The sequence below is a fragment of the Salvelinus namaycush genome, chromosome 17 (assembly GCF_016432855.1).
Source record: "Salvelinus namaycush isolate Seneca chromosome 17, SaNama_1.0, whole genome shotgun sequence".
NCBI lineage: Eukaryota > Metazoa > Chordata > Actinopteri > Salmoniformes > Salmonidae > Salvelinus > Salvelinus namaycush.
Window position 1 is genome coordinate 37,711,806 of NC_052323.1, and position 71,226 is coordinate 37,783,031.

The window sequence follows — 71,226 nt, forward strand, 5'->3', positions numbered from 1 at the left end:
AAATTGGGATATGCTTAACACCCCGGCCGTCCTACAATCTAAGCTAGATGCCCTCAATCTCACACAAATTATCATAGAACCTACCAGGTACAACCCTAAATCCGTAAACACGGGCACCCTCATAAATATCATCCTGACCAACCTGCCCTCTAAATACACCTCTGCTGTCTTCAACCAGGATCTCAGCGATCACTGCCTCATTGCCTACGTCCGAAATGGGTCTGCGGTCAAACAACCACCCCTCATCACTGTCAAACGCTCCCTAAAACACTTCAGCGAGCAGGCCTTTCTAATCGACCTGGCCCGGGTATCCTGGAAGGATATTGACCTCATTCCGTCAGTAGAGGATGCCTGGTTATTCTTAAAAGTGCTTTCCGCTCCATCTTAAATAAGCATGCACCATTCAAAAAATGTAGAACCAGGAACAGATATAGCCCGTGGTTCATTCCAGACCTGACTGCCCTTGACCAGCACAAAAACATCTTGTGGCTTATTGCATTAGCATCGAATAGCCCACACGATATGCAACTTTTCAGGGAAGTTAGGAACCAAGATCACAGGCAGTTAGGAAAGCAAAGGCTAGCTTTTTCAAACAGAAATTTGCATCCTGTAGCACAAACTCCAAAAAGTTCTGGGACACTGTAAAGTCCATGGAGAATAAGAGCACCTCCTCCCAGCTGCCCACTGTACTGAGGATAGGAAACACTGTTACCACTGATAAATGGAATTTAATAAGCATTTTCCTATGGCTGGCCATGCTTTCCACCTGGCTATCCCTACCCAGGTCAACAACTCTGCACCCCCCACAGCAACTTGCCCAAGACTCCCCCATTTCTCCTTCACCCAAATCCAGATAGCTGATGTTCTGAAAGAGCTGTGAAATCAGGACCCTTACAAATCAGCTGGGCTAGACAATCTGGATCCTCTCTTTCTAAAATTATCCGCCGCAATTGTTACAACCTCTATACTAGCCTTTTCAACCTCTCTTTCGTATCGTCTGAGATCCCTAAAGATTGGAAAGCTGCCGCGGTCATCCCCATCTTCAAAGGGGGAGACACTCTAGACCCAAACTGTTACAGACCTATATCTATCCTACCATGCCTTTCTAAAGTCTTCGAAAGCCAAGTTAACAAACAGATCAGCGACCATTTCAAATCCCACCGTACCTTCTCCGCTATGCAATCTGGTTTCCGAGCTGGTCATGGGTGCACCTCAGCCCCGCTCAAGGTCCTAAATGACATCATAACTGCCATCGATAAAAGACAATACTGTCCAGCCGTATTCATCGACCTGTTCAAGGCTTCCAACTCTGTCAATCACCGCATTCTTATCGCCACACTCAACAGCCTTGGTTTCTCAAATGACTGCCTTGCCTGGTTCACTAACTACTTCTCAGACAGAGTTCAATGTGTCAAATCGGAGGGCCTGTTGTCCGGACCTCTGGCAGTCTCTATGGGGGTGCCACAGGGTTCAATTCTCGGGCTTACTCTTTTCTCTGTATACATCAATGATGTCGCTCTTGCTGCTGGTGATTCTCTGATCCACCTCTATGCAGACGACACCATTCTGTATACTTCTGGCCCTTCTTTGGATACTGTGTTAACAAACCTTCAGATGAGCTTCAATGCCATACAACACTCCTTCTGTGGCCTCAAACTGCTCTTAAACACTAGTAAAACTAAATGCATGCTCTTCAACCGATCACTGCCCGCACCTGCACGCCCGTCCAGCATCACTACTCTGGACGGTTCTGACTTAGAATATGTGGACATCTACAAATACCTAGGTGTCTGGTTAGACGTAAACTCTCCTTCCAGACTCACATTAAGCATCTCTAATCCAAAATTAAATCTATAATCAGCTTCCTATTTTGCAACAAAGCATCCTTCACTCATGCTGCCAAACATACCCTCGTAAAACTGACTGTCCTACCGATCCTTGACTTCAGCGATGTCATCTACAAAATAGCCTCCAACACTCTACTCAGCAAATTGGATGTAGTCTATCACAGTGCCTTCCGTTTTGTAACCAAAGCCCATATACTACCCACCACTGCGACCTGTATGCTCTCGTTGGCTGGCACTCGCTTCATATTCGTCGCCACACCCACTGGCTCCAGGTCATCTATAAGTCTATGCTAGGTAAAGCCCCACCTTATCTCAGCTCACTGATCACCATAGCAGTACCCACCCGTAGCATGCGCTCCAGCAGGAATATTTCACTGGTCACCCCCAAAGCCAACTCTTCCTTTGGCCGCCTTTCCTTCCAGTTCTCTGCTGTACATAGCCTATCTGTAAATAGGCCACCCAACTACCTCATCCCCATATTATTTTTTCTTTTTTTGCTCCTTTGCACCCCAGTATCTCTACTTGCACATTCATCTTCTGCACATCTATCACTCCAGTGTTTAATTGCTAAATTGTAATTATTTCGCCACTATGGCCTATTTATTGCCTTACCTCCCTAATCGTACTACATTTGCACACACTGTATATAGACTTTTCTATTGTGTTATTGACTGTACGTTTGTTTATCCCATGTGTAACTCTGTTGTTTGTGTCACACTGCTTTGCTTTATCTTGGCCAGGCCGCAGTTGTAAATGAGAACTTGTTCTCAACTGGCCTACCTGGTTAAATAAAGATAAAATAAAAAATTAAATAAATAAAAATGTCGATGTTGAAACAAACACTGCTCGAATGGACCCTCCTTTTAAACTAGCCACAGCAGAGGTCCAAATGTATAACAAAATCCAGCCATGAGTAGTGAAATGACACAACTGGATAATTTGCTTCCCACTGTTTACTGACTGAGCCAGATGGACCTGGGCTCCCGAGTGGCACAGCGGTCTAAGAGGTGTGACCACAGACACCCTGGTTTGAATCCAGGCTGTATCACAACCGGCTGTGATTGGGAGTCCCATAGGGCGGTGCACAGTTGCCTGGTGTAGGCCGTCATTGTAAATAAGATTTGATCTTAACTGACTTGCCAAGTCAAGTTTAATAAAAACCAATCACTGAAGCCTTTGTACTTTTGGGGCGTGCACAGTACATCATGTCCTCTGTTCAGGGTTCCCATCTTTGCGGTTTACCGTTACATTGAGCTACTTAGAAAACGATGTCGCGGGTGAAGATATATTTCGGGTTTTTGGCCTACTTCTAAATTACACCGCCGCCGCCACGCTATTTTTCTTTAAAAAAAAATATTTCACTGTTGCCTGCTGCTGCTGCTTATCAGGCAGTTTGTTAGTGAGTGAATAAGTAATGGCAGGAGGAGTGTGTGTTGAGACTGAGCACTGCTGCAGGCAGCTGTCACCTGACTCAGAGCCGTATGCGCGCACATCGAGACAACTTTTTACCAGTTGAAGGTAGGCTGTGTAAATTGTCATAATAGAGATACATATTTACAACCTTTTTTTCCCATAAAACATTAACTCGCATCAAATAAAAAACGGCGACCAAGCACAGAAACGACTTTAGGCGCTCTAGAGCGCATTAAATCCTTTCACTTTGCAGTAGTTTTCAGGCCTTGTGGGCGGGTTTTCAGTAGTCATTGGCTAGAAATTGAAGGTAGACCTGGCAACCCGGACTCTGTGTCTGGACTTCACAGGCGAGGCTGGTGTGTGTGGCAGCTAACATCTGGCGAAAAGCTCTCCAACTCGGGTTGCAGAGACAGTAGGTCACATTCCTTCGACTCTTCATACACAAGTTGTAGCTTGCATACAATATAATCAAATAGTAGCTTGCTAGTGTGTGTGTTGTTTTTAACATGTAGTGTGCAGTAGCTAACTAGAGTGTGCTAGCTAGCTTGCCAGCTAACAATAACCACAAGGTTTCTAAACCAGAGGCGCAAGATAGGAACACTTCAGGTGAAACTTACGAAAGAGACCAAAACCGGGGTTTGAGAATTCAATGAGAGAAGTACAAAATGATTCCTTAGTTGTTAATTCTCTCAATCTAAAGCCATCACAAAGTAGTTGAACATGTTATTCCTCCAACCGCGTAAAATTGACAAACTGACAAGTTTTAGTTGTCGTAAAAAAAGCTGACTTTCATATCAAAGGATACATTACTGTCTTTGCTATTACCCCCAACTACCTAACGTTAGCTAGCTGAACTGTTCACGTTATTGTCAGCTGACTATGTCAATATCCAGCTTACTTTCGAGTGCAGAGAACTGTGACCAGCTAACGTGTTATTACGAAAGCTAAAATGACTTGTGATTAGAAGCTACTCACGCTAGTTAGCAAGTGATAGGCTGGGCACATGAACATTTTAACGTTTACTCTTCATAATATTACCATATGTCCCAGCTGCTTGCCGTAGTTTTGAAGTAAACACGGGGAAAAACCAGGCCTTTTATTTGTTAGGCCATTTTTCACCCTGCCAACTCCTATTAGTTGTATTGCGCACCGTGGCACCAACTCGCCTTCAGAACCGTCTATTCCCGGTGTATAGTTCTACGGCACAGTACCTGCTACTGTGGGCAATGAGACCTTCCACGTTACTTGTCGTTAAGATGTGAACAACATGACTCATGTTACTCTGAACTCGTCCCATTGTTTTACTATAGGGGAAATATAGTTCTCTGTCTATTTCGACAAATATCTTCCAATGTGTATATTTAGATGTTTTAATTGGACACAATTTTGAACATGATAATCTTATTTTTCTAATTATGTTAGGCAGGGCAGCGTACTCCATCGTCACCAAAGGCTAGCCCCGAAATCCCTTTTGCCCTTTGAACGTTGAGCCACCCCCGTTGTTTTCCTATGGAGAGGCATGCTTGTGTATTTCACCAAATATCTCGCAATGTGTTGATTTTTTTAAGTCGTACAGCATTTTAGTCAGGATACACTCCTCTTTCTAATTACATAAGGTTGGGCAGCGTACTCTGCTGTCATCGATCGCTAGACCAGAAATAGTCAAAAGTTGCAATCTCCCCCCCTCTTCCTCGTTATGCAGACATAAGCACACTTGGCACCATCGAGGTGTTTACTTTCTACACGAGTTATTTTTCCAGTTTCGTCTTAAGAACAGATTGTAGTGGTAAAATAAAAAGGGATACATTTTGTTTTGGTGCCATTTAGGGGAAATTGAACTCTAAGCGTCTGTCCAAAGTCTAAACAGGCGAACGGTCCATTCCGTTCATTTGCTATGGGCTCGGCTTAGACAACGTTATTTTGCCAATTTTTCAGCCATGGGTGAATTTAGATTCGTTCTTATTATCCAGCCTACTAATGAGCTGTAAATGCGTCTTTTCTTTAGTGAACACCCCCACCCTAATGGTGGTCTGTGTAATAGACCTAATGTGTTATTTGCTTGCTGGGTGCGCTCTCTCTGAAGGCCGATGTTACTTTAGCCTGGCAGAAAACAACAACATTTGTGTTTTTAATAAATTCAACTATAGATGGTGATGCGTTTAGAAAGCTAGAAGGCTCAACTATTAGCCTACTGAGAATCAGTGTAGCTAGGTGTACAGCTACTGTACGGATATGAATTCTCCTAGCCTGAAAGTGTGTGTGTGTTAGAAACACAAAAAAAGCATTATCTGACACAGACTCTCTCTCTCTCTCACCCTCCAGTCTCTTAGCTACCAGCCCTGTGGTCTGCCTCTAGCCCATCTATGAACTGAAGTTCCTCATTTCTAAAAGAACAGACAGTCCCCATCATGTCTGCGGCGGCTCCCAACAGTAAGACCCAGTCCAGTCTCAGAGAAGACTTGACCTGTGCCATCTGCTGTGACCTCTTTACTGAGCCGGTGATGCTGGCGTGTATGCACCACTTCTGTAAGCGCTGTATCAGTACCTACTGGAGGGGTACCCAGACACCGGTGTCCTGTCCCCAGTGTAGGAAGGAATTCACCACCAAACACTTCCAGACCAACTATCTGGTGACGGCCATGGTGGAGAAGGTTAGGGCCTCCACCTCGGACTGTTATGTCAAGAATATACAGGTGAGTTGAGAATATACAGGTGAGTTGAGAATATACAGGCGAGTTGAGAATATACAGGCGAGTTGAGAATATACAGGCGAGTTGAGAATATACAGGCGAGTTGAGAATATACAGGCGAGTTGAGAATATACAGGCGAGTTGAGAATATACAGGTGAGTTGAGAATATACAGGCGAGTTGAGAATATACAGGTGAACAGGAGTTGAGAATATACAGGTGAGTTGAGAATATACAGGTGAGTTGAGAATATACAGGTGAGTTGAGAATATACAGGTGAGTTGAGAATATACAGGTGAGTTGAGAATATACAGGTGAGTTGAGAATATACAGGTGAGTTGAGAATATACAGGTGAGTTGAGAATATACAGGTGAGTTGAGAATATACAGGTGAGTTGAGAATATACAGGTGAGTTATGTCCAGAATATACAGGTGAGGTGAGTTATGTCCAGAATATACAGGTGAGGTTAGTTATGTCCAGAATATACAGGTGAGGTTAGTTATGTCCAGAATATACAGGTGAGGTTAGTTATGTCCAGAATATACAGGTGAGGTTAGTTATGTCCAGAATATACAGGTGAGGTTAGTTATGTCCAGAATATACAGGTGAGTTAGTTATGTCCAGAATATACAGGTGAGTTAGTTATGTCCAGAATATACAGGTGAGTTAGTTATGTCCAGAATATACAGGTGAGTTAGTTATGTCCAGAATATACAGGTGAGTTAGTTATGTCCAGAATATACAGGTGAGTTAGTTATGTCCAGAATATACAGGTGAGTTTAGTTATGTCCAGAATATACAGGTGAGTTTAGTTATGTCCAGAATATACAGGTGAGTTAGTTATGTCCAGAATATACAGGTGAGTTAGTTATGTCCAGAATATACAGGTGAGTTAGTTATGTCCAGAATATACAGGTGAGTTAGTTATGTCCAGAATATACAGGTGAGTTAGTTATGTCCAGAATATACAGGTGAGTTGTTTTGGAGTATGATGTGTTATTATATTACCGAATTAATAAAAAGCAACGGCTGGCGGGCGTACCTAAAAAAAAGTTTTTAAAAAAGTAGTTAGAGGTGCAGATTAATGGCTAGTAAACTGTAGCCTATAAAACTAAATAGTCGGACAGTCATATAATATATAAGCTCCCAGTAATTTATTGGGTAAACGGACAACATTTCGGCATCACTGTGCCTTCTTCAGACCCCTGAAGTCAGTGATGCTGAAACATTGTTGGTTTATCCAATAAATAACTGAGTTTGTATTATATTAGTGATTCACTTCTAACCTTCCTTGACTTTCACTAAAGATTTGGTTCATCCTTGTGCAGTAGCGGCCTTGTGCCGTATGCAGTAGCGGCCTTGTGCCGTATGCAGTAGCGGCCTTGTGCCGTGTGCAGTAGCGGCCTTGTGCCGTGTGCAGTAACGGCCCTGTGCCGTGTGCAGTAGCGGCCCTGTGCCGTGTGCAGTAGCGGCCCTGTGCCGTGTGCAGTAACGGCCCTGTGCCGTGTGCAGTAGCGGCCCTGTGCCGTGTGCAGTAACGGCCCTGTGCCGTGTGCAGTAACGGCCCTGTGCCGTGTGCAGTAACGGCCCTGTGCCGTGTGCAGTAGCGGCCCTGTGCAGTAGCGGCCCTGTGCCGTGTGCAGTAACGGCCGTGTGCAGTAACGGCCCTGTGCCGTGTGCAGTAGCGGCCGTGTGCAGTAACGGCCCTGTGCCGTGTGCAGTAACGGCCCTGTGCCGTGTGCAGTAGCGGCCGTGTGCAGTAACGGCCCTGTGCCGTGTGCAGTAGCGGCCCTGTGCCGTGTGCAGTAGCGGCCGTGTGCAGTAACGGCCCTGTGCCGTGTGCAGTAGCGGCCCTGTGCCGTGTGCAGTAGCGGCCGTGTGCAGTAGCGGCCCTGTGCCGTGTGCAGTAGCGGCCCTGTGCCGTGTGCAGTAGCGGCCCTGTGCCGTGTGCAGTAGCGGCCCTGTGCCGTGTGCAGTAGCGGCCCTGTGCCGTGTGCAGTAACGGCCGTGTGCAGTAACGGCCCTGTGCCGTGTGCAGTAGCGGCCCTGTGCCGTGTGCAGTAGCGGCCCTGTGCCGTGTGCAGTAACGGCCTTGTGCCGTGTGCAGTAACGGCCTTGTGCCGTGTGCAGTAACGGCCTTGTGCCGTGTGCAGTAACGGCCTTGTGCCGTGTGCAGTAACGGCCCTGTGCCGTGTGCAGTAACGGCCCTGTGCCGTGTGCAGTAACGGCCCTGTGCAGTAACGGCCCTGTGCCGTGTGCAGTAACGGCCCTGTGCCGTGTGCAGTAACGGCCCTGTGCCGTGTGCAGTAACGGCCCTGTGCCGTGTGCAGTAGCGGCCCTGTGCCGTGTGCAGTAGCGGCCCTGTGCCGTGTGCAGTAACGGCCCTGTGCCGTGTGCAGTAACGGCCCTGTGCCCTGTGCCGTGTGCAGTAGCGGCCCTGTGCCGTGTGCAGTAACGGCCCTGTGCCGTGTGCAGTAACGGCCCTGTGCCGTGTGCAGTAACGGCCCTGTGCCGTGTGCAGTAGCGGCCCTGTGCCGTGTGCAGTAGCGGCCTTGTGCCGTGTGCAGTAACGGCCCTGTGCCGTGTGCAGTAACGGCCCTGTGCCCTGTGCCGTGTGCAGTAGCGGCCCTGTGCCGTGTGCAGTAGCGGCCCTGTGCCGTGTGCAGTAGCGGCCCTGTGCCGTGTGCCGTGTGCAGTAACGGCCTTGTGCCGTGTGCAGTAACGGCCTTGTGCCGTGTGCAGTAACGGCCTTGTGCCGTGTGCAGTAACGGCCTTGTGCAGTAACGGCCCTGTGCCGTGTGCAGTAACGGCCGTGTGCAGTAACGGCCCTGTGCCGTGTGCAGTAACGGCCGTGTGCAGTAACGGCCCTGTGCAGTAACGGCCCTGTGCCGTGTGCAGTAACGGCCCTGTGCCGTGTGCAGTAACGGCCCTGTGCCGTGTGCAGTAACGGCCCTGTGCCGTGTGCAGTAACGGCCCTGTGCCGTGTGCAGTAACGGCCCTGTGCCGTGTGCAGTAACGGCCTTGTGCCGTATGCAGTAGCGGCCCTGTGCCGTATGCAGCCTTGTGCCGTGTGCAGTAACGGCCCTGTGCCGTGTGCAGTAGCGGCCCTGTGCCGTATGCAGCCTTGTGCCGTGTGCAGTAACGGCCCTGTGCCGTGTGCAGTAACGGCCCTGTGCCGTGTGCAGTAACGGCCCTGTGCCGTGTGCAGTAACGGCCCTGTGCCGTGTGCAGTAACGGCCCTGTGCCGTGTGCAGTAACGGCCCTGTGCCGTGTGCAGTAACGGCCCTGTGCCGTGTGCAGTAACGGCCCTGTGCCGTGTGCAGTAACGGCCCTGTGCCGTGTGCAGCCCTGTGCCGTATGCAGTAACAGCCCTGTGCCGTATGCAGTAACAGCCCTGTGCCGTATGCAGTAACAGCCCTGTGCCGTATGCAGCCCTGTGCCGTATGCAGCCCTGTGCCGTATGCAGTAACAGCCTTGTGCCGTATGCAGTAACAGCCTTGTGCCGTATGCAGCCTTGTGCCGCATGCAGCCTTGTGCCGCATGCAGCCCTGTGCCGCATGCAGCCCTGTGCCGCATGCAGCCCTGTGCCGTATGCAGTCCTGTGCCGTATGCAGTCCTGTGCCGTATGCAGCCCTGTGCCGCATGCAGTAACAGTCCTGTGCCGTATGCAGCCCTGTGCCGTATGCAGCCCTGTGCCGCATGCAGTAACAGCCTTGTGCCGTATGCAGTAACAGCCCTGTGCCGTATGCAGCCCTGTGCCGTATGCAGCCCTGTGCCGTATGCAGTCCTGTGCCGTATGCAGCCCTGTGCCGTATGCAGTAACAGCCTTGTGCCGTATGCAGCCCTGTGCCGTATGCAGCCCTGTGCCGTATGCAGTAACAGCCTTGTGCCGTATGCAGCCCTGTGCCGTATGCAGTAACAGCCCTGTGCCGTATGCAGCCCTGTGCCGTATGCAGTAACAGCCTTGTGCCGTATGCAGCCCTGTGCCGTATGCAGTAACAGCCTTGTGCCGTATGCAGCCTTGTGCCGTATGCAGCCCTGTGCCGTATGCAGCCCTGTGCCGTATGCAGCCCTGTGCCGTATGCAGTAACAGCCTTGTGCCGTATGCAGCCCTGTGCCGTATGCAGTAACAGCCTTGTGCCGTATGCAGTAACAGCCTTGTGCCGTATGCAGCCTTGTGCCGTATGCAGCCCTGTGCCGTATGCAGCCCTGTGCCATATGCAGCCCTGTGCCGTATGCAGTAACAGCCTTGTGCCGTATGCAGCCCTGTGCCGTATGCAGCCCTGTGCCGTATGCAGCCCTGTGCCGTATGCAGCCCTGTGCCGTATGCAGTAACAGCCTTGTGCCGTATGCAGCCCTGTGCCGTATGCAGCCCTGTGCCGTATGCAGTAACGGCCCTGTGCCGTGTGCAGCCCTGTGCCGTATGCAGCCCTGTGCCGTATGCAGTAACAGCCCTGTGCCGTATGCAGTAACAGCCCTGTGCCGTATGCAGTAACAGCCTTGTGCCGTATGCAGCCCTGTGCCGTATGCAGCCCTGTGCCGTATGCAGTAACGGCCCTGTGCCGTATGCAGCCCTGTGCCGTATGCAGCCCTGTGCCGTATGCAGTAACGGCCCTGTGCCGTATGCAGTAACGGCCCTGTGCCGTATGCAGTAACGGCCCTGTGCCGTATGCAGCCTTGTGCCGTATGCAGCCCTGTGCCGTATGCAGCCCTGTGCCGTATGCAGTAACGGCCCTGTGCCGTGTGCAGTAACAGCCTTGTACAGTCTTGCGGATGTTTCAGGGATTCTGTTTGAACCCTTTAATGAATAGCAACTTCAAGTCACCATTTGGTCATCATATGTAAACATGAACGGAAAGTGACCTTTGAGTTAAAGAAGTGGGGGAAAATGGCTTCTCGTGTGTCTCTCTCTCTTACTCTTTCCTCATCTCGCTCTCTTTCCCCCCCTCCTCCCTGTCTCTCAATTCAATTAAGAGGGCGTTATTGGTATGGGAAATGTATGTGAACATTGCCAAAGCAATTGAAGTAGATGATAAACTAAAGTCATGAACATTTAACAGTAAACATTACACTCACAGAAGTTACAAAATAATAAAGACATTTCATATGTGTGTGTATATACAGTGGAACTGTAACCACCCCCGTTCCTCCCTGTCTCTCTCTCGCTCTGTTTCTCCCTGTCTCTCTCTCTCGCTCTGTTTCTCCCTGTCTCTCTCTCGCTCTGTTTCTCCCTGTCTCTCTCTCTCGCTCTGTTTCTCCCTGTCTCTCTCTCTCGCTCTGTTTCTCCCTGTCTCTCTCTCTCGCTCTGTTTCTCCCTGTCTCTCTCTCTCGCTCTGTTTCTCCCTGTCTCTCTCTCTCGCTCTGTTTCTCCCTGTCTCTCTCTCTCGCTCTGTTTCTCCCTGTCTCTCTCTCTCGCTCTGTTTCTCCCTGTCTCTCTCTCTCGCTCTGTTTCTCCCTGTCTCTCTCTCTCGCTCTGTTTCTCCCTGTCTCTCTCTCTCGCTCTGTTTCTCCCTGTCTCTCTCTCTCGCTCTGTTTCTCCCTGTCTCTCTCTCTCGCTCTGTTTCTCCCTGTCTCTCTCTCTCGCTCTGTTTCTCCCTGTCTCTCTCTCTCGCTCTGTTTCTCCCTGTCTCTCTCTCTCGCTCTGTTTCTCCCTGTCTCTCGCTCTGTTTCTCCCTGTCTCTCGCTCTGTTTCTCCCTGTCTCTCGCTCTGTTTCTCCCTGTCTCTCGCTCTGTTTCTCCCTGTCTCTCGCTCTGTTTCTCCCTCTCTCTCTCGCTCTGTTTCTCCCTGTCTCTCTCTCTCGCTCTGTTTCTCTCTCTCTCGCTCTGTTTCTCCCTCTCTCTCTCGCTCTGTTTCTCCCTCTCTCTCTCGCTCTGTTTCTCTCTCTCGCTCTGTTTCTCCCTCTCTCTCTCGCTCTGTTCTCGCTCTCTCTCTCGCTCTGTTTCTCCCTGTCTCTCGCTCTGTTTCTCCCTCTCTCTCTCGCTCTGTTTCTCCCTGTCTCTCTCTCTCGCTCTGTTTCTCCCTGTCTCTCTCTCTCGCTCTGTTTCTCCCTGTCTGGCTGCTGTTGAGGTAGTGAAGGCACGTTGTTCCACCAAGCAGCATAGTTGTAATCTAACTGACAATAATTCACTCTAGGGCTCATCCCAAATGACCCTATACCCTTTATAGTGCACTTCTTTTGACCTGTGCCGTAGAGACTAATATAGGGAATAGGGTGCCATTTGGAACACATGGTCTCAAACCCAAAGGTCAGTTTTCTTTATGTTCCCTGATATCAGGGATGGGCAACTGGCAGCCCTGTAGGTCTGTGGTTTTCTCTTATGTCAGTCACAGTAACTCAATTAACCCATGTTATTTTCCAATAGTTGCGTCCGGAACAGAACCATCATTATTTTTGAACTGATTTGCCCCCCCCCCCCCCCCCCCCTCTCCCCACCACCACCACCAAAGTAACTGTTTATATATTTATTTTTACCTTTTGAAATAGATTTTATTTTTATATTATTTATTTTACTTTTTAGCTCGACATTAAATGACTTCACCAAACAATGTGGATGCAGCAGCTATAGATTAGTTGTTCCGGGAGAGGAATGAGACGGACATTTTGCTAAAATGTTTTCCTCGCAAGGAGAGGGGCCCCAAAAGGCTAGGGTTGGCTGTGACTGCATGTGTGGGTACGTGGAGCCACTGCGGCCTCTCGTGATAAGTTCTGAGTTTGTGGTCCCTGTCCCCCCCCCCCATCAGTCGCCCATCCCTGCTATCAATTGTTCTATATTCTTCCAATTAAGACACAGGAACCACTTTCCTCATTAACGTGTTTCTTTTGAAGTAGCCTAACGTTTTGACCACATGCTTTTGTTGTTGTCAGAAACAACAGAAGGATTCGTTGGAGGCCCACAGACAGAGACGAGAGGATTTCATCACTGTTCTAAACAGAGACGAGGACAAGATGGAGAGCATCAAGGTAAAGACTGGGTTATATGCAGAGACGAGGACAAGATGGAGAGCATCAAGGTAAAGACTGGGTTATATGCAGAGACGAGGACAAGATGGAGAGCATCAAGGTAAAGACTGGGTTATATGCAGAGACGAGGACAAGATGGAGAGCATCAAGGTAAAGACTGGGTTATATGCAGAGACGAGGACAAGATGGAGAGCATCAAGGTAAAGACTGGGTTATATGCAGAGACGAGGACAAGATGGAGAGCATCAAGGTAAAGACTGGGTTATATGCAGAGACGAGGACAAGATGGAGAGCATCAAGGTAAAGACTGGGTTATATGCAGAGACGAGGACAAGATGGAGAGCATCAAGGTAAAGACTGGGTTATATGCAGAGACGAGGACAAGATGGAGAGCATCAAGGTAAAGACTGGGTTATATGCAGAGACGAGGACAAGATGGAGAGCATCAAGGTAAAGACTGGGTTATATGCAGAGACGAGGACAAGATGGAGAGCATCAAGGTAAAGACTGGGTTATATGCAGAGACGAGGACAAGATGGAGAGCATCAAGGTAAAGACTGTGTGTGTGTGTTATATGCAGAGACGAGGAACACATGGAGTCTATAAAGGTATAGTAGGACATCCATCAACATTAAGCCTGTCCTCTTGTCCAGCACAAGTTAAAACAAATAGTTGGACAAGAAGATTATAGATTTAAGTTGTTTAAAAAAAAAAAAAAAATCATTGGTGTTTAGTTTGAGAAACAGACTCCTCACAAGTCCTCAACTGGCAGCTTCATTAAATAGTACCCACAAAACACCAGTCTCAACATCAACAGTGAAGAGGCGACTCCGGGATGCTGGCCTTCTAGGCAGAGTTCCTCTGTCCAGTGTCTGTGTTCTTTTGTCCATCTTAATCTTTTCTTTCAAATTGGCCAGTCTGAGATATGGCTTTTTCTTTACAGCATCCCAGAGTCGCCTCTTCACTGTTGACTTTGAGACTGGTGTTTTACAGGTACTATTTAATGAAGCTGCCAGTTGAGGACTTGTGAGGCGTCTGTTTCTCAAACTAGACACGCTAATGTACTTGTCCTCTTGCTCAGTTGTGCACCGGGGCCTCCCACTCCTCTTTCTATTCTGGTTAGAGCCAGTTTGCGCTGTTCTGTGAAGGGAGTAGTACACAGCGCTGTACGAGATCTTCAGTTTATTGGCAATTTCTCGCATGGAATAGCCTTCATTTCTCAGAACAAGAATAGACTGACAAGTTTCAGAAGAAAGGTCTTTGTTTCTGGCCATTTTGAGCCTGTAATCGAACCCACAAATGCTGATGCTCCAGATACTCAACTAGTCTAAAGAAGGCCAGTTTAATTGCTTCTTTAAATCAGAACAACATTTTTGCAAAAGGGTTTCCTAATGATCAATTAGCTTTTTAAAATGATCAACTTGGATTAGCTAACACAACGTGCCATTGGAACACAGGAGTGATGGTTGCTGATAATGTGCCTCTGTACGCCTATGTAGATATTCCATTAAAAATCTGCCGTTTCCAGCTACAATAGTCATTTACAACATTAACTATGTCTACAATGTATTTCTGATCAATTTGATGGTATTTTAATGGACAAAAAAAATTGCTTCTCTTTTAAAAACAAGGACATTTCTAAGTGACTCCAAACTATTGAGCGGTAGTGTATATTTTTTCATTTTTTCAGCCAAGGGACGACAGGTGGCTAAAGTTTCTGTCAAACCTGTAGTGTGTTGAAGGAGTTATTTATGTTCCTTTGTTATGGTGTAAGTTCAAATCCCCGAGCTGACAAGGTACAAATCTGTCATTCTGCCCCTGAACAAGGCAGTTAATCCACTGTTTCCTAGGCCGTCATTGAAAATAAGAGTTTGTTCTTAACTGACTTGCCTCGTTAAATAAAGATCCCCCATCTTACACACCATTTATTTAACCTTTATTTAACTAGCCACATTAGAAATGTCCTTATTTTTAAAAGAGAAGCAAATTTTTTGTCCATTAAAATACCATCGTTTGGTTGTTCGTGTCACACTCCAGTCAGTTCATCTCACACGACCTATGGATTCATCTTCATTCAGTCAACTTTATTTTCCCCAGAAGGACGTTTTTTTTTTTTTTAAATTTAGCGGTTGATTTATGCTGTCAACATATCCAGGTTGACGTCCCCCCCCCCCCCCCCCCCCCACCCACCCATCTCTCCCCTCTGTCTGTAGAGAATTGGCTATGAGCTGCAGCTGCGTATCCAGGGGGAGTTCCAGGCGATGCAGGCCTTCCTTGCGGAGGAGGAGGCGTGTGTGTTGGAACGGCTGCGGAGGGAACAGGAGGGGGCTCTGGAACAGCTGCAGCGCCACATGGCGGTCGTCAGAGAGGCTGTCAGTCAGCTGGATCACAGTATGAGACTCCTGCATGAGGCTGCTACCACCACCTACCAGACTGGACTAGTAGAGGTATTGAAGAGTTCTTCAGGGTTTATAGAAATACCAAGTAGGCTTGTATGTGACTAATAGAAAAGGAATGTTGATACCGGAGAATAGTGTTTCCTAGAACTCTCTTTGACTTGAGCCGTAACGACCACGTTCCAGTCTGCTAATAGAGGGGACTCCTGGTTTGACTCTTCAGGGTTTATAGAGGACTCCTGGTTTGACTCTTCGGGGTTTATAGAGGGGACTGTTGACTCTTCAGGGTTTATAGAGGGGACTACTGTTGGACTGGTTTGACTCTTCAGGGTTTATAGAGGGGACTCCTGGTTGGACTCTTCGGGGTTTATAGAGGGGACTCCTGGTTGGACTCTTCGGGGTTTATAGAGGGGACTCCTGGGTGGACTCTTCGGGGTTTATAGAGGGGACTCCTGGGTGGACTCTTCGGGGTTTATAGAGGGGACTCCTGGGTGGACTCTTCGGGGTTTATAGAGGGGACTCCTGGGTGGACTCTTCGGGGTTTATAGAGGGGACTCCTGGGTGGACTCTTCGGGGTTTATAGAGGGGACTCCTGGGTGGACTCTTCGGGGTTTATAGAGGGGACTCCTGGGTGGACTCTTCGGGGTTTATAGAGGGGACTCCTGGGTGGACTCTTCGGGGTTTATAGAGGGGACTCCTGGGTGGACTCTTCGGGGTTTATAGAGGGGACTCCTGGGTGGACTCTTCGGGGTTTATAGAGGGGACTCCTGGTTGGACTCTTCGGGGTTTATAGAGGGGACTCCTGGTTGGACTCTTCAGGGTTTCTTAACTCGGGTGTATCTGACACCATAGAGCTCTCCAACCCTGTTCCCACAGGGCTACCCAACTGTAGGTTTTCCCTCCAGGAACAGGGTTGGAGAGCACGGGGGGGAACATTGTTCTACTACAACCAACTGCTCGTTAAGATCTAGTTCCACGTATTTTATCTACTGTATTCCAGGGTTTTTCTGGATCAAACCGGTTGCTTAAATGGTAAGCGTGGCAGGGGGCGCAGCCAGGTTTTAGGGAACATTTTAGAGGCCCCTTGGTGGTGTAGAGAGATGTTGTCGCTTTTTAAAGCCGTTTTCTGCAATTCTACACATTTTTCCGTGCGGCTGAGACAACATCTTACAGTTTTAAAGCTAATGTCCTGATATGCTACATATTCTAACATAGATTTTAAGGAAATGTTTGCAGATTTTAAAATTTATTTACAGAATTTGGGGGGGGGGGGGGGGGGGGGGTTTGCCACAGCTAATGCTGTGTTCCTTTGCTCAAACATAATACAATCTATATTGCTAAATTCATTGTTTTTGGAATACATTTTTCCTGTCTAACTTTGTTTTAGGTGATTGTTAGTTACTAAACATTAAAATAGATATTTTCTACTTTTATCTATCTACTAGATACACTACCATTCAATAGTTTGGGGGCAATTAGAAATTTCCTTGTTTTTGAAAGAGAAGCACCTTTTTTGGTACATTTTAAAATAACCTCATTGATCAGAAATGCAGTGTAGACATTGTTAATGTTGTAAATGACTATTGTAGCTGGAAACGGCTGATTTTTAATGGAATATCTACATAGGCGTACAGAGGCACATTATCAGCAACCATCACTCCTGTGTTCCAATGGCACGTTGTGTTAGCTAATCCAAGTTGATCATTTTAAAAAGCTAATTGATCATTAGGAAACCCTTTTGCAAAAATGTTGTTCTGATTTAAAGAAGCAATTAAACTGGCCTTCTTTAGACTAGTTGAGTATCTGGAGCATCCGCATTTGTGGATTTGATTACAGGCTCAAAATGACCAGAAACAAAGAACTTTCTCCTGAAACTCGTCAGTCTATTCTTGTTCTGAGAAATTAAAGCTATTCCATGCGAGAAATTGACAAGAAACTGAAGATTTCGTACAACGCTGTGTACTACTCCCTTCACAGAACAGCGCAAACTGGCTCTAACCAGAATAGAAAGAGGAGTGGGAGGCCCCGGTGCACAACTGAGCAAGAGGACAAATGCATTTGGGTGTCTAGTTTGAGAAACAGACGCCTCACAAGTCCTCAACTGGCAGCTTCATTAAATAGTACCCGCAAAACACCAGTCTCAACATCAACAGTGAAGATGCGACTCCGTGATACTGGCCTTCTAGGCAGAGTTGCAAAGAAAAAGCCATATCTCAGGCTGGTCAATTTTAAAGAAAATATTAAGATGGCAAAAGAACAGACACCGGACAGAGGAAGATTGGAAAAATTGGAGAATTGAACCGTGTAAAAGGGATCTTGAAGAAGGAAGGCTATCACTCCATTTTGCAACGCCATACCCTGTGGACGGCGCTTAATTGGAGCCAATTTCTTCCTACAACAGGAAAATGACCCAAATCACAGCTCCAAACTACGCATTAACTAATTTAGGGAAGAAGCAGTCAGCTGGTATTCTGTCTATAATGGAGTGGCCAGCACAGTCACCGGATCTCAACCCTATTGAGCTGTTGTGGGAGCAGCTTGACCGTACGGTACGTAAGAAGTGCCCATCAAGCCAATCCAATTTGTGGGAGGTGCTTCAGGAAGCATGGGGTGAAATCTCTTCAAGATTACTTCAACAAATTGACATCTAGAATGTCAAAGGTCTGCAAGGATGTAATTGCTGCAAATAGAGAATTATTTGACAAAGTTTGAAGGACACTATTTCAACTAAAAATCATTATTTATCAAATCTAAAACGTCTTGACTATTTCCTATACTTTTTGCAACTCCTTTCATGTATGTTTTCATGGAAAATAAGGACATTTCTAAGTGACCCCAAACTTTTTATATATCCACTACCGGTCAAAAGGTTTAGGATACGTACTCGTTCAAGGGTTTTTCTTTATTTTTACTATTTTCTACATTGTAGAATAATAGTGAAGACGAAACTATGAAATAACACATATGGAATCATGTAGTAACCAAAAAAGTATTAAACAAATCAAATTTATACTTGAGATTCTTCAAATAGCCACCCTTTGCCTTCATGACAGCTTTGCACATTCTTGGTATTCTCTCAACCAGCTTCACCTGGAATGCTTTTCCAACAGTTTTGAAAGAGTTCCCACATATGCCGAGTACTTTTGGGCTGCTTTTCCTTCACTCTGCGGTCCGACTAATCCCAAGCCATCTCAATTGGGTGTAAGTTTGGTGATTTGTGGATGCCAGGTCATCTGATGCAGCACTCATCACTCTCCTTCTTGGTAAAATAGCCCTTACACAGCCTGGAGGTGTTGGGTCATTGTCCTGTTGAAAAAAATGAATGATAGTCCCACTAAGCCCAAACCAGGTGGTATGGCATATCACTGCAGAATGCTGTGGTAGCAATGCTGGTTAAGTGTGACTTGAATGTCTGGATTTATTTAGAAGTCACCAGCAAAGCACCACCACTCCATCACACCACCACCTCCATGCTTCACGGTGGGAAATACACATGCATAGATCATCCGTTCACCTACTCTGCGTCTCACAAAGACACAGTGGTTGGAACCAAAAATATCAAATTTAGACACATCAGACCACAGTACAGATTTCCACTAGTCTAAGGGCAGCGGTCCCTGCAGTAGGGTTTTGGGATCTGAATTTATCCTTTTTTTTTTTTTTTAACACCTTGAATTAGTAGCTAATATCTCACCCTGATTTCTTCTTCTCTCTCTCTCTCTGCAGTTTCCACAGCTATGGTGAGTGATTCTCGGACTCCTCCCCCTCTGATGTCATGGCCAACAGTGTTGAACCTCTTCACTAACTAACATGTTTGTTTTCAAACAATGTAATAAAGATTAAGATTTGTGACTAAAAGAGCACAAATGCTTTATAGTGCCCTCCGTTTGACCGTTGCTCATACAAAACTAGTGCACAAATTAAGAGAATAGGCTCTGGTCAAAAGTAGTGCACTACGTAGGAAATAGGGTGCAATTTGTGAGGCATTTAATAGAAATGTCCATCAATCACATGTATTTTATGTTGCCTTTTTTTAAATCAGCAGTTTTCACAAAGCAATTTAACAGAATGTAAAGACGGCATGTTTTCTTTCTTCACCAGGCCTCCAATAGACGTGGAACCAGGACCAGAGCTAGACTTGAATGGCTTCAGCAGTAGATACATGGCACCGCTACAGTACATTACGTGGAGGAAGATGTTCAAGTCTCTCAAACCTGGTAAGACCCCTCCACGGCTGGCCTAGTTACAGGATGCGTGCCAAATGGCCTCCACGGCTGGCCTAGTTACAGGATGCATGCCAAATGGCCTCCACGGCTGGCCTAGTTACAGGATGCATGCCAAATGGCCTCCACGGCTGGCCTAGTTACAGGATGCTTGCCAAATGGCCTCCACGGCTGGCCTAGTTACAGGATGCGTGCCAAATGGCCTCCACGGCTGGCCTAGTTACAGGATGCTTGCCAAATGGCCTCCACGGCTGGCCTAGTTACAGGATGCTTGCCAAATGGCCTCCACGGCTGGCCTAGTTACAGGATGCGTGCCAAATGGCCTCCACGGCTGGCCTAGTTACAGGATGCGTGCCAAATGGGCTCCACGGCTGGCCTAGTTACAGGATGCGTGCCAAATGGCTCCACGGCTGGCCTAGTTACAGGATGCGTGCCAAATGGCCTCCACGGCTGGCCTAGTTACAGGATGCATGCCAAATGGGCTCCACGGCTGGCCTAGTTACAGGATGCATGCCAAATGGGCTCCACGGCTGGCCTAGTTACAGGATGCTTGCCAAATGGCCTCCACGGCTGGCCTAGTTACAGGATGCGTGCCAAATGGCCTCCACGGCTGGCCTAGTTACAGGATGCTTGCCAAATGGCCTCCACGGCTGGCCTAGTTACAGGATGCTTGCCAAATGGCCTCCACGGCTGGCCTAGTTACAGGATGCGTGCCAAATGGCCTCCACGGCTGGCCTAGTTACAGGATGCGTGCCAAATGGGCTCCACGGCTGGCCTAGTTACAGGATGCTTGCCAAATGGCCTCCACGGCTGGCCTAGTTACAGGATGCTTGCCAAATGGCCTCCACGGCTGGCCTAGTTACAGGATGCTTGCCAAATGGCCTCCACGGCTGGCCTAGTTACAGGATGCGTGCCAAATGGGCTCCACGGCTGGCCTAGTTACAGGATGCGTGCCAAATGGGCTCCACGGCTGGCCTAGTTACAGGATGCGTGCCAAATGGCCTCCACGGCTGGCCTAGTTACAGGATGCGTGACAAATGGGCTCCACGGCTGGCCTAGTTACAGGATGCGTGACAAATGGCCTCCACGGCTGGCCTAGTTACAGGATGCGTGACAAATGGCCTCCACGGCTGGCCTAGTTACAGGATGCGTGCCAAATGGCCTCCACGGCTGGCCTAGTTACAGGATGCGTGCCAAATGGGCTCCACGGCTGGCCTAGTTACAGGATGCGTGCCAAATGGGCTCCACGGCTGGCCTAGTTACAGGATGCGTGCCAAATGGCCTCCACGGCTGGCCTAGTTACAGGATGCTTGCCAAATGGCCTCCACGGCTGGCCTAGTTACAGGATGCTTGCCAAATGGCCTCCACGGCTGGCCTAGTTACAGGATGCTTGCCAAATGGCCTCCACGGCTGGCCTAGTTACAGGATGCGTGCCAAATGGCCTCCACGGCTGGCCTAGTTACAGGATGCGTGCCAAATGGCGTCCACGGCTGGCCTAGTTACAGGATGCGTGCCAAATGGCCTCCACGGCTGGACTAGTTACAGGATGCGTGCCAAATGGCCTCCACGGCTGGCCTAGTTACAGGATGCGTGCCAAATGGCCTCCACGGCTGGCCTAGTTACAGGATGCGTGCCAAATGGGCTCCACGGCTGGCCTAGTTACAGGATGCGTGCCAAATGGGCTCCACGGCTGGCCTAGTTACAGGATGCGTGCCAAATGGGCTCCACGGCTGGCCTAGTTACAGGATGCGTGCCAAATGGCCTCCACGGCTGGCCTAGTTACAGGATGGGTGCCAAATGGCTCCACGGCTGGCCTAGTTACAGGATGGGTGCCAAATGGCTCCACGGCTGGCCTAGTTACAGGATGGGTGCCAAATGGCTCCACGGCTGGCCTAGTTACAGGATGCGTGCCAAATGGCCTCCACGGCTGGCCTAGTTACAGGATGTGTGACAAATGGGCTCCACGGCTGGCCTAGTTACAGGATGCATGACAAATGGCTCCACGGCTGGCCTAGTTACAGGATGCTTGCCAAATGGCCTCCACGGCTGGCCTAGTTACAGGATTCATGCCAAAAGGCACCCTGTTCCCGGTATGGTGCACTACTTACCTCCACAAAACAAAATGTCTGCTTGTCTTTATTGCACTCACCCGCATTAGATGTTTCCCCTTCCTGGCACTGATTCGGCTGATAGCCGTAGAGTTAGACAACACGCAAAAATATCCGGACGTGTTATTAAAGTACATCATAGAAAGTAGTAACTGGGGCGTAGCTCATCTACCTCAACCTCAACCTAAGAAAACATTTACCTCTTCCCCCAGGCCTACTAGACGTATAGGAAACATTTAACCTCTTCCCCCAGGCCCACTAGACGTAGAGGAAACATTTAACCTCTTCCCCCAGGCCCACTAGACGTAGAGGAAACATTTAACCTCTTCCCCCAGGCCCACTAGACGTAGAGGAAACATTTAACCTCTTCCCCCAGGCCCACTAGACGTAGAGGAAACATTTAACCTCTTCCCCCAGGCCCACTAGACGTAGAGGAAACATTTAACCTCTTCCCCCAGGCCCACTAGACGTAGAGGAAACATTTAACCTCTTCCCCCAGGCCCACTAGACGTATAGGGAACATTTAACCTCTTCCCCCAGGCCCACTAGACGTATAGGAAACATTTAACCTCTTCCCCCAGGCCCACTAGACGTAGAGGAAACATTTAACCTCTTCCCCCAGGCCCACTAGACGTAGAGGAAACATTTAACCTCTTCCCCCAGGCCCACTAGACGTAGAGGAAACATTTAACCTCTTCCCCCAGGCCCACTAGACGTAGAGGAAACATTTAACCTCTTCCCCCAGGCCCACTAGACGTATAGGAAACATTTAACCTCTTCCCCCAGGCCCACTAGACGTAGAGGAAACATTTAACCTCTTCCCCCAGGCCCACTAGACGTAGAGGAAACATTTAACCTCTTCCCCCAGGCCCACTAGACGTATAGGGAACATTTAACCTCTTCCCCCAGGCCCACTAGACGTATAGGAAACATTTAACCTCTTCCCCCAGGCCCACTAGACGTATAGGAAACATTTAACCTCTTCCCCCAGGCCCACTAGACGTAGAGGAAACATTTAACCTCTTCCCCCAGGCCCACTAGACGTATAGGAAACATTTAACCTCTTCCCCCAGGCCCACTAGACGTATAGGAAACATTTAACCTCTTCCCCCAGGCCCACTAGACGTAGAGGAAACATTTAACCTCTTCCCCCAGGCCCACTAGACGTAGAGGAAACATTTAACCTCTTCCCCCAGGCCCACTAGACGTAGAGGAAACATTTAACCTCTTCCCCCAGGCCCACTAGACGTAGAGGAAACATTTAACCTCTTCCCCCAGGCCCACTAGACGTAGAGGAAACATTTAACCTCTTCCCCCAGGCCCACTAGACGTAGAGGAAACATTTAACCTCTTCCCCCAGGCCCACTAGACGTAGAGGAAACATTTAACCTCTTCCCCCAGGCCCACTAGACGTAGAGGAAACATTTAACCTCTTCCCCCAGGCCCACTAGACGTAGAGGAAACATTTAACCTCTTCCCCCAGGCCCACTAGACGTAGAGGAAACATTTAACCTCTTCCCCCAGGCCCACTAGACGTAGAGGAAACATTTAACCTCTTCCCCCAGGCCCACTAGACGTATAGGAAACATTTAACCTCTTCCCCCAGGCCCACTAGACGTAGAGGAAACATTTAACCTCTTCCCCCAGGCCCACTAGACGTAGAGGAAACATTTAACCTCTTCCCCCAGGCCCACTAGACGTAGAGGAAACATTTAACCTCTTCCCCCAGGCCCACTAGACGTATAGGGAACATTTAACCTCTTCCCCCAGGCCCACTAGACGTAGAGGAAACATTTAACCTCTTCCCCCAGGCCCACTAGACGTAGAGGAAACATTTAACCTCTTCCCCCAGGCCCACTAGACGTAGAGGAAACATGTAACCGTAGGATCAAGAGGGCGCAGATGGAGATGGTAGCATCGCGACTAGCTCTTAAACTTTGCAGTATTTTGATTTTTGTTTTATGCACCATGTGTGTATTGGGTAAATGTTGTGTAATTTACTAGAGATTACTGCACTGTCGGAGCTAGAAGCACAAGCATTTCGCTACACCCGCACCAACATCTGTTAATCATTTGTATACGTGACCAACAAAATGTGGTTTTTGGATACAGCAACTTCCTGCTTTAAGTGACACTGGAGTTGGTTCCATGTCTGGGGGGTGGGTGGGGGGGGGGGGGGGGCAGAGAAACTAAAAACAGGAACATGAAGGACAAGACAGTCACGAGATCGTGTCGGATATATGGTACGACTTATATGCTGACTACACAGGCCATGCTTCTGCCATCATGCCCATGTTGATTTTGTCCATCCACACCACGACACGATCAAAACTGTGAAACAACTATATTAATTTGTCACACATTAAAATGGACATTTAGCAAGCTTGGGAGATGAACATTTTGGGTTGTTATTTTACCTGAAATTAATGGTTCTTTTTATAGCTGCTTCTTTGTAGAATTTTTGACCGAGTCAAAACTGTGTTGTAGCCAGTGAGCCTTTCCAAATCATCTCCAAGTGAATTTACCACAGGTGGACTCCATTATCGAGTCTCATAGCAAAGGGTCTGAATACTTGTATGTATATAAGGTGTTTATTGTTTTATAAGTTGCAAAAACAAAAACTTAACTTTGTCATTATGGGGTTGTGTGTGTAGATTGATAAGGAAAACTGTAGATAGACAACATGTTAATAGAAGTAGACTATGTCTAGTGTGCCTGGGGGAAGAGGTTAAATGTCTTCTATTGACACGTCTAGTGGGCCTGGGGGAAGAGGTTAAATGTCTTCTATTGACACGTCTAGTGGGCCTGGGGGAAGAGGTTAAATGTCTTCTATTGACACGTCTAGTGGGCCTGGGGGAAGAGGTTAAATGTCTTCTATTGACACGTCTAGTGGGCCTGGGGGAAGAGGTTAAATGTCTTCTATTGACACGTCTAGTGGGCCTGGGGGAAGAGGTTAAATGTCTTCTATTGACACGTCTAGTGGGCCTGGGGGAAGAGGTTAAATGTCTTCTATTGACACGTCTAGTGGGCCTGGGGGAAGAGGTTAAATGTCTTCTATTGACACGTCTAGTGGGCCTGGGGGAAGAGGTTAAAAACCTGTTATGGCTAGGCGTACCGCTAGCGGGACACCTCGACAACATCCGGTGAAATTGCAGAGCGCTAAATTCAAATGACAGAAATATTTTAACATTCATGAAAATACATGTGTAATACATCAAAATAAAGCTTAACTTCTTGTTAATCCAGCCGCTGTGTCAGATTTCAAAAAGGCTTTACGACGAAAGCACACCATGCGATTATCTGAGGACAGCGCCCCGCATACAAAAGCATGAAAAACATATTTCAACCAGGCAGGTGTGCCACGCAAGTCAGAAATAGCGATATAATAAATGCCTTACCTTTGATGACCTTCTGTTAGCACTCCAAGGTCCCAGCTACATCACAAATGGTCCTTTTGTTCGACAAAGTCCTTCTTTAATTCAATAATCCACCGGTTTCCCTCCATAAAAATGCATACAAAATTAATAGAACTGAATTTTTTGGGGGGGGGTTTGTCCTCGGGGTTTCGCCTGCCATATCAGTTCTGTTATACTCAGACATTATTTTAACAGTTTTAGAAACTTTAGAGTTTTCTATCCAAATCTACCAATTATATGCATATCCTAGCTTCTGGGCCTGAGTAAGAGGCAGTTTACTTTGGGCACGCTTTTCATCCGGATGTCAAAATACTGCCCCCTAGCCCAAAGAGGTTTTAAAGGTTCTCTGTCCTGGGGTTGTTTAAAGCATAAAGTCTTAATTTTTCTGTGTAGTTCTAAGGGCTCGCTGGAAAAAGAGACCGGGGCCTCAATGTTGACATCCCTGTAAACATAATGGTGATTATAAAATTGAAAAGCATTGAACCTTCGTGTAACCCTTCTCCTCTCAGGTCCGGCCCCGGTAACGTTCGATGTGGACACGGCCCACCCCAGCGTCTATGTATCGAGAGACAGAACCATCGCAGTAGACTGTGATAGCATGGTCCCCTACCAGCCCAACCCAAAGAGGTTCCTACAGTCTGTCAACGTGCTGGGGGCTCAGGGCTTCCAAGATGGACGCCACTACTGGGAGGTAGGGTGGTATTAAAGTTTTCAGACCCCTTTTTCCACATTTTGTTACGTTACAGCCTTATTCTAAAATGGATTAAATAGTTTTTCCCCCCTCATCAATCAACACACAATACCCCATAATGACAATGCAAAAACAGGTTAGACATTTTTGCAAATGTGTAAAAAAATTAAAACATAGCACATTTCCATAAGTATTCAGACCCTTTACTCAGTACTTTGAAGCACCTTTGGCAGCGATTACAGCTTTGAGTCTTGAGTATAATTCTACAAGCTTGGCACACCTGTATTTGGAGTTTCTGCAGAGATATACACACACACTTTCTGAATGCATTGTGTGTGTGTGTGTATCTCTCGTTTCTATTTTTGTTAAATATGTGTGTGTATATAATACTTATGTATAACAATTTTACTGAGTTCATAATGAAATCAGGGAATTGAAATAAATAAATTCATGAAGCCCTAATCTATTGAGGTCACGACTGGTCAGGGGTGCAGCAAGGGCATAGGAAGGGCATAGGCCCAGCCAGCCCCAGGAAAAGAAGCTGCTGCCTTGGCTAGAACTGAGGATCCATTATAAATGCAAATCAGAATGACTTTTTTCCCAACAAAAGGGCTTTATTACAGACAGAAATCCTCCTCGGCGTGAACATAAAATTCTCATAAAATTCTACCCCCCCTGTATATAATCTCACTATTGTTATTTTACTGCTGCTCTTTAATTACTTGTTAGTTTCATTTTTTTATTCGTAGCTGTAATTTTTCTTCCCAACACAATTGTTGATTTAAGGGCTTGTAAGTAAAGCATTTCACTGTTCGGCGCTTGCGTCTAAATTTGATTAGACAGCTTGCTGTACAGGACACCCCCTGGACAGGACACCCCCTGGACAGGACACCCCCTGGACAGGACACCCCCTGGACAGGACACCCCCTGGACAGGACACAAGTCTCTGTTTATTCTAGAACAGGATATTGTATTGTGGTATTTATTTACTAATATCTATCCCTCCCTCCTAGGTAGGAGTGGGCAGCAAGGCCAAGTGGGACCTGGGTGTGGCGTCAGAGAGGGTTGACCGTCAGGCCCGGGTCAAGCTGAGTCCTGAGAGCGGTTACTGGACCCTACGACTGAGAGAGGGAGACCAGTACTCTGCAGGCACACAGCCCTGGACACGGCTTCAGGTGGGATCCTCTGCACTACACTGGTGACACTTCAGGGTTTAGTGAAACTCAAGTGTGGACTCTTCTTTGGCTGTCCCCACTGGAGAACCGTTTTGGGTTCCATTTAGAACCCCTTCCGTGAAAGGTTCTACATGGAATCCAAAGGGGTTCTACATGGAATCCAAAGGGGTTCTACATGGAATCCAAAGGGGTTCTACATGGAATCCATAGGGGTTCTACATGGAATCCAAAGGGGTTCTACATGGAATCCAAAGGGGTTCTACATGGAATCCATAGGGGTTCTACATGGAATCCAAAGGGGTTCTACATGGAATCCAAAGGGGTTCTACATGGAATCCATAGGGGTTCTACATGGAATCCAAAGGGGTTCTACATGGAATCCAAAGGGGTTCTACATGGAATCCAAAGGGGTTCTACATGGAATCCAAAGGGGTTCTACATGGAATCCAAAGGGGTTCTACATGGAATCCAAAGGGGTTCTACATGGAATCCATAGGGGTTCTACATGGAATCCATAGGGGTTCTACATGGAATCCAAAGGGGTTCTCCCGTGGGGGTAGCCAAGGACTGTTTTGGAACTCTTTTTTTCCCCCCTAAGAGTGTATGTGAGACCCGTAGAGTATTGGACCTGAAGTGACTCGTTAAAACACATTGATCCACTACTGCTTCACCTGATAACATCTTGTTTCTCTCTCTCCTCCATGTTGTGTCCTGCAGGTCGGGTGGTCTCCCCAGAGGATAGGGGTGTTCCTGGACTGTGATGAGAGGAAGGTGTCCTTCTATAACGCTGATGACATGAGTCTCCTGTACTCTTTTAGTAACGGCCCCAGAGGCAGAGTTCTGCCGTTCTTTAGCCCCTGTGTCAATGATACGAACCAGAAACCACAGCCCATACAGCTGCTGCACTATCCTCCTGTTGACCTGACCTGTTAGGACAGGTGTTTTAATGATACGAACCAGAAACCACAGCCCATACAGCTGCTGCACTATCCTCCTGTTGACCTGACCTGTTAGGACAGGTGTTTCAATGATACGAACCAGAAGCCACAGCCCATACAGCTGCTGCACTATCCTCCTGTTGACCTGTTATGACAGGTGTTTCAATGATACGAACCAGAAACCACAGCCCATACAGCTGCTGCACTATCCTCCTGTTGACCTGTTAGGACAGGTGTTTCAATGATACGAACCAGAAACCACAGCCCATACAGCTGCTGCACTATCCTCCTGTTGACCTGACCTGTTAGGACAGGTGTTTCAATGATACGAACCAGAAACCACAGCCCATACAGCTGCTGCACTATCCTCCTGTTGACCTGTTAGGACAGGTGTTTCAATGATACGAACCAGAAGCCACAGCCCATACAGCTGCTGCACTATCCTCCTGTTGATCTGTTAGGACAGGTGTGTGAATAACAGGTGTGAATAATAGGTGTATCAGACTGGTGTATCAATGACTACAGTCAGAAACCATATCCCATAATGCTCCTACACGCTCCCCTTGGTCCTGACTGGTGTCTTTGAGATGGGTTTCTCTGTTCCTTGACTCTTTGATTTGCCAGTTGATGTAATTGTTTGCCCAAAGTGTCTACTGTCTGAGCTTCCCAAGTCTAAATCACCAAAACGCTCCATATCACTTCCTTTCATTCCTCTGTGAGGTGTTTACTTCCAAAGGGTTTTGCAATGGAACAGTTGCTATAGTAAATGTCTCATCACCAGGACCCTCTTTATCAGCATGATGCATCATGGGAATCATAACGTGGTCTCATTATAAAGGTGCAGTAGAAATATATTGTAATAAATTCTGCTTTAGTGGCTATATGTACTTTTCTTTGGGGGTGGCCAAATTCACACAGAAATGTGAGTTATAGATATTTCATTCTACTTAAACAAGTCTAAAAAGTGGTACATGTGTGCTTTTCTATGCTTAAATTTGTGTTTTTTTTGCGGTTTTTGCTTTCGGTTTTTGTACACCAGTTTCAACAAGCTGAAACAACAATATTTTTGGTGATGGAAGGTATATTTCACAGCGGTTTAGATGGTACAATGATTCTCTACACTATACTACCTTGTTTTGTCACACAAACTGAAATTAGGCAAACTACTAGAGTTTTAGAAACCAGGAAATGGCAGAGCGATTTCTACATAGTTGATCTTTTTAAGTTGCTCTTTTGACAAAATGGGGCCCGTTGTCAATTTTTTTGTGGATGTTTCCTCCTGTGTTTAAGAGTCACTGTAGATATTGATATGTGCCATAATTACACTGCGTGTTTAAATCACCCTGCTTTCTCATCGGGGACTTATGTTATGCCTTCTCACCTTTTTATGTGATCTCTATTTTTAATCGGTTCAATATAGCTTAAAAAAAAAATATATATTTTATTTCATCACAGTACTTTTTGTTTTTGAGTTCTTTGCGCTCATTCAATTTTTTTTTCTCCTAATCTTGAAATATGTAAATGTGCAGTATTCATCTCAATCAATCTGTACTCATCGGATTAAATGAAGGACTGATTTTATTGTAATCAGAAAAAGGCAATTTTGAGGGGGGGGGGAGATGTGATTGACAATAAACAATGAACCAAATAAAACACCTTTTATCATGTCATGTCTTTGGTCTTCAGCTTTCAGAGGACCGCTGAGTACTGCAACACAGATTTTGTGTCTGAAAATTAGATTGAGCCAATGGTTTTTAAATGGGAGTCAACAGCGATTGTCTGTTAATTTTTTTTTCTTCACAATATGTCAACTTTTTTGTCGTATTCAGCTCGCCCGAAAATAGGGGAGTAGTGATTTAACTTTTGACAAACTGACAATTTAATGAATGAATTATATACGATTTCCTCTGTGTTCATGAGTCTCGGTTGTAGTCGGGGTTAGCACAGTGCACCTGGAGGGGAAGTGTGTTGTATCCCTGAGTAACATCCCTGACATCCCCCCGCCAGTCACCCAGCGAGGTTGCACCTCCAGTTATCTCCTCTAACATACCGCAAAGCCACTTCCTGTTTCCTCTTGCAAGGGTCAGAGGTCACACAAACACACTGACAGGAGGGAGGGTTGGGGATTAGGTCCGCGGCCTTCTAGCTGGGTAACTAACCGGCCCCAGGGGGGTTTATGGTTGGCACTGTGCAGGATGGCCAGCAGTGCTGCATTTTGTAAATTGGGAGGTCCTGGAACGCACAGTAAGTGTGAGAAGGGGGGTTTATCAGGGGGGGGCTCCGAGGTACCGGAACACATTGAGAAAAATTGTCACACGCAACGTAGTAGTGCAACAGACAGACTACATGGCTGTTTACTATCTGGTGGTGAAACGGACAGCACTCCAAAGGGGCTGATTAATTCACAGCATTTTTAGACGTCACTGCAGTATACCCACATACTTGAGTATAGCTGCGGGGCTTTTACACAAGTCCACATGTATTAGAGCCTAAGTTTCTAGACTTCAATGTACAGCAACATTTTTAGCCCACTGCAGATCATCCACCATACAGTGGCTTGCAAAAGTATTCATTTTTCCTTTTTTGTTACCTTACAACCTGGAATTAAAATATATATATATTTTTTTTGGGGGGGGGGTTGTATCATTTGATTGACACAACATGCCTACCACTTTGAAGATGTAAAATATTTTTTATTGTGACACAAACAAGACCAAAACATTTGAGCCTGCATAACCCTGCCCCCCCCCCCCCCCCCACAAAAAAAAAAAAACTTCCTAGAGCCACCTTTTGCAGCAATTACAGCTGCAAGTCTCTTGGGATATGTCTCTATAAGCTTGGCACATCTAGCCACTGGGATTTCTGCCCATTCTTCAAGGCAAAACTGCTCCAGCTCCTTCAAGTTGGATGGGTTCTGCTGGTGGACAGCAATCTTTAAGTCATACCACAGATTCTCAATTGGATTGAGGTCTGGGCTTTTTCCAAGACATTTAAATTGTGCGTCGCCCCATGGACCTCCCGGGCGCGGCCGGCTGCGACAGAGCCTGGGCTCGAACCCAGGCTCAGTGCCCTAGACCACTGCGCCACCTGGCGAGTCTTCCACATGCCTTTTGGCGAACACCAAACGTGTTTGCTTATTATTTTCTTTAAGCAATGGCTTTTTTCTGGCCACTCTTCCGTAAAGCCCAGTTCTGTGGAGTGTACAGCTTAAAGTGGTCCTATGGACAGATACTCCAATCTCTGCTGTGGAGCTTTGCAGCTCCTTCAGGGTTATCTTTGGTCTCTTTGTTGCCTCTCTGATTAATGCCCTCTGCCTGGTAAAATGAGTTTTGGTGGGCGGCCCTCTCTTGGCAGGTTTGTTGTGGTGCCATATTCTTTCCATTTTAAAATAATGGATTTAATGGTGCTCTGTGGGATGTTCAAAGTTTTTTTTATAACCCAACTCTGATCTGTACTTCTCCACAACTTTGTCCCTGACCTGTTTGGAGAGCTCCTTGGTCTTCATGGTGTCACATGCTTGGTGGTGTTGCAGACTGGAGCCTTTCAGAACAGGTGTATACAGATGAAGTCGGAAGTTTACATTCACCTTAGCCAAATACATTTAAACTCAGTTTTTCACAATTCCTGACATTTAATCCTAATAAAAATTCCCTGTTTTAGGTCAGTTAGGATCACCACTTTATTTTAAGAATGTGAAAAGTCAGAATAATAGTGATTTATTTCAGCTTTTATTTCTTTCATCACATTCCCAGTGGGTCAGAAGTTTACATACACTCAATTAGTATTTGGTAGCATTGCCGTTAAATTGTTTAACTTGGGTCAAACGTTTCGGGTAACCTTCCACAAGCTTCCCACAATAAGTTGGGTGAATGTTGGCCCATTCCTCCTGACAGAGTTAGTGTAACTGAGTCAGGTTTGTAGGCCTCCTTGTTCGCACACGCTTTTTCAGTTCTGCCCAAAAATGTTCTATGGGATTGTGGTCAGGGCTTTGTGATGGCCTCTCCAATACCTTGACTTTGTTGTCCTTAAGCCATTTTGCCACAACTTTGGAAGTATGCTTGGGGTCATTGTCTATTTGAAAGACCCATTTGTGACCAAGCTTTAACTTACTGACTGATGTCTTGAGATGTTGCTTCAATATATCCACGTAATTTTTGTTCCTCATGAAGCCATCTATTTTGTGAAGTGCACCAGTCCCTCCTGCAGCAAAGCACCCCACAACATGATGCTGCCACCCCTGTGCTTCACGGTTGGGATGGTGTTCTTCGGCCTGCAAACCCCCCCGCCCTTTTTCCTCCAAACATAACGATGGTCAAACAGTTCTATTTTTGTTTCATCAGACCAGAGGACATTTCTTCAAAAAGTATGATCTTTATCTGGCTTTTTTATGGCGGTTTTGGAGCAGTGGCTTCTTCCTTGCTGAGCGGCCTTTCAGGTTATGTCGATATAGGACTTGTTTTACTGTGGATATAGATACTTTTGTACCTGTTTCCTCCAGCATCTTCACAAGGTCCTTTGCTGTTGTTCTGGGATTGATTTGCACTTTTTGCACCAAAGTACATTCATCTCTAGGAGACAGAACGCGTCTCCTGAGCGGTATGACGGCTGCGAGGTCCCATGGTGTTTATACTTGCGTACTATTGTTTGTACAGATGAAAGTGGTACCTTCAGGCATTTGGAAATTGCTCCCAAGGATGAACCAGACTTGTGGGAGTCTACAATTTTTTTCAGAGGTGTTGGCTGATTTCTTTTGATTTTCCCATGATGTCAAGCAAAGAGGCACTGCGTTTGAAGGCAGGCCTTGAAAGGGCTATCAGAAGCTTCTAAAGCCATGACATATTTTTCTGGAATTTTCCAAGCTGTTTAAAGGCACAGTCAACTTAGTGTATGTAAACTTCTGACCAACTGGAATTGTGATACAGTGAATTATAAATTAAATAATCTGTCTGTAAACAATTGTTGGAAAAATGACTTGTGTCATGTGTAACCGATGTGAAATAGCTAGCTAGTTAGCATTGGTGCGCGCTAATAGCGTTTCAATCGGTGACGTCACTTGCTCTGAGACCTGAAGTAGTTGTTCCCCTTGCTCTGCAAGGGCCGTGGCTTTTGTGGCGTGATCGGTAACGATGCTTTGAGGGTGGCTGTTCTCAGTGTGTGCAGAGGGTCCCTGGTTCGAGCCCAGGTCGGTCGGGGTGAAGGGACGGACGGAAGCTATACTGTTACACATGCACGAAGTAGATGTACTAACCAACTTGCCAAAACTATAGTTTGTCAACAAGAAATTTGTGGAGTGGTTGAAACACGAGTTTTAATGACTCCAACCTAAGTATGTAAACTTCCGACTTCAACTGTATATACTGAGATCATGTGACAGATCATGTGGAACTTAGATTGCACACAAATTGACTTTATTTAGCTAATTATGTGACCCCTAAAGATAATTGGTTGCACCAGATCTTATTTAGGGGGTGAATACATATCCAAGCACCACTTTTCCGATTTTTTGATTTTCTTTAGATTTTTTGAAACAAGTTATTTTATTAATTTCACTTCACAAATTTGAGCTAATTTGTGTATGTCCATTTACATGAAATCCAAATAAAATTCAATTTAAATAACAGGTTGTAAGGCAACAAAATAGGAAAAATGCCAAGGGGGTGAGTAATTTTGCAAGGCACTGTATGCCCACATACTCAGCTGTGGGGCTAACAAGACACACCTTTCATATAGACTTCAATGTAGCAGTCGAACAAATATCAGAATATAACTTCAAATAAAATACATCAATGTAGGCTACATCAGAACACACATGATAATATATATAATCCTCCTGCCTATGTGATAGTTAGGAACATATTCAGATTAGCTTTATAGTACAGCACACGTTTGTAAAGGATTTTTTTATTTTTCCTAACCTTAGTTTTCCAAACCTCCCACAATGCCTCTCCCCATGTCAAGTCCATTTAACTCCTGACAGCAGGGGTTCAAACTTTAGAACCCAGTTCCTACATTTGAATATAAAAATGTATTTATCAAACAAAACTATGCTACATTTTATCTCTGGGACCCTCAGGATGACAAATCAGAGCCAGATTACTGAATATAAACTACATTATTTACCTTCAGAGGTGAATGTATCAAACCAGTTGCCCTGATAAAAGTGTTTTGTTGTTGTGCACTCTCCTCAAACAATAGCATGGTATTTGTTCACTGTAATAGCTACTGTTAATTGGACAGTGCAGTTAGATTAACAAGAATGTAAGCTTTCTGCTCATACAAGACATGTCTATGTCCTGGGAAATGTTCTTGTTACTTACAACGTCATGCTAATCACATTAGCGTACTTTAGCTCAACCGTCATGGTGTAGGGGCACCGATCCCGTAGAGGTTAACCTGGGTGTCCTCTTTAGCCATGTCTACAAGGCTTGCTGCCACCAAATGCACCTTGGTTTAGGCATGTTGAAAAACCTTTTTTTACAGATTTTTACAGATACAAAGGATGCTATTTTACTGTACATTCCACCCACCCTTTTGCTAGTTTTATCCATCCAGTCGTTTCTAGACCCAAGCTCCCTACCTTTGCACGTTGAACAGCCCAACTTTGAATTCTGCTTGACAAGCCAGGGATTATACGTTCGCTTGTTCTTGAACTGCTAATTGCATCTGCTCCGAGCACTTCGTTGGTGGATGCACTGCCCACCGGCTCCCCGTCTCCCGCTGAGTCTGACTCACTAGTAGGCCTACTAGCTAGTGCAGGTGGTGATGCACTGCCCACCGGCTCCCCGTCTCCCGCTGAGTCTGACTCACTAGTAGGCCTACTAGCTAGTGGAGTTGGTGAAGCTGAACTGGCGGAATTAGCAGAGCTGCTAGCTAACGCTTCGAACACACCGACAGCGTCATTGCATTTTGGTACACCAGAATTACATTCATTTCCAATGAAACGCTGCGTTTGTCCTTGCAGCAGTTGCAGTACGTTCTGTGTGGTCCATACGTTGGATTTATGGAACGTATGCGTCAAACTGTATGCTGTAGACGGCTTGACAGAAATGGGAGCAGAGGGGGAATGTTGAACTGCTGTTGTGTACATATCCAGATGATGCTGCGTACTATTTTTACGTAGTGACGCTGTAGGTTTGATCGAAGCGTAAGGCATCAGGAACAGTTTGCCCGTCACTCCTCTCCCACGGCACTGACAGTTCTCTGTCTCGTTCTGGGTCCGATTCACCGTCTTTCTCTGGATTTTTGGACTTGATTGCCTTTTCTTATCCATTTTTTAAAAATTTGTCTTTCCCACGTTTCAAATTCAGTAGGAAGACGACTAGGCTATGAGACGTGATTACGTAGGGACATCTTCACTAGCTGACCACCACTACCAAGACCTGTGTCAAGATCAGTTATTTTGGACACCGGCCCTCCCCATAACGTCTATGCACAAATAAGCGAGCAGGTCTGGAATCAGTGTGGCAGGATAGGATGATTACACAGAAGGATCACCGTGCTTTTACATGATGGTCTTTCTGGGGGGTGGGAGAAATGACGAGGAGGCAATTTGATTTAACGCGGATTGCTTTAATTAGAACGTCTACAGTGCGAACAGTGAAAACATTTATAAATCCGCAAGAGGTACCAGATCTGGGGGAAATATGCCGGAACAAACAGTGTCAAATCTGATGGCCAGGACAGGGACAGTAAGGATCAGACCTCCAGGCTGCTGCTAGGGGTACAGTGAGCAGTGACAGTAGAGATCAGACCTCCAGGCTGCTGCTAGGGGATACAGTGAGCAGTGACAGTAAGGATCAGACCTCCAGGCTGCTGCTAGGGGATACAGTGAGCAGTGACAGTAAGGATCAGACCTCCAGGCTGCTGCTAGGGGATACAGTGAGCAGAGACAGTAGAGATCAGACCTCCAGGCTGCTGCTAGGGGGTACAGTGAGCAGTGACAGTAAGGATCAGACCTCCAGGCTGCTGCTAGGGAATACAGTGAGCAGTGACAGTAAGGATCAGACCTCCAGGCTGCTGCTAGGGGGTACAGTGAGCAGAGTGACAGTAAGGATCAGACCTCCAGGCTGCTGCTAGGGGATACAGTGAGCAGAGTGACAGTAGAGATCAGACCTCCAGGCTGCTGCTAGGGGATACAGTGAGCAGTGACAGTAGTGATTAGACCTCCAGGCTGCTGCTAGGGGGTACAGTGAGCAGAGTGACAGTAGAGATCAGACCTCCAGGCTGCTGCTAGGGAATACAGTGAGCAGTGACAGTAAGGATCAGACCTCCAGGCTGCTGCTAGGGGATACAGTGAGCAGTGACAGTAAGGATCAGACCTCCAGGCTGCTGCTAGGGGATACCGTGAGCAGTGACAGTAAGGATCAGACCTCCAGGCTGCTGCTAGGGGATACAGTGAGCAGAGACAGTAGAGATCAGACCTCCAGGCTGCTGCTAGGGGGTACAGTGAGCAGTGACAGTAAGGATCAGACCTCCAGGCTGCTGCTAGGGAATACAGTGAGCAGTGACAGTAAGGATCAGACCTCCAGGCTGCTGCTAGGGGGTACAGTGAGCAGAGTGACAGTAAGGATCAGACCTCCAGGCTGCTGCTAGGGGATACAGTGAGCAGAGTGACAGTAGAGATCAGACCTCCAGGCTGCTGCTAGGGGATAGAGTGAGCAGTGACAGTAGTGATTAGACCTCCAGGCTGCTGCTAGGGGGTACAGTGAGCAGAGTGACAGTAGAGATCAGACCTCCAGGCTGCTGCTAGGGAATACAGTGAGCAGTGACAGTAAGGATCAGACCTCCAGGCTGCTGCTAGGGGGTACAGTGAGCAGAGTGACAGTAAGGATCAGACCTCCAGGCTGCTGCTAGGGGATACAGTGAGCAGAGTGACAGTAGAGATCAGACCTCCAGGCTGCTGCTAGGGAATACAGTGAGCAGTGACAGTAAGGATCAGACCTCCAGGCTGCTGCTAGGGGGTACAGTGAGCAGAGTGACAGTAAGGATCAGACCTCCAGGCTGCTGCTAGGGGATACAGTGAGCAGAGTGACAGTAGAGATCAGACCTCCAGGCTGCTGCTAGGGGATACAGTGAGCAGTGACAGTAAGGATCAGACCTCCAGGTTGCTGCTAGGGGGTACAGTGAGCAGAGTGACAGTAGAGATCAGACCTCCAGGCTGCTGCTAGGGGGTACAGTGAGCAGTGACAGTAAGGATCAGACCTCCAGGTTGCTGCTAGGGGGTACAGTGAGCAGTGACAGTAAGGATCAGACCTCCAGGTTGCTGCTAGGGGATACAGTGAGCAGAGTGACAGTAGAGATCAGACCTCCAGGCTGCTGCTAGGGGGTACAGTGAGCAGTGACAGTAGAGATCAGACCTCCAGGCTGCTGCTAGGGGATACAGTGAGCAGTGACAGTAAGGATCAGACCTCCAGGCTGCTGCTAGGGGGTACAGTGAGCAGTGACAGTAGAGATCAGACCTCCAGGCTGCTGCTAGGGGGTACAGTGAGCAGTGACAGTAGAGATCAGACCTCCAGGCTGCTGCTAGGGGATACAGTGAGCAGAGTGACAGTAGAGATCAGACCTCCAGGCTGCTGCTAGGGGATACAGTGAGCAGAGACAGTAGAGATCAGACCTCCAGGCTGCTGCTAGGGGGTACAGTGAGCAGTGACAGTAAGGATCAGACCTCCAGGTTGCTGCTAGGGGGTACAGTGAGCAGTGACAGTAAGGATCAGACCTCCAGGCTGCTGCTAGGGGGTACAGTGAGCAGTGACAGTAGAGATCAGACCTCCAGGCTGCTGCTAGGGGATACAGTGAGCAGAGTGACAGTAGAGATCAGACCTCCAGGCTGCTGCTAGGGGGTACAGTGAGCAGTGACAGTAAGGATCAGACCTCCAGGTTGCTGCTAGGGGGTACAGTGAGCAGAGACAGTAGAGATCAGACCTCCAGGCTGCTGCTAGGGGGTACAGTGAGCAGTGACAGTAAGGATCAGACCTCCAGGCTGCTGCTAGGGAATACAGTGAGCAGTGACAGTAAGGATCAGACCTCCAGGCTGCTGCTAGGGGGTACAGTGAGCAGAGTGACAGTAGAGATCAGACCTCCAGGCTGCTGCTAGGGGGTACAGTGAGCAGTGACAGTAGTGATTAGACCTCCAGGCTGCTGCTAGGGGGTACAGTGAGCAGAGTGACAGTAGAGATCATACCTCCAGGCTGCTGCTAGGGAATACAGTGAGCAGTGACAGTAAGGATCAGACCTCCAGGCTGCTGCTAGGGGATACAGTGAGCAGTGACAGTAAGGATCAGACCTCCAGGCTGCTGCTAGGGGATACAGTGAGCAGTGACAGTAAGGATCAGACCTCCAGGCTGCTGCTAGGGGATACAGTGAGCAGAGACAGTAGAGATCAGACCTCCAGGCTGCTGCTAGGGGGTACAGTGAGCAGTGACAGTAAGGATCAGACCTCCAGGCTGCTGCTAGGGAATACAGTGAGCAGTGACAGTAAGGATCAGACCTCCAGGCTGCTGCTAGGGGGTACAGTGAGCAGAGTGACAGTAAGGATCAGACCTCCAGGCTGCTGCTAGGGGATACAGTGAGCAGAGTGACAGTAGAGATCAGACCTCCAGGCTGCTGCTAGGGGATACAGTGAGCAGTGACAGTAGTGATTAGACCTCCAGGCTGCTGCTAGGGGGTACAGTGAGCAGAGTGACAGTAGAGATCAGACCTCCAGGCTGCTGCTAGGGAATACAGTGAGCAGTGACAGTAAGGATCAGACCTCCAGGCTGCTGCTAGGTGGTACAGTGAGCAGAGTGACAGTAAGGATCAGACCTCCAGGCTGCTGCTAGGGGATACAGTGAGCAGAGTGACAGTAGAGATCAGACCTCCAGGCTGCTGCTAGGGAATACAGTGAGCAGTGACAGTAAGGATCAGACCTCCAGGCTGCTGCTAGGGGGTACAGTGAGCAGAGTGACAGTAAGGATCAGACCTCCAGGCTGCTGCTAGGGGATACAGTGAGCAGAGTGACAGTAGAGATCAGACCTCCAGGCTGCTGCTAGGGGATACAGTGAGCAGTGACAGTAAGGATCAGACCTCCAGGTTGCTGCTAGGGGGTACAGTGAGCAGAGTGACAGTAGAGATCAGACCTCCAGGCTGCTGCTAGGGGGTACAGTGAGCAGTGACAGTAAGGATCAGACCTCCAGATTGCTGCTAGGGGGTACAGTGAGCAGTGACAGTAAGGATCAGACCTCCAGGTTGCTGCTAGGGGATACAGTGAGCAGAGTGACAGTAGAGATCAGACCTCCAGGCTGCTGCTAGGGGGTACAGTGAGCAGTGACAGTAGAGATCAGACCTCCAGGCTGCTGCTAGGGGATACAGTGAGCAGTGACAGTAAGGATCAGACCTCCAGGCTGCTGCTAGGGGGTACAGTGAGCAGTGACAGTAGAGATCAGACCTCCAGGCTGCTGCTAGGGGGTACAGTGAGCAGTGACAGTAGAGATCAGACCTCCAGGCTGCTGCTAGGGGATACAGTGAGCAGAGTGACAGTAGAGATCAGACCTCCAGGCTGCTGCTAGGGGATACAGTGAGCAGAGACAGTAGAGATCAGACCTCCAGGCTGCTGCTAGGGGGTACAGTGAGCAGTGACAGTAAGGATCAGACCTCCAGGTTGCTGCTAGGGGGTACAGTGAGCAGTGACAGTAAGGATCAGACCTCCAGGCTGCTGCTAGGGGGTACAGTGAGCAGTGACAGTAGAGATCAGACCTCCAGGCTGCTGCTAGGGGATACAGTGAGCAGAGTGACAGTAGAGATCAGACCTCCAGGCTGCTGCTAGGGGGTACAGTGAGCAGTGACAGTAAGGATCAGACCTCCAGGTTGCTGCTAGGGGGTACAGTGAGCAGAGACAGTAGAGATCAGACCTCCAGGCTGCTGCTAGGGGGTACAGTGAGCAGTGACAGTAAGGATCAGACCTCCAGGCTGCTGCTAGGGAATACAGTGAGCAGTGACAGTAAGGATCAGACCTCCAGGCTGCTGCTAGGGGGTACAGTGAGCAGAGTGACAGTAGTGATTAGACCTCCAGGCTGCTGCTAGGGGGTACAGTGAGCAGAGTGACAGTAGAGATCATACCTCCAGGCTGCTGCTAGGGAATACAGTGAGCAGTGACAGTAAGGATCAGACCTCCAGGCTGCTGCTAGGGGGTACAGTGAGCAGAGTGACAGTAAGGATCAGACCTCCAGGCTGCTGCTAGGGGATACAGTGAGCAGAGTGACAGTAGAGATCAGACCTCCAGGCTGCTGCTAGGGAATACAGTGAGCAGTGACAGTAAGGATCAGACCTCCAGGCTGCTGCTAGGGGGTACAGTGAGCAGAGTGACAGTAAGGATCAGACCTCCAGGCTGCTGCTAGGGGATACAGTGAGCAGAGTGACAGTAGAGATCAGACCTCCAGGCTGCTGCTAGGGGATACAGTGAGCAGTGACAGTAGTGATTAGACCTCCAGGCTGCTGCTAGGGGGTACAGTGAGCAGAGTGACAGTAGAGATCAGACCTCCAGGCTGCTGCTAGGGAATACAGTGAGCAGTGACAGTAAGGATCAGACCTCCAGGCTGCTGCTAGGTGGTACAGTGAGCAGAGTGACAGTAAGGATCAGACCTCCAGGCTGCTGCTAGGGGATACAGTGAGCAGAGTGACAGTAGAGATCAGACCTCCAGGCTGCTGCTAGGGGATACAGTGAGCAGTGACAGTAAGGATCAGACCTCCAGGTTGCTGCTAGGGGGTACAGTGAGCAGAGTGACAGTAGAGATCAGACCTCCAGGCTGCTGCTAGGGGGTACAGTGAGCAGTGACAGTAAGGATCAGACCTCCAGGTTGCTGCTAGGGGGTACAGTGAGCAGTGACAGTAAGGATCAGACCTCCAGGTTGCTGCTAGGGGATACAGTGAGCAGAGTGACAGTAGAGATCAGACCTCCAGGCTGCTGCTAGGGGGTACAGTGAGCAGTGACAGTAGAGATCAGACCTCCAGGCTGCTGCTAGGGGATACAGTGAGCAGTGCCAGTAAGGATCAGACCTCCAGGCTGCTGCTAGGGGGTACAGTGAGCAGTGACAGTAGAGATCAGACCTCCAGGCTGCTGCTAGGGGGTACAGTGAGCAGTGACAGTAGAGATCAGACCTCCAGGCTGCTGCTAGGGGATACAGTGAGCAGAGTGACAGTAGAGATCAGACCTCCAGGCTGCTGCTAGGGGATACAGTGAGCAGAGACAGTAGAGATCAGACCTCCAGGCTGCTGCTAGGGGGTACAGTGAGCAGTGACAGTAAGGATCAGACCTCCAGGTTGCTGCTAGGGGGTACAGTGAGCAGTGACAGTAAGGATCAGACCTCCAGGCTGCTGCTAGGGGGTACAGTGAGCAGTGACAGTAGAGATCAGACCTCCAGGCTGCTGCTAGGGGATACAGTGAGCAGAGTGACAGTAGAGATCAGACCTCCAGGCTGCTGCTAGGGGATACAGTGAGCAGTGACAGTAAGGATCAGACCTCCAGGTTGCTGCTAGGGGGTACAGTGAGCAGAGTGACAGTAGAGATCAGACCTCCAGGCTGCTGCTAGGGGGTACAGTGAGCAGTGACAGTAGTGATTAGACCTTGCATCACTTCTGGGTGTGGTTCCCCCTTGCATCACCTCTGGGTGTGGTTCCCCCTGCATTACTTCTGGGTGTGGTTCCCCCTGCATTACTTCTGGGTGTGGTTCCCCCTGTGTCACTTCTGGGTGTGGTTCCCCCTGCATTACTTCTGGGTGTGGTTCCCCCTGCATTACTTCTGGGTGTGGTTCCCCCTGCATTACTTCTGGGTGTGGTTCCCCTTGCATCCCTTCTGGGTGTGGTTCCCCTTATGTCACTTCTGGGTGTGGTTCCCCTTACGTCACTTCTGGGTGTGGTTCCCCCTTGCATCACTTCTGGGTGTGGTTCCCCCTTGCATCACTTCTGGGTGTGGTACCCCTTGCATCACTTCTGGGTGTGGTTCCCCCTGCATCACTTCTGATGGTGGTTCCGCCTTGCATCACTTCTGGGTGTGGTTCCCCCTTGCATCACTTCTGGGTGTGGTTCCCCCTTGCATCACTTCTGAGTGTGGTTTCCCCTTGCATCACTTCTGGGTGTGGTTCCCCCTGCATCACTTCTGGGTGTGGTTCCCCCTTGCATCACTTCTGGGTGTGGTTCCCCCTTGCATCACTTCTGGGTGTGGTTCCCCCTTGCATCACTTCTGGGTGTGGTTCCCCCTGCATCACTTCTGGGTGTGGTTCCCCCCTGCATCACCTCTGGGTGTGCTTCCCCCTGCATCACCTCTGGGTGTGGTTCCCCCCTGCATCACTTCTGGGTGTGGTTCCCCCTGCATCACTTCTGGGTGTGGTTCCCCCTGCATCACTTCTGGGTGTGGTTCCCCCTGCATCACTTCTGGGTGTGGTTCCCCCTTGCATCACTTCTGGGTGTGGTTCCCCCTGCATCACTTCTGATTGTGGTTCCGCCTGCATCACTTCAGGGTGTGGTGTCATGGCTCAGTGAGCCCTGAACAGCTCGTCTGGAGCCTGATGCTGAAGCCAAGCCAAGACACACACACACACACACACACAGACACACAAACACAGGCGTGTGTTCGCCTGTTAGCATGTATCTCTGTGTGTGTTCGCCTGTTAGCATGTATCTCTGTGTGTGTTCGCCTGTTAGCATGTATCTCTGTGTGTGTTCGCCTGTTAGCATGTATCTCTGTGTGTGTTCGCCTGTTAGCATGTATCTCTGTGTGTGTTCGCCTGTTAGCATCTATCTCTGTGTGTGTTCGCCTGTTAGCATGTATCTCTGTGTGTGTTCGCCTGTTAGCATCTATCTCTGTGTGTGTTCGCCTGTTAGCATCTATCTCTGTGTGTGTTCGCCTGTTAGCATCTATCTCTGTGTGTGTTCGCCTGTTAGCATCTATCTCTGTGTGTGTTCGCCTGTTAGCATGTATCTCTGTGTGTGTTCGCCTGTTAGCATCTATCTCTGTGTGTGTTCGCCTGTTAGCATGTATCTCTGTGTGTGTTCGCCTGTTAGCATGTATCTCTGTGTGTGTTCGCCTGTTAGCATGTATCTCTGTGTGTGTTCGCCTGTTAGCATGTATCTCTGTGTGTGTTCGCCTGTTAGCATGTATCTCTGTGTGTGTTCGCCTGTTAGCATGTATCTCTGTGTGTGTTCGCCTGTTAGCATCTATCTCTGTGTGTGTTCGCCTGTTAGCATGTATCTCTGTGTGTGTTCGCCTGTTAGCATCTATCTCTGTGTGTGTTCGCCTGTTAGCATGTATCTCTGTGTGTGTTCGCCTGTTAGCATGTATCTCTGTGTGTGTTCGCCTGTTAGCATGTATCTCTGTGTGTGTTTTACTACAGAGGTTTGTCACTTCCAGATGTCCTGTATCTTCCTCTAATATACAGCTGATAGCAGGCCTGTGTTCCAAATGGCTCCCTATTCAGAGCACTAATATGGGCTCTGGTTACACAGAACTGGTCTGGCTCTTAGCACATGTTTCCCATTCACACCCCAACAAGTCCCTGAAGAGGAGGAGGGGGGGGGGGGTAGGAGAGGCGGAGGAGGAGAGGAGAAGGGGGGGTAGGAGAGGCGGAGAAGGAGAGGAGAAGGGGGGGTAGGAGAGGCGGAGGGGGGGTAGGAGAGGCGGAGAAGGGGGGGTAGGAGAGGAGGGGGGTAGGAGAGGCGGAGAAGGAGAGGAAGGGGGGGTAGGAGAGGCGGAGGAGAGGAGGAGGGGGGGTAGGAAAGACGGAGGAGAGGAGGAGGGGGGGTAGGAGAGGCGGAGAAGGGGGGGTAGGAGAGGCGGAGGAGAGGAGGGGGGGGGTAGGAGAGGCGGAGAAGGAGAGGAGAAGGGGGGGTAGGAGAGGCGGAGGAGAGGAGAAGGGGGGGTAGGAGAGGCGGAGGAGAGGAGGAGGGGGGGTAGGAGAGGCGGAGGAGGGGGGGTAGGAGAGGCGGAGAAGGAGAGGAGAAGGGGGGGTAGGAGAGGCGGAGGAGAGGAGAAGGGGGGTAGGAGAGGCGGAGGAGAGGAGGAGGGGGGGTAGGAGAGGCGGAGAAGGAGAGGAGAAGGGGGGGTAGGAGAGGCGGAGGAGGGGGGGTAGGAGAGGTAGGAGAGGCGGAGGAGAGGAGATAGCTGTCATTTGTGTTTTATTAGCTTGATGCCACGTGATATGCACTCAGTGGTGATAATGAATGATGCTTATGAGATTATTCCCAACAGCCTTGTGTGTGTGTGTGTCTGCATTTGTATTTGTAGGCAGCAGCTATTCTTCCTGGGGTTTATTATGGATCCTCATTAGATAAAGGGGCAGGTGATAGTCTATAGTGATATAGGGGCTGGTGATAGTCTATAGGGGCTGGTGATAGTATATAGTGGTATAGGGGCTGGTGATAGTCTATAGTGATATAGGGGCTGGTGATAGTCCATATACTAGTGATATAGGGGCTGGTGATAGTCTATAGTGATATAGGGGCTGGTGATAGTCTATAGTGATATAGGGGCTGGTGATAGTCCATATACTAGTGATATAGGGGCTGGTTATAGTCTATAGTGATATAGGGGCTGGTGATAGTCCATATACTAGTGATATAGGGGCTGGTGATAGTCTATAGTGATATAGGGGCTGGTGATAGTCCATATACTAGTGATATAGGGGCTGGTTATAGTCTATAGTGATATAGGGGCAGGTGATAGTCTATTTGTATTTACAGCTCAGACATCCATCCATTGTCTCCATATGTTAATGTGGGTATTTTTAAAAACATTTCTGTGATGCTTGCTTGTTTTCATTGCTTTACTGGGAAGCTCAGCAGAAGTAGACATGCTCATGTTATTTATATTAGTACAGGGTGAGCTGCACACAGTGGATTTCCTACTAGGGCACACCGCCTCAGTGCTAACAGTATACATTGTTTATAGGCACATGATTACTGCAGACAAGAGCTGTAGGATCAGCAGAGGCATTTAGGGCAGTTAGAGGGCCATAGATTAGGTTAGTTACATTGTGTCTTCCAGCGCCGCTGGGATAATGTACATTGGCTGAAGCATTATGACAACTCAGCGACACAATGGTAGGGATTAGCTGAGCTGGCCTTGGGTCGTTGATAACTCTGTGTCACAGTGGTAGGGATTAACTGAGCTGGGCTTGGGTCATTGATAACTCTGTATCACAGTGGGAGGGATTAGCTGAGCTGGGTTTGGGTCGTTGATAAGTCCAGTGGCGATTTTAGCATGTCAATCTTGGTGGAGCAAACTCAACAACAAAACGTTTGGGGGATGCGTGCCAGAAAAGCCACAACACAACACTGAACAATATGTTAATTGTACTCTAACGGTGACAAACGGTGCCCACAAACTGTTTGGGCCTACATACAGCAGTCCCAACACCTTACCACTTCTACACCTGGCTATCAGCGGAGCCTCGTCTGTCTATAAGAGTTGGTGTGTGTGTCAGTCGGTTGTGTTATTGGGTGGAAACATGTTCTCATGCATGGAAGAAATATATAAAGTGCATTCAGAAAGTATTCAGACCCCTTCACCTTTTTCACATTTTGTTACGTTACAGCCTTATTCTAAAATATATTAATTAGTTTCTCCCCCTCAATCTACACACAATACCCAATAATGACAAAGCAAAAACAGGTTTGTAGAATTTTTTGCTAATTTATAAATAAAATAAAAAACGGATTATATCCTTTACTCAGTACTTTGTTGAAGCACCTTTGGCAGCGATTACAGCTTTGAGTCTTCTTGGGTATGATGCTACAAGCTTGGCACACCTGTATTTGAGGAGTTTCTCACATTCTTCTCTGCACAACCTCTCAAGCTCTGTCAGGTTGGATGAGGAGCGTCACTGCACAGCTATTTTCAGGTCTCTCCAGAGATGTTCGATCGGGTTCAGGTCCGGGCTATGGCTGTACCAATCAAGAACATTCAGAGACTTGTCCCAAAGCCACTCCTGCGTTGTCTTGGCTGTGTGCTTAGGGTTGTTGTCCTGTTGGAAGGTGAACCTTCGCCCCAGTCTGAGATCCTGAGCGCTCTGGAGCAGGTTTTCATCAAGGATCTCTCTGTACTTTGCTCTGTTCATCTTTCCCTCGATCCTGACTAGTCTCTCAGTCCCTGCCGCTGAAAAACTTCCCCACAGCATGATGCTGCCACCACCATGCTTCACCGTAGGTATGGTGCAAGTTTTCCTCCAGACGTGAAGCTTGGCCTTCAGGCCAAAGTGTTCAATCTTGGTTTCATCAGTCCAGAGAATCTTGTTTCTCATGGTTTGAGAGTCATTTAAGTGCCTTTTGGCAAACTCACAAGTGCTGCAGAGATGGTTGTCCTTCTGGAAGGTTCTCCTATCTCTACAGAGGAACTCTGGAGCTCTGTCAGAGTGACCATCGGGTTCTTGGTCACCTCCCTGACCAAGGCCCTTCTCCCCCGATTGCTCAGTTTGGCCGGCTCTAGGAAGAGTCTTGGTGGTTCCAAACTTCTTCCATTTAAGAATGATGGAGGCCACTGTGTTCTTGGAGCCCTTCAATGCTGCAGAAATGTTTTGGTGCCCTTCCCAGATCTGTGCCTCGACACAATCCTGTCTCTGAGCTCTACCGACAATTCCTTCGACCTCACTGCTTGGTTTTTGCTCTGACATGCTCGGTCAACTGTGGGACCTTATATAGACGGTTGTGGGCCTTTCCAAATCATGTCCAATCAATTGAATTTCCCACAGGTGGACTCCAATCAAGTTGTAGAAACAGCTCAAGGATGATCAATGGAAACAGGATGCGCCTGAGCTCAATTTCGAGTCTCATAGCAAAGGGTCTGAATAATTATGTAAAAAAGGTATTTCATATTTTTATTTTTAATACATTTGCAAAAATGTCTAAAACCCTGTTTTCACTTTGTCGTTATGGGGTATTGTGTGTAGATTGATGAAGGGAAAAAAATAATTGTATCCATTTTAGAATAAGGCTGTAACTTAACAAAATGTTGAAGAAGGGAAAGGGGTCTGAATACTTTCCGAATGCACTGTAGCGTCTCTAAGGGACTTAAAGATATCTGAGGCTGAAATTGATATTGACAGATATATTTGTTTGTGGCATGACCTTTCCAGAATCTAATTGTTTATTGTTAACCATTAAAACAAGTTTAATTCTGCAAAAATGTTATTGTTTTCATGTGATTCTGAAACGGGGGATTAAATCAAGTTTAGGATAAAACTTCCATTAACGATTTGAAATGTCAAAAGGTACAAGTTGAATTTGGGAAATTATGTAATTCTTTACAGTGACTATAAATGGAGGAGACTGAGTCAAGGATATAACTGTCATTAACTCGCCTATGTATGTCTACGGTTAAAGTTGAAAATTGTGAATTGGTAAATAACTTGGCTGCGCAGTGTTGAATTTCAAGAGAAGCAACAGTGACATACCCGTTAAATGAAGCAGTCTAACGTGGTAATAATATAGTGTTGGGATTACATCTTCACTCCAGGAAAGACATTTCTCATGGGGATTCCTCCAAGGTGACTGGAAGGCTTTAGCCTGTTTTATGAACGAGAGTGGCGTGTGTGTGTGTGTGTGTGTGTGTGTGTGTGTGTGTGTGTGTGTGTGTGTGTGTGTGTGTGTGTGTGTGTGTGTGTGTGTGTGTGTGTGTGTGTGTGTGTGTCCCATGTGTACGTCCCAGTCACGAGCGAGGGAAACGGAAACCAGTGTGGGTCCATTCAGGACTTGATTCATCCTTTGGTTTTTAACAGGAAAATAGGAAAAGGTTTATTTTAGTTTTCTTCATTTCACCCAGCACATCCTCCTCGCTGGGTTCTAATGACAGAGTCACCGCTTCCCACTTCCACACGACGCGCACCTGAGTTTGTCCCGTTATCCCTCACGGAGTTTTATTTGACCCCTTTTTCTCTGCGGCTCTTGCAGTCAACACCTCAAACACGCGACGTTTTGTAGTAAAACTAATAATCGGTTAAACATTCGCAGGACTGGAGAATTGGAAATGAAGAGAGATTTGACGTGTTTCTGTCGGATTTGGTTTGGGATCGCTGCTTCTTCAGGTAAGTGGAGAAAGACGCTTTGTTTTATGATCAGACAGTTTTGGATAGCGCAGTCAAAAGTTTATAGCGGCAACACGCACATCTGGGGAGGGGGGTTAGTGTGCTGTGGGGATTCTGGTATCATCTTTATCGTGTGTTGTTTTGTAACAGATATGGACTAGCATGATAACAACCAATTATTTTAGGAATACTATATATTTTATGTTAGTTTCAATTAGCTAAGTTCAAATAAGTGTTCTTCAACTCAGCCGGCCAACTTCATTCTCATATTCACTGACATCATAGGCTGATATGACATACGTTATTGTTTCTAATGGCACCCTATAGGACTCTGGTCAAAAGTAGAGCGCAGAGACTTATGGGAAGAATCGAAATTAAGATGTATTGATGCCAATGACTGTAGGAAGGATGACCAATAACCAGTTCCCCAGTAGGTTAGATCCCATGTATTATAGACTGCACCTTTAACCAGTTCCCCAGTAGGTTAGATCCCATGTATTATAGACTGCACCTTTAACCAGTTCCCCAGTAGGTTAGATCCCATGTATTATAGACTGCACCTTTAACCAGTTCCCCAGTAGGTTAGATCCCATGTATTATAGACTGCACCTTTAACCAGTTCCCCAGTAGGTTAGATCCCATGTATTATAGACTGCACCTATAACCAGTTCCCCAGTAGGTTAGATCCCATGTATTATAGACTGCACCTTTAACCAGTTCCCCAGTAGGTTAGATCCCATGTATTATAGACTGCACCTTTAACCAGTTCCCCAGTAGGTTAGATCCCATGTATTATAGACCGCACCTTTAACCAGTTCCCCAGTAGGTTAGATCCCATGTATTATAGACTGCTCCTATAACCAGTTCCCCAGTAGGTTAGATCCCATGTATTATAGACTGGACCTATAACCAGTTCCCCAGTAGGTTAGATCCCATGTATTATATACCACCTATAACCAGTTCCCCAGTAGGTTAGATCCCATGTATTATAGACTGGACCTATAACCAGTTCCCCAGTAGGTTAGATCCCATGTATTATAGACCCATGTATTATAGACTGCTCCTATAACCAGTTCCCCAGTAGGTTAGATCCCATGTATTATAGACTGGACCTATAACCAGTTCCCCAGTAGGTTAGATCCCATGTATTATAGACTGCACCTTTAACCAGTTCCCCAGTAGGTTAGATCCCATGTATTATAGACTGCTCCTATAACCAGTTCCCCAGTAGGTTAGATCCCATGTATTATAGACTGCACCTTTAACCAGTTCCCCAGTAGGTTAGATCCCATGAATTATAGACTGCTCCTATAACCAGTTCCCCAGTAGGTTAGATCCCATGTATTATAGACTGGACCTATAACCAGTTCCCCAGTAGGTTAGATCCCATGTATTATAGACTGCTCCTATAACCAGTTCCCCAGTAGGTTAGATCCCATGTATTATAGACTGGACCTATAACCAGTTCCCCAGTAGGTTAGATCCCATGTATTATAGACTGCACCTATAACCAGTTCCCCAGTAGGTTAGATCCCATGTATTATAGACTGCCCCTATAACCAGTTCCTCAGTAGGTTAGATCCCATGTATTATAGACTGGACCTTTAACCAGTTCCCCAGTAGGTTAGATCCCATGTATTATAGACTGCACCTATAACCAGTTCCCCAGTAGGTTAGATCCCATGTATTATAGACTGCACCTTTAACCAGTTCCCCAGTAGGTTAGATCCCATGTATTATAGACTGGACCTATAACCAGTTCCCCAGTAGGTTAGATCCCATGTATTATAGACTGCACCTTTAACCAGTTCCCCAGTAGGTTAGATCCAATGTATTATAGACTGCACCTTTAACCAGTTCCCCAGTAGGTTAGATCCCATGTATTATAGACTGCACCTATAACCAGTTCCCCAGTAGGTTAGATCCCATGTATTATAGACTGGACCTATAACCAGTTCCCCAGTAGGTTAGATCCCATGTATTATAGACTGCACCTTTAACCAGTTCCCCAGTAGGTTAGATCCAATGTATTATAGACTGCACCTTTAACCAGTTCCCCAGTAGGTTAGATCCCATGTATTATAGACTGCACCTTTAACCAGTTCCCCAGTAGGTTAGATCCCATGTATTATAGACTGCACCTTTAACCAGTTCCCCAGTAGGTTAGATCCCATGTATTATAGACTTAATTATTGCCAATGATCTTTAATTCCCTGTCTCTCTTTCTAACCGCACTATTCTACGTCCCAAATGGCACCATATTCCCTATATAGTGCACTACTTTTGACCAATGTAGGGAATACGGTGCCATAGGGCTCTGGTAAAAAAAAGTAGTGCACTATGTAGGGAATAGGACATGATTTGAGAGGTAGCCCTAGAGTACCAACATACCAGCCACTAGAGAAAGAAATGTCACCTTGTCTGGTTAGGGTTTGAGTAACCCCTCAGCCTGGTTAGGATCTGAGTAACCCCTCAGCCTGGTTAGGATCTGAGTAACCCCTCAGCCTGGTTAGGATCTGAGTAACCCCTCAGCCTGGTTAGGATCTGAGTAACCCCTCAGCCTGGTTAGGGTTTGAGTAACCCCTCAGCCTGGTTAGGATCTGAGTAACCCCTCAGCCTGGTTAGGGTTTGAGTAACCCCTCAGCCTGGTTAGGGTTTGAGTAACCCCTCAGCCTGGTTAGGATCTGAGTAACCCCTCAGCCTGGTTAGGATCTGAGTAACCCCTCAGCCTGGTTAGGATCTGAGTAACCCCTCAGCCTGGTTAGGATCTGAGTAACCCCTCAGCCTGGTTAGGATCTGAGTAACCCCTCAGCCTGGTTAGGATCTGAGTAACCCCTCAGCCTGGTTAGGATCTGAGTAACCCCTCAGCCTGGTTAGGGTCTGAGTAACCCCTCAGCCTGGTTAGGATCTGAGTAACCCCTCAGCCTGGTTAGGATCTGAGTAACCCCTCAGCCTGGTTAGGATCTGAGTAACCCCTCAGCCTGGTTAGGATCTGAGTAACCCCTCAGCCTGGTTAGGATCTGAGTAACCACTCAGCCTGGTTAGGATCTGAGTAACCCCTCAGCCTGGTTAGGATCTGAGTAACCCCTCAGCCTGGTTAGGGTCTGAGTAACCCCTCAGCCTGGTTAGGGTCTGAGTAACCCCTCAGCCTGGTTAGGATCTGAGTAACCCCTCAGCCTGGTTAGGGTTTGAGTAACCCCTCAGCCTGGTTAGGGTTTGAGTAACCCCTCAGCCTGGTTAGGGTCTGAGTAACCCCTCAGCCTGGTTAGGATCTGAGTAACCCCTCAGCCTGGTTAGGGTCTGAGTAACCCCTCAGCCTGGTTAGGGTTTGAGTAACCCCTCAGCCTGGTTAGGGTTTGAGTAACCCCTCAGCCTGGTTAGGGTCTGAGTAACCCCTCCGCTTGGTTAGGATCTGAGTAACCCCTCAACCTGGTTAGGGTTTGAGTAACCCTCAGCCTGGTTAGGGTTTGAGTAACCCCTCAGCCTGGTTAGGGTCTGAGTAACCCCTCAGCCTGGTTAGGGTTTGAGTAACCCCTCAGCCTGGTTAGGATCTGAGTAACCCCTCAGCCTGGTTAGGGTCTGAGTAACCCTCAGCCTGGTTAGGGTCTGAGTAACCCCTCAGCCTGGTTAGGGTCTGAGTAACCCCTCAGCCTGGTTAGGATCTGAGTAACCCCTCAGCCTGGTTAGGATCTGAGTAACCCCTCAGCCTGGTTAGGGTCTGAGTAACCCCTCAGCCTGGTTAGGATCTGAGTAACCCCTCAGCCTGGTTAGGATCTGAGTAACCCCTCAGCCTGGTTAGGGTTTGAGTAACCCCTCAGCCTGGTTAGGATCTGAGTAACCCCTCAGCCTGGTTAGGGTTTGAGTAACCCCTCAGCCTGGTTAGGGTCTGAGTAACCCCTCAGCCTGGTTAGGGTCTGAGTAACCCCTCAGCCTGGTTAGGGTCTGAGTAACCCCTCAGCCTGGTTAGGATCTGAGTAACCCCTCAGCCTGGTTAGGATCTGAGTAACCCCTCAGCCTGGTTAGGATCTGAGTAACCCCTCAGCCTGGTTAGGATCTGAGTAACCCCTCAGCCTGGTTAGGGTCTGAGTAACCCCTCAGCCTGGTTAGGGTCTGAGTAACCCCTCAGCCTGGTTAGGATCTGAGCAACCCCTCAGCCTGGTTAGGATCTGAGTAACCCCTCAGCCTGGTTAGGGTCTGAGTAACCCCTCAGCCTGGTTAGGGTCTGAGTAACCCCTCAGCCTGGTTAGGATCTGAGTAACCCCTCAGCCTGGTTAGGGTCTGAGTAACCCCTCAGCCTGGTTAGGGTCTGAGTAACCCCTCAGCCTGGTTAGGATCTGAGTAACCCCTCAGCCTGGTTAGGGTCTGAGTAACCCCTCAGCCTGGTTAGGGTCTGAGTAACCCCTCAGCCTGGTTAGGATCTGAGTAACCCCTCAGCCTGGTTAGGGTTTGCGTAACCCCTCAGCCTGGTTAGGGTTTGAGTAACCCCTCAGCCTGGTTAGGGTCTGAGTAACCCCTCAGCCTGGTTAGGGTCTGAGTAACCCTCAGCCTGGTTAGGGCTTGAGTAACCCCTCAGCCTGGTTAGGGTCTGAGTAATCCCTCAGCCTGGTTAGGATCTGAGTAACCCCTCCGCCTGGTTAGGATCTGAGTAACCCCTCAGCCTGGTTAGGATCTGAGTAAAACCCCCAGCCTGGTTAGAGTCTGAGTAACCCTCAGCCTGGTTTAGGTCTGATACAGAACTAGACTACTCATCTGTTTCAGTTGATACAATTAGTGTCTTTTTGTTCAAGACGATCATTCAGTTATTGCCGGCCTATTTGCTGTATAAAGTAATGAATAATTCTGACAATGTATTATTACAATATTACCAATAGTAGGATTAATTAATTAATTGTAATATTAGCTGTAGGAGCAGTATTAGTAATAGTAATAGTGGTGGTGGTAGTAGTGGTGGTGGTGGTGGTGGTACTGGTGGTAGTAGTACTAGTGGTGGTGGTGGTACTGGTGGTAGTAGTGGTGGTGGTGGTGGTGGTACTGGTGGTAGTAGTACTAGTGGTGGTGGTGGTACTGGTGGTAGTAGTGGTGGTGGTGGTGGTAGTGGTGGTAGTAGTGGTGGTGGTAGTGGTGGTAGTAGTACTAGTGGTGGTGGTGGTACTGGTGGTAGTAGTGGTGGTGGTAGTGGTGGTAGTAGTACTAGTGGTGGTGGTGGTACTGGTGGTAGTAGTACTAGTGGTGGTGGTGGTAGTGGTAGAAGTAGTGGTAGTAGTAGTAGGTTTCATTAAATTAGCTGTAGTTGCAGCAGAATTTCCTGTCATGTACCTTTTACTTGGGAGGGGCTTCCGTCTGGCCATTCTACCATAAAGTCCTGATTGGTGGAGTACTGCAGAGATGGTTGTCCTTCTGGAAGGTTCTCCCATCTCCACAGAGGAAATCTGGAGCTCTGTCAGAGTGACCATCGGGTTCTTGGTCACCTGCCTGACCAAGGCCCTTCTCCGATTGCTCAGTTTGGCCGGGCGGCCAGCTCTAGGAAGAGTCTTGGTGTTGGAGGCCACTGTGTTCTTGGGGACCTTCAATGCTGCAGACATTTTTTGGTACCTTTCCCCAGATATGAGCCTTGACACAATCCAATCTCTGAGCTCTACGGACAATTCCTTCGACTTCATGGCTTGGTTTTTGCTCTGACATGCACTGTCAACTCTGGGACCTTATATAGACAAGTGTGTGCCTTTCCAAATCATGTCCAATCAATTGAATTTACCACTGGTGGACTTCAATCAAGTTGTAGAAACATCTCAAGGATGATCAATGGAAACAGGATGCCTCCCCACCCACACACACACTTAGTCAGAACATATCCTGTCTCTGGGCTTTGCGATTTGACGGTCTATTGGCTGGGACTGATGTAACAGAGTTAGCTTGGTAACCTCACTCCCCTGCAGAGGGGAACGTAATTGGCTAAGACGTTGTCAAGCGGGCGATCACTTGTGTTTTGTGAGGATTTGAGACGATGTACCAGTAAGGTTAGGTTCTGTTAAGCCAGCGCCTGTTAGAATGGCTGTACATTTATTTCCTACTCAAAGTAGAAGAGAGTCTACCAACTGGACACAGATGCCAATTCAACATCTAATGTCCTCGAAATGACCTGGAAACAACATTGAAATGTGGAAACTACCCACTGGACACAGTGTGTGTCTCTGAGGGATGAGTTGTCTCTTCACTGACAAGGTTATGTCATCTCTCTCTCTCTCTCTCTCTCTCTCTCTCTCTCTCTCTCTCTCTCTCTCTCTCTCTCTCTCTCTCCTCTTTCTTTCTCTCTCTCTCTCCTCTTTCTTTCTCTCTCTCGCTCTGTCTCTCTCTCCTCTCTCTTTCTCTCTCTCTGTCTCTCTCTCTCTCTCTCTCTGTCTCTCTCTCTCTTTATCTCTTTCTCTCTCTCTCTCCCTCCCCCGCTCTCTATCGTCCACCCTCCCTCTCTCTCTTTCTCTCTTTCTGTCTCTGAGTTGTCTCTTCACATGTCCTCTCCTCATCCCTCTTGCCCCCTAAACGCACTGTCCTCACTGTTTCAGGTTACTGTAGTGGTAAACGTAAAGCGTAGTAAAGCCTGTGATTTGTTTAAGATGCTGTGGGTTTCAACTGAAACAGCTCTTCAACTCCAGGGAATATAACTCACTCTGATGAGCTCAGACCTCAGAGTGGAGGTGCTAGACGCTTTCTGCAAAGTTGTGTGAATCTGTCAGTGGTTTTCTCTTGAAGTGGTATCCGTGTGTGTGTGTGTGTGTGTGTGTGTGTGTGTGTGTGTGTGTGTGTGTGTGTGTGTGTGTGTGTGTCACAGCTAATTAAGTCAGAAAACAACTCAAGGGGATTCAAAATAAAGGTTCAATGACACACACACTCAGATCTCCCACACATTAAAACAGTCTAAAGTGTAGATGAGCTTCAGCTAAACAAACCACCAGATTACACTGGACACATTCACATTCTGAAAGACAATAAGATGTTTGGAAGAGAAGTTGGATTTGAGGGGTTGTCTTCCAACTTTTCCCCTATCTAGGGCCCAAAGGGCTCTGGTCAAAAGTAGTGCACTACTTATAGGGAATAGGGTGCTATGTGGGACACAGTCACTGAGTGCCAAGTTCAGCCAACTAGAACCCCAGTTAAGGATGAGGAGCCTTGTCCTCCAACACCTTTACTCCACCACATTGAAACTGAGTCCCAAAATGGCACCTTATTCCCTATATAGTGCACTACTTTTGACCAAGGTCCTATGGCACCCTATTCCCTATATAGTGCACTACTTTTGACCAAGGTCCTATGGCACCCTATTCCCTATATAGTGCACTACTTTTGATCAAGGTCCTATGGCACCCTATTCCCTATAAGTAGTGCACTACTTTTGACAAGAGCTTATTATTAAGTAGTGCACTATATAGGGAACAGGGTGGCATCTGGGCATCCGTGTCAGGAGAAGGCATTTCACATCTATCTGTATAAATATTATTTAAATCAATTGAAAATAGACCATGACAGATTTGAATTCATCATTTTTACAATTTTTACAAAAATAGTGAGCAACTTTCAATTTCCAGTCGAAAGTATTTCAGATGTGTTATATAAACATTTTCTCTAGCTCTGACCAATCCTAGAAAATTAGCATTGGTAGTCTCCTACACAACAGCATTGTCTGGCATACAGTACATTACAGGGAACAGCCATAGATTTCAACCCTGCCTGTGTTGATTGACCCCCAGTCTGTGAGCCTTTTCCTGCAGTCAATGACCGAAAAGCCCTCTTTGGCTTCATCGGTGGAATGCTGTTAATCTTTTTCATAATTAATACCGTTTTTTAATTTATTTTACAGACGGAAATCCAGTGTTTCTTCTGAGGTACAGTTGAAGTCGGAAGTTTACATACACCTTAGCCAAATACATTTAAACTCAGTTTTGTCCGAATAATAGTAGAGAGAATGATTTATTTCAGCTTTTATTTCTTTCATCACATTCCCAGTGGGTCAGACGTTTACATACACTCAAATAGTATTTGGTAGCATTGCCTTTTATATTGTTGAACTTGGGTCAAACGTTTCGGGTAGCCTTCCACAAGCTTCCCACAACAAGTTGGGTGACTTTTGGCCCATTCCTCCTGACAGAGCTGGTGTAACTGAATCAGGTTTGTAGGCCTCCTTGCAGTTGACAGGAATGGTGAGGGAGATATGAATCTCCAGCTTCAGCAATTTTTGCAATTCGTTCCAGTCATTGGCAGCAGAGAACTGGAAGGAAAGGCGGACAAAGGGGGTGTTGATTTTGGTGGTGACCAGTGAGATATACCTGCTGGAGCGCATGCTACGAGTGGGTGTTGCTATGGTGACCAGTGAGCTGAGATAAGGCGGAGCTTTACCTAGCAAAGACTTATAGATGACCTGGAGCCAGTGGGTTTGGCGACGGATACGTAGCGAGGGCCAGCCGACGAGAGCATACAGGTCGCAGTGGTGGGTGGTATTTGGGGCTTTGGTGACAAAACGGATGGCACTGTGATAGACTGCATCCAGTTTGCGGAGTAGAGTGTTGGAGGCTATTTTGTAAATGACATCGCCGACATCGAGGATCAGTATGCACGGTATGCATCTGGGGAAAAACCTTTTGGCATGGCGAATCTGGCCCTACTGTAGGTCTGGATTGAACTGCACTGTAAGAGGTAGAAACACAGGCATCTTGCTGGACCTGCTGTAACATCTGCATACGCGACCAATAAACTTTTGAATAGATTTTTTTATATCCTTTACTTAACTAGGCAAATCAGTTAAGAACTAATTCTTATTTATCAATGACAGCCTAGGAACAGTGGGTTACCTGCCTTGTTCAGGGGAAGAACAACAGATTTTTACCTTGTCAGCTCGGGGATTCGATCTAGCAACCTTTCAGTTACTAGTCCAACTAGTCCACCTCTACACTCTAACCACTAGGCTACCTGCCACCTCTACGCTCTAACCACTAGGCTACCTGCCACCTCTACGCTCTAACCACTAGGCTACCTGCCACCTCTACGCTCTAACCACTAGGCTACCTGCTAGGCTACCTGCTAGGCTAAGTGCTAGGCTACCTGCTAGGCTACCTGCTAGGCTACCTGCTAGGCTAAGTGCTAGGCTACCTGCTAGGCTAAGTGCTAGGCTACCTGCTAGGCTAAGTGATTTGTACATCTCTGATTTTGTCAATATCATATATATACTTTTACTTACTGTGAAGTAAAATCATAATACTAATCATCATAGTAGGACATTTGAGTAGGTGTCAGACTTTTATGTTTCTACTTTACGGACATACATTTTACTTTAAAGACATTTTCATTATGAAGTTGTCAATCTGTAGTAGACTTACCCGTTGAAATGTTAAATCTATTGGTTTACTAACAAACCATCAAGTAGTCGTCAACTAAGAGCAGTTGGATTAAGTAACAGTAAAATGTATTTTAACAAGTGTTGTTGTGAGCATTGCATTGTGAAACATGTATTTCTAGATGAAACACTGATTAAGTTCGGTGAAAAAACTGATTATGATTTCATGTGTTGTACTGGAAATAAGGAAATGTGCTTAGAGATTTGAAACATCTGCCATTTTGATAATTTGTTGAGTTTTGTAAGAGTTGTGAAAATTGTACCAAAGCGGAAAAAAGTCAATATTAATAATATCAACATTGCTGATTACAACTAGTAATAAAGTGGGAACTTTTCCATCTGTTGGCTCTTGAAAAACTCAGACACCTCTGTTAGCCTCATTGAAGATACAAAACTTCCCCCAGTGCCCTAAAAATATCTGAAAGTCACATCCCTACTAAGCCACGCCTCCACTCCATGGTTCCTCCAGGAACAAGAGCCAGAGAAAATGACCAGTTTCCCCCGTAGGACCTTCTCTTCCCCCACTATCACCCTATCCCTGACCCAGCCCAGTGCTTCTGTCCCTGACCCAGCCCAGTCCTTCTGTCCCTGACCCAGCCCAGTCTCTCTGCCCCCACTATACCCCTATCCCTGACCCAGTCCTTCTGTCCCTGACCCAGCCCAGTCTCTCTGCCCCCACTATCCCCACTATCCCCTTATCCCTGACCCAGTCCTTCTATCCCTGACCCAGCCCAGTCTCTCTTCCCCCACTATCACCCTATCCCTGACCCAGCTCAGTGCTTCTGTCCCTGACCCAGACCAGTCCTTCTGTCCCTGACCCAGCCCAGTCCTTCTGTCCCTGACCCAGCCCAGTCCTTCTGTCCCTGACCCAGCCCAGTCCTTCTGTCCCTGACCCAGCCCAATCTCTCTGTCCCTGACCCAGTTCTTCTGTCCCTGACCCAGCCCAGTCCTTCTGTCCCTGACCCAGCCCAGTCTCTCTGTCCCTAACCGCACCGCTGGCCTTAGGTTATGACCAAATGGCATCCTCTCAGGGATTCTTGAATCTACTTTTCTTTCACAAATATTTTTCTTATTATGAACAACATTTGATTTATATTTTGATAGACCAAACTATCATCTATCACAACATGTAGAGGAACAACCTCCCTATTCAAACTATCAGCTATCACAACATGTAGAGGAACAACCTCCCTATTCAAACTATCAGCTATCACAACATGTAGAGGAACAACCTCCCTATTCAAACTATCACAACATGTAAAGGAACAACCTCCCTATTCAAACTATCAGCTATCACAACATGTAAAGAAACAATCTCCCTATTCAAACTATCATCTATCACAACATGTAAAGGAACAACCTCCCTATTCAAACTATCACAACATGTAGAGGAACAACCTCCCTATTCAAACTATCACAACATGTAAAGGAACAACCTCCCTATTCAAACTATCACAACATGTAAAGGAACAACCTCCCTATTCAAACTATCACAACATGTAGAGGAACAACCTCCCTATTTAAACTATCACAACATGTAAAGGAACAACCTCCCTATTTAAACTATCAGCTATCACAACATGTAGAGGAACAACCTCCCTATTCAAACTATCACAACATGTAAAGGAACAACCTCCCTATTTAAACTATCAGCTATCACAACATGTAAAGAAACAATCTCCCTATTCAAACTATCAGCTATCACAACATGTAAAGGAACAACCTCCCTATTCAAACTATCACAACATGTAGAGGAACAACCTCCCTATTCAAACTATCAGCTATCACAACATGTAGAGGAACAACCTCCCTATTCAAACTATCATCTATCACAACATGTAAAGGAACAACCTCCCTATTCAAACTATCACAACATGTAAAGGAACAACCTCCCTATTCAAACTATCAGCTATCACAACATGTAAAGGAACAACCTCCCTATTCAAACTATCACAACATGTAAAGGAACAACCTCCCTATTCAAACTATCAGCTATCACAACATGTAAAGGAACAACCTCCCTATTCAAACTATCAGCTATCACAACATGTAAAGGAACAACCTCCCTATTCAAACTATCAGCTATCACAACATGTAAAGGAAAAACCTAATTCAAATGTTTTCATAAAATACAACTGGATTTAAGTGACCTCCGTCAGACACCATAAAAGGCATTTAATTCTTACAATTATTGTCCAACAAGTGTTTAAAGGCCTTGATTGTTTAATTCTAACATTAGATTATTCAAATATGTACTACAAATTTCAAATTATTTTTTATTTTATTTTATAGCAAAAATAATTCCTGCACAGCAAATACATCAATAGTTTAAGCATCTGTTGCAGAACAGTGATTAAAATAACTTAATAAGGAGGTTAGCCATCAGTAACGGAGTTGACAACAAACACTAAAAACAGACATATTTTTGCCACTAAAAATAAATATAGAATATTATTAATTTGAAAATCCCCTATAAAGACAACCATTTTATCAGATCTTTCAGCAATCTGACAGAGTTTGTTTTATAGAGTTGACAAAAATTATTAATTCAAGTGGATATACTAAGTCATAATTTAATTCAATATTTTCCTCAGTTGATTCATAACTCAAAACCTTATTAAAATGAAACTTTTTAAAATCAAAATTCGTATCCTATGAGGGAGATGGTGTGGACAGTTTATGGTTGTAACCATGGTGATTTCAATATGTTTAAATCTATCAACAGTAGAGAACAGACCGTGAGTGGTCTTGTTTCTCTACATGTAATGAGGACATGAATAAGGGGTCCTTATGGTATAGCTGTCCCTGTTCATTCCTGATTCATTTACGATTTTAGACTAATCTTGGGGGGGGGGGGGGGGATCACAGTTTTAAGAGAAATATTTTTTAAAGCCAGAGAGGACTATTGAAGAAACAAAGATAAGATCCCTTTTCAGTTTCAATTCATTATGGCCATTTGTCTTTTTTTTTTAAACACTTTTTTTTGGAGGGTTTGAAATGTGGATCCTTTGACCTGGACACAGAGCAGACCTGGACACAGAGCAGACCTGGACACAGAGCAGACCTGGACACAGAGCAGACCTGGACACAGAACAGACCTGGACACAGAGCAGACCTGGACACAGAGCAGACCTGGACACAGAGCAGACCTGGACACAGAACAGACCTGGACACAGAGCAGACCTGGACACAGAGCAGACCTGGACACAGAACAGACCTGGACACAGAACAGACCTGGACACAGAGCAGACCTGGACACAGAGCAGACCTGGACACAGAACAGACCTGGACACAGAGCAGACCTGGACACAGAGCAGACCTGGACACAGAGCAGACCTGGACACAGAGCAGACCTGGACACAGAACAGACCTGGACACAGAGCAGACCTGGACACAGAGCAGACCTGGACACAGAACAGACCTGGACACAGAGCAGACCTGGACACAGAGCAGACCTGGACACAGAGCAGACCTGGACACAGAACAGACCTGGACACAGAGCAGACCTGGAAATGAATAATATTGAAAATAATATAGAAAATTCCAAAAGCAAATCATTCATAAAATTCCTCAAAATTCTTAAGATCAAATAATGCAACAAACAAAATCTATTTTTTTCCAACAAAAAAAATAAAGTTTCCCTGCCCTACATAGAGCCCTACATAGAGCCCTACTATTGACCAATGCCCTACATAAAGCCCTACATAGAGCCCCACTATTGACTAGAGCCCTACATAGAGCACCACTATTGACCAGAGCCCTACATAGAGCCCTGCATAGAGCCCTGCTATTGACCAGAGCCCTACATAGAGCCCCACATAGAGCCCCACATAGAGCCCTACTATTGACCAGAGCCCTACATAGAGCCCTACATAGAGCCCTACATAGAACCTACTATTGACCATCCCTACATAGAGTACTACTATTGACCAGAGTCCTACATAGAGCCCTACTATTGACTAGAGCCCTACACAGAGCCCTACATAGAGCCCCACTATTGACTAGAGCCCTACATAGAGCCCTACATAGAGCCCCACTATTGACTAGAGCCCTACATAGAGCCCCACTATTGACCAGATCCCTACATAGAGCCCTACATAGAGTCCTACTATTGACCAGAGCCCCACATAGAGCACTACATAGAACCTACTATTGACCATCCCTACATAGAGTACTACTATTGACCAGAGTCCTACATGGAGCCCTACTATTGACTAGAACCCTACATAGAGCCCTACATAGAGCCCTACTATTGACCAGACTCCTACATAGAGTCCTACATAGAGCCCTGCATAGAGCCCTACATAGATCCCTACTATTGACCAGCCCTACATAGAGCCCTATTATTGACTAGAGCCCTACTATTGACCAGAGCCCTACATAGAGCCCTACTATGGACCAGAGTCCTACATAGAGTCCTACATAGAGCCCTACATAGAGCCCTACCATTGACCAGAGCCCTACATGGAGCCCTACTATTGACTAGAACCCTGCATAGAGCCCTACATAGATCCCTACTATTGACCAGCCCTACATAGAGCCCTACTATTGACTAGAGCCCTACTATTGACCAGAGCCCTACATAGAGCCCTACTATGGACCAGAGTCCTACATAGAGTCCTACATAGAGCCCTACATAGAGCCCTACCATTGACCAGAGCCCTACATAGAGCCCTACTATTGACCAGAGCCCTACGTAGAGCCCTACATAGAGCCCTACTATTGACCAGACCTTACATAGAGCCCTACTATGGACCAGAGGCCTACATAGAGCCCTACATAGAGCCCTACTATTGACCAGAGTCCTACATAGAGCCCTACAAAGAGCCCTACATAGAGCCCTACATAGAGTACTACTATTGTCCAGTCCTACATAGAGCCCTACTATTGACCAGAGCCCTACATAGAGCCCTACTATTGGCCAGAGTCCTACATAGAACCCTACTATTGACCAGAGCCCTACATAGAGCCCTACTATTGACCAGTCCTACATAGAGCCCTACATAGAGCCCTACATAGAGCCCTACTATTGATCAGAGCCTTACATAGAGCCATACTATTGACCAGTCCTACATAGAGCCCTACATAGCGCCCTACATGGAGCCCTACTATTGACCAGTCCTACATAGAGCCCCACATAGAGCCCTACATAGAGCCCTACTATTGACCAGAGCCCTACATAGAGCCCTACATAGAACCCTACATAGAGCCCTACTATTGACCAGAGCCCTACATAGAGCCCTACATAGAGCCCTACTATTGACCAGAGCCCTACATGGAGTCCTACATAGAGTCCTACATAGAGTCCTACATAGAGTCCTGCATAGAGCCCTACATAGAGCCCTACTATTGACCAGAGTCCTACATAGAGCCCTACATAGAGTCCTACTATTGACCAGAGCCCTACATAGAGCCCTACATAGAGCCCTACTATTTACCAGAGCTCTACAGAGCCCTACATAGAGCCCTACTATTGACCAGAGTCCTACATAGAGCCCTACATAGAGCCCTACTATTGACCAGAGCCCTACATAGAGCCCCACTATTGACCAGAGTCCTACATAGAGCCCTACATAGAGCCCTACTATTGACCAGAGTCCTACATAGAGCCCTACATAGAGCCCTACTATTGACCAGAGCCCTACATAGAGCCCTACATAGAGCCCTACTATTGACCAGAGCCCTATGGGTCCTACTATTGACCAGAGTCCTATGGGTCCTACTATTGACCAGAGTCCTATGGGTCCTACTATTGACCAGAGCCCTATGGGTCCTACTATTGACCAGAGCCCTATGGGTCCTACTATTGACCAGAGCCCTATGGGTCCTACTATTGACCAGAGCCCTATGGGTCCTACTATTGACCAGAGTCCTATGGGTACTACTATTGACCAGAGCCCTATGGGTCCTACTATTGACCAGAGCCCTATGGGTCCTACTATTGACCAGAGTCCTATGGGTCCTACTATTGACCAGAGTCCTATGGGTCCTACTATTGACCAGAGTCCTATGGGTCCTACTATTGACCAGAGCCCTATGGGTCCTACTATTGACCAGAGCCCTATGGGTCCTACTATTGACCAGAGTCCTATGGGTCCTACTATTGACCAGAGTCCTATGGGTACTACTATTGACCAGAGTCCTATGGGTACTACTATTGACCAGAGCCCTATGGGTACTACTATTGACCAGAGTCCTATGGGTACTACTATTGACCAGAGTCCTATGGGTACTACTATTGACCAGAGCCCTATGGGTCCTACTATTGACCAGAGCCCTATGGGTCCTACTATTGACCAGAGCCCTATGGGTCCTACTATTGACCAGAGTCCTATGGGTCCTACTATTGACCAGAGTCCTATGGGTCCTACTATTGACCAGAGCCCTATGGGTCCTACTATTGACCAGAGCCCTATGGGTCCTACTATTGACCAGAGTCCTATGGGTCCTACTATTGACCAGAGCCCTATGGGTCCTACTATTGACCAGAGCCCTACATAGAGCCCTACATAGAGCCCTACTATTGACCAGAGTCCTATGGGTCCTACTATTGACCAGAGTCCTATGGGTCCTACTATTGACCAGAGCCCTATGGGTCCTACTATTGACCAGAGCCCTATGGGTCCTACTATTGACCAGAGTCCTATGGGTCCTACTATTGACCAGAGCCCTATGGGTCCTACTATTGACCAGAGCCCTACATAGAGCCCTACATAGAGCCCTACTATTGACCAGAGTCCTACATAGAGCCCTACTATTGACCAGAGCCCTACATAGAGCTCTACATAGAGCCCTACATAGAGCCCTACATAGAGCCCTACTATTGACCAGAGTCCTATGGGTCCTACTATTGACCAGAGTCCTATGGGTCCTACTATTGACCAGAGCCCTACATAGAGCCCTACATAGAGCCCTACAATTGACCAGAGTCCTATGGGTCCTACTATTGACCAGAGCCCTCTGGGTTCTACTATTGACCAGAGTCCTATGGGCCCTATAAAGGGAATAGTGTGCCATTGGGGATGCAGCTTTGTAGCGGAGGACAGGACACCCGAGCCGCGGTCGGCCAGCGCTCATCCACCTCGCTGGGACATCTGAGTCAGATTAGTGACGAGGTGTTTATCACTGCGTGCACCAGGCCCGACAGACCGTGGTTTAGTAGCGCTGTGTGACATCACAGCGTGACTGTGCTTCAGAGATATGTCTGTGTTACCCGCTGGCGCTCTAATCAATGATAATATTTATTATGTTTCACAAGAGGGAGAGGAGGTAGAATTTGACTCTAACCACAATACAAAGTCGTTACCGGAGTATACTTTCTCCTCAACCCTTTCCCTGCAGTGGAAATCATTTCTGAGTGATAAATGTGATGACATATTAAAAGTGTCCGGTTGCAGAGGAAGAGGCTGAGGTGTCTGGTGGGCCGATAGGCCGGGGGGTGGGGGAGAGAGTGTGATAGCAACAGAGAAAGAGAGTGGGGGAGAGAGATGTCCTGTGTGGACAGGTACAGGAAAACATAGTCAGGGTCAGACAGAGAGGCTGCTGGGAAGGGATACAGGAAACAGATCCAGATGGCCCCATAACATCTTCACTTCACACCCTATAAACACCTCCTCCTACCCTCCTCCTCCTCCTCCCCCTCCTCTATCCCCTCCTCCTCCTCTATCCCCTCCTCCTCCTCTACCCCTCCTCTTCCTCCTCTCTCCTCCTCTTCCTCCTCCTCCTTCTCTATACCCTCCTCCTCCTCTATCCCCTCCTCCTCCTCCTCCTCTATACCCTCCTGCTCCTCTCACCTCCTCCTACCCTCCTCCTCCTCCTCCCCCTCCTCTATACCCTCCTCCTCCTCTCACCTCCTCCTCCCCCTCCTCTATCCCCTCCTCCTCCTCTATCCCCTCCTCCTCCTCCTCTATACCCTCCTCCTCTCCCCTCCTCCTCCTCCTCCTCCTCCTCCACCTCTTTACCCTCCTCATCCTCCTCCTCCTCCTCTCTACCCTCCTCCTCCTCTCCCCTCCTCCTCCTCCTCCTCCTCTATACCCTCCTCTTCCTCTATACCCTCCTCATCCTCTATCCTTCCTCCTCCTCTTCCTCTATACCCTCCTCCTCCTCTATCCCTCCTCCTCCTCTTCCTCTATACCGTCCTCCTCCTCTATCCCCTCCTCATCCTCCTCCTCTTCCTCTATCCCCTCCTCTTCCTCTATCCTCTCCTCCTCCTATATCCCTCATCATTCTCCTCCTCTATCCCTCCTCATCCTCCTCTTCCCCCTCCCCTCCTCCTCCTCTATCCCCTCCTCCTCCTCCTCCTCCTCTCCCTCCCCTCCTCCTCCTCCTCCTCCTCCTCCTCTATCCCCTCCTCCATCCCCTCCTCCTCCTCCTCCTCCTCTCCCTCCTCTATCCCTCCTCCTCCTCCTCCTCTATCCCTTCTCATCCTCCTCTATCCCTCCTCTATCCCTCCTCATCCTCCTCCTCTCCCTCCTCATCCACCTCCTCTATCACTCCTCATCCACCTCCTCTATCCCTCCTCATCCTCCTCCTCTCCCTCCTCTCCTCCTCCTCTATCCCTCCTTATCCTCCTCCTCTATCCCTTCTCATCCTCCTCCTCTCCCTTCTCTCCTCCTCCAATATACCCTCCTCCTCCTCAATCCCTCCTCTCCTCCTCCTCTATACCCTCCTCTTCCTCTACCCCCTCCTCCTCTCCTCTACCTCCTCTATCCCCTTCTCCTCTACCCCCTCCTCCTCTATCCCTCCTCATCCCCCCCTTTCTACCCCCTCCTCATCATCTACCCCTCCTACTCTTCCTCCTCTACCCCTCCTCCTCCTCTAACCCTCCTCTTCCCCTCCTCAGGGAGAGAGAGACATAAAGAGAAAGAGATGTCCTGTCCCCTGTACAAGGTGAGGCCTGTCCCTGTCTACTGGTAAATCCAGGGAGTTACAGGGGGGGCTGCTGAATCCACAGCCTAGGCAGGAGGTCTGTTGTGTGGCCTGGCTGCCCTCCTGGCTGGCTTCCCTCCTCCAGGCTCCAGCCAGACTGACATACTATTTCAGATCTCCACAGCTTTGACCCTGAGCTACACTGTGAGCCATAATTCGTTAATATGGTCTTCTGAAGCAAATTCTTTCATTGAATGTAAACAGAGAATGTATGGCCCACTACAATATGGCCAATGTAAACAGAGAATGTATGGCCCACTACAATATGGTCAATGTAAACAGAGAATGTATGGCTCACCACAATATGGTCAATGTAAACAGAGAATGTATGGCCCACTACAATATGGTCAATGTAAACAGAGAATGTATGGCCCACTACAATATGATCAATGTAAACAGAGAATGTATGGCTCACCACAATATGGTCAATGTAAACAGAGAATGTATGGCCCACTACAATATGGTCAATGTAAACAGAGAATGTATGGCCCACTACAATATGGTCAATGTAAACAGAGAATGTATGGCTCACCACAATATGGTCAATGTAAACAGAGAATGTATGGCTCACTACAATATGGTCAATGTAAACAGACAATGTATGGCCCACTACAATATGGCCAATGTAAACAGAGAATGTATGGCCCACCACAATATGGTCAATGTAAACAGAGAATGTATGGCCCACCACAATATGGCCAATGTAAACAGAGAATGTATGGCCCACCACAATATGGTCATTTAACAGTTGCTCATTCTTATCTGAAGTGACAGATGTCGGATCTTAATTTGATCACCCTGTTGCAAGAGAACTTTCCTTCAACACAGGAAACGTAAAACCTGTCGTGTATTTGAGGTTTCAAAAGGCTTCTGAAGTTTGAAAAATTCCACTTTGACATTTCAGACTTAACCTTTTCAAAAAAAGTATCAACCGTATACAACAATGTTAATTAATTATATTAATTCACATTTCATGTTACTGCTGTAGAAAACTGGCTCAAATGATGATCCTTCATCTGTAGTGAGTGTGACCCATCATGTGGTCATCCATTCAGCAGCTGACTGGTTTCCAAAGGGAGTAATGTGTGGCTTCAGGTTCCTCCCAGATTCAACTGTAAACTGAACTGACTACTTCAGGTTCCTCCCAGATTCAACTGTTAAACTGAACTGAATACAGCTTCAGGTTCCTCGCAGATTCAACTGTTAAACTGAACTGAATACAGCTTCAGGTTCCTCCCAGATTCAACTGTTAAACTGAACTGAATACAGCTTCAGGTCCCTCCCAGATTCAACTGTAAACTGAACGGAATACAGCTTCAGGTTCCTCCCAGATTCAACTGTTAAACTGAACTGAATACAGCTTCAGGTTCCTCGCAGATTCAACTGTTAAACTGAACTGAATACAGCTTCAGGTTCCTCCCAGATTCAACTGTAAACTGAACTGAATACAGCTTCAGGTTCCTCCCAGATTCAACTGTTAAACTGAACTGAATACAGCTTCAGGTTCCTCCCAGATTCAACTGTTAAACTAAACTGAATACAGCTTCAGGTCCCTCCCAGATTCAACTGTAAACTGAACGGAATACAGCTTCAGGTTCCTCCCAGATTCAACTGTAACCTGAACTGAATACAGCTTCAGGTCCCTCCAGATTCAACTGTAAACTGAACTGAATACAGCTTCAGGTCCCTCCAGATTCAACTGTAAACTGAACGGAATACAGCTTCAGGTTCCTCCCAGATTCAACTGTAAACTGAACTGAATACAGCTTCAGGTCCCTCCCAGATTCAACTGTAAACTGAACTGAATACAGCTTCAGGTCCCTCCAGATTCAACTGTAAACTGAACTGAATACAGCTTCAGGTTCCTCCAGATTCAACTGTAAACTGAACTGAATACAGCTTCAGGTCCCTCCAGATTCAACTGTAAACTAAACTGAATACAGCTTCAGGTCCCTCCCAGATTCAACTGTAACCTGAACTGAATACAGCTTCAGGTCCCTCCAGATTCAACTGTAAACTGAACTGAATACAGCTTCAGGTCCCTCCAGATTCAACTGTAAACTGAACGGAATACAGCTTCAGGTTCCTCCCAGATTCAACTGTAAACTGAACTGAATACAGCTTCAGGTCCCTCCCAGATTCAACTGTAAACTGAACTGAATACAGCTTCAGGTCCCTCCAGATTCAACTGTAAACTGAACTGAATACAGCTTCAGGTTCCTCCAGATTCAACTGTAAACTGAACTGAATACAGCTTCAGGTCCCTCCAGATTCAACTGTAAACTAAACTGAATACAGCTTCAGGTCCCTCCCAGATTCAACTGTAAACTGAACTGAATACAGCTTCAGGTCCCTCCAGATTCAACTGTAAACTGAACGGAATACAGCTTCAGGTTCCTCCAGATTCAACTGTAAACTGAACTGAATACAGCTTCAGGTCCCTCCAGATTCAACTGTAAACTGAACTGAATACAGCTTCAGGTCCCTCCAGATTCAACTGTAAACTGAACTGAATACAGCTTCAGGTCCCTCCAGATTCAACTGTAAACTGAACTGAATACAGCTTCAGGTTCCTCCAGATTCAACTGTAAACTGAACTGAATACAGCCTTAGGTCCCTCCAGATTCAACTGTAAACTGAACTGACTACAGCTTCAGGTCCCTCCAGATTCCTCTTTCTTTCTTTCTTGTGTTTATGTTTCTTGGACTGTTTAACTCTGCGTTGTTGGGAAAAGGAGCTTGTCAGTAAGCATTTCACAGTAAAGTCTAGACCTGTTGTGTTCGGCGCATGTGACCAATAACATTTGATTTGAACTCATTCCCCCAACCTTGGTCTTACCAGCACCACTTTTAACATCATTGCTTTCAACCAACTGATTCATTGCTGTTGACTAAAGTAATTTAATTTATGAAAACCTTTGTTTTTAATCGGACTATTTTGAGAGTCATCTGTTTGTTGCATCCTCTAAAATCTGTGACTCTTAGAAAGGGATTAATTTGTTGATATAAAACCCTCTACTTCCTGTCATGTGACCTGATCAGAGACTACAGACAACCCAGGAAGCAGGAACGCCAACATCTCTCTCTCTGTCCCTGAAAGCAGGAAGTGGAAGAGCAGAAAGACTGTCAGGAAAACAGGACATCTGTTGAGAGAAAAAAACACAGAGCAGCTCAGTTCACACACAAAGCTTTCCCATGTTTCCTGTGTAGCTGGGAGAGCGAGGAGGAGAGAAAATCCTTTCACTTCACCACGTGTGTGCAAAATGGCAACCGGTTCCCTTTCTAGTGCACTACTTAGTGCACTGTGAAGGTAATACGGTTCCATTTGGGACGCTACCATGGGTCACCTTTCATGCTGTTTGATGATCCCCAGCTGGGTTAATGTCTGTCTGACAAACGAGCTGTACATGTTTCACCAAGCTGAGAGTGGCCTGTGGCAGGAAGGCAAGTCTATGTGTGTGTTTCTGTGTGTGTTTCTGTGTGTGTTTCTGTGTGTGTTTCTGTGTGCGTGTGCGTCTGTGTGTGTTTCTGTGTGCGTGTGCGTCTGTGTGTGTTTCTGTGTGCGTGTGTTTCTGTGTGCGTACTTGCAGCAGGACGACAGGCCATAACGCTTGTCGTTTAGTGTTTTAATAGAGCTGCGTGATATCACAGCAGGACTCCAGTACAGTATAACAGCATGTCCAGTCAGCAGGACTCCAGTACAGTATAACAGCATGTCCAGTCAGCAGGACTCCAGTACAGTATAACAGCATGTCCAGTCAGCAGGACTCCAGTACAGTATAACAGCATGTCCAGTCAGCAGGACTCCAGTACAGTATAACAGCATGTCCAGTCAGCAGGACTCCAGTACAGTATAACAGCATGTCCAGTCAGCAGGACTCCAGTACAGTATAACAGCATGTCCAGTCAGCAGGACTCCAGTACAGTATAACAGCATGTCCAGTCAGCAGGACTCCAGTACAGTATAACAGCATGTCCAGTCAGCAGGACTCCAGTACAGTATAACAGCATGTCCAGTCAGCAGGACTCCAGTACAGTATAACAGCATGTCCAGTCAGCAGGACTCCAGTACAGTATAACAGCATGTCCAGTCAGCAGGACTCCAGTACAGTATAACAGCATGTCCAGTCAGCAGGACTCCAGTACAGTATAACAGCATGTCCAGTCAGCAGGACTCCAGTACAGTATAACAGCATGTCCAGTCAGCAGGACTCCAGTACAGTATAACAGCATGTCCAGTCAGCAGGACTCCAATACAGTATAACAGCATGTCCAGTCAGCAGGACTCCAGTACAGTATAACAGCATGTCCAGTCAGCAGGACTCCAGTACAGTATAACAGCATGTCCAGTCAGCAGGACTCCAGTACAGTATAACAGCATGTCCAGTCAGCAGGACTCCAGTACAGTATAACAGCATGTCCAGTCAGCAGGACTCCAGTACAGTATAACAGCATGTCTAGTCAGCAGGACTCCAGTACAGTATAACAGCATGTCCAGTCAGCAGGACTCCAGTACAGTATAACAGCATGTCCAGTCAGCAGGACTCCAGTACAGTATAACAGCATGTCCAGTCAGCAGGACTCCAGTACAGTATAACAGCATGTCCAGTCAGCAGGACTCCAGTACAGTATAACAGCATGTCCAGTCAGCAGGACTCCAGTACAGTATAACAGCATGTCCAGTCAGCAGGACTCCAGTACAGTATAACAGCATGTCCAGTCAGCAGGACTCCAGTACAGTATAACAGCATGTCCAGTCAGCAGGACTCCAGTACAGTATAACAGCATGTCCAGTCAGCAGGACTCCAGTACAGTATAACAGCATGTCTAGTCAGCAGGACTCCAGTACAGTATAACAGCATGTCCAGTCAGCAGGACTCCAGTACAGTATAACAGCATGTCCAGTCAGCAGGACTCCAGTACAGTATAACAGCATGTCCAGTCAGCAGGACTCCAGTACAGTATAACAGCATGTCCAGTCAGCAGGACTCCAGTACAGTATAACAGCATGT

The 71,226-nt window shown here is 47.3% G+C and overlaps 2 protein-coding genes across 8 annotated transcripts; one reads left to right on the forward strand and one right to left on the reverse strand.

Moving 5' to 3' along the window:
- Window positions 1–3,113: 3,113 nt before the first annotated feature.
- Window positions 3,114–29,519, forward strand: trim105 (tripartite motif containing 105). 7 transcript variants are annotated; one of them, XR_005478413.1, is made up of 10 exons: window positions 3,561–3,672; window positions 5,583–5,953; window positions 12,818–12,913; window positions 15,127–15,360; window positions 19,036–19,049; window positions 19,411–19,526; window positions 25,566–25,747; window positions 26,761–26,922; window positions 27,640–28,250; window positions 28,327–29,519. XR_005478413.1 is itself a non-coding variant. In XM_039012673.1 (10 exons), the coding sequence occupies exons 2-9, from the start codon at window positions 5,669–5,671 to the stop codon at window positions 27,853–27,855; spliced, it is 1,305 nt and encodes a 434-aa protein (XP_038868601.1). In that variant the 5' UTR covers window positions 3,561–3,672; window positions 5,583–5,668; the 3' UTR covers window positions 27,856–27,860; window positions 28,018–29,519. The 7 variants fall into 7 exon arrangements, 4 of the variants coding, with proteins under 4 accessions (XP_038868600.1, XP_038868601.1, XP_038868599.1 ...); XR_005478414.1 differs by having other exon boundaries at window positions 27,640–27,941; window positions 28,018–29,519; XR_005478415.1 differs by having other exon boundaries at window positions 27,640–27,941; window positions 28,094–29,519.
- A 6,341-nt stretch (window positions 29,520–35,860) lies between these two features.
- LOC120062208 (uncharacterized protein DKFZp434B061-like) lies at window positions 35,861–41,762 on the reverse strand. The gene is made up of 19 exons (XM_039012009.1): window positions 41,467–41,762; window positions 41,249–41,261; window positions 40,992–41,057; window positions 40,580–40,645; window positions 40,423–40,488; window positions 40,162–40,227; window positions 40,005–40,070; window positions 39,848–39,913; window positions 39,334–39,399; window positions 38,922–38,987; window positions 38,765–38,830; window positions 38,608–38,673; window positions 38,347–38,412; window positions 37,370–37,435; window positions 36,958–37,023; window positions 36,801–36,866; window positions 36,644–36,709; window positions 36,383–36,448; window positions 35,861–35,932 (listed from the first exon to the last, which is right to left on the reverse strand). The coding sequence occupies exons 1-19, from the start codon at window positions 41,760–41,762 to the stop codon at window positions 35,861–35,863; spliced, it is 1,437 nt and encodes a 478-aa protein (XP_038867937.1).
- Between the last annotated feature and the right edge of the window lie 29,464 nt (window positions 41,763–71,226).

Bases quoted from the DNA above. Each gene is read 5' to 3' on its own strand.
- trim105 (XM_039012672.1), top strand. From the start codon at position 5,669: ATGTCTGCGGCGGCTCCCAACAGTAAGACCCAGTCCAGTCTCAGAGAA. The intron at 5,954-12,817 runs GTGAGTTGAGAA...TGTTGTTGTCAG, and splicing joins GTTATGTCAAGAATATACAG to AAACAACAGAAGGATTCGTT. The intron at 19,527-25,565 runs GTAAGACCCCTC...TTCTCCTCTCAG, and splicing joins GTTCAAGTCTCTCAAACCTG to GTCCGGCCCCGGTAACGTTC.
- LOC120062208 (XM_039012009.1), bottom strand. From the start codon at position 41,762: ATGCAAGGGGGAACCACACCCAGAAGTGACGTAAGGGGAACCACACCC. The intron at 38,831-38,921 runs GTCTGATCCTTA...TGTATCCCCTAG, and splicing joins CCCCTAGCAGCAACCTGGAG to CAGCAGCCTGGAGGTCTGAT. The intron at 36,449-36,643 runs GTCTGATCCTTA...TGTATCCCCTAG, and splicing joins CCCCTAGCAGCAGCCTGGAG to CAGCAGCCTGGAGGTCTGAT.